Here is a 63,124-nt window from a genome sequence, read left to right on the forward strand (position 1 = left end):
TATACACGTAATAAGACCGGTTGCCATGATTCTGGCGGCTGCCGAGGTCGAGGTTTTTTTACTCAGCTTTATATTTTGACTCAATACCATCAAACTCATTACGTCAGTCACATTGCCATTATACAATCATCATCATGAGCCAAACGTTTGCTGACTAGAGGCCCCTAAATATTTTCATACTGTAGTATAAATTTATTATAGTAAAAAATAAAAATATGAATCTCCTGCTATGGTAATCACATGGGGTAGTGACAGGGTGTCACTACCTTAGGAAACCACTTGCTTTAAAAGAAGTCTACCGGGATTTGATTGACGGCACGCTGTGCTCCGATGTAGTATTAATACATTAGCAGCGTAGTTAACATTCGAGATTTTATGTTCTAAATATCGGTAATTCAAGTTTTCCAAATCTGCCTTATATTCTAACACACTAGCGGTATAAACATCGGTATTGGTAGTATTGTTTTTATCCCACCAACGATATTTAACATCAGAGGAAGCATTACCGAACTCTTCTTAACAGACTGCAACGTTCAGTAAGGAGGTGAAAGATGAAACTGTTTTTTTACTTAGTAGTGCTCACTAATTGACGTTTGAGGTTATGTTCCTATAATTTATTTATAGTCATGACCTGACGCTGGACTACACATGCTACCCAAGGGACTACGTACTACATGTTAAATTTAAAAATGGACTATTTTGTTTTCTTTTTTTAGGTCGAAATTCAATAGTGTTTTTACACTAGTTAACATCCTTTTAGCAAAACAGACTGTCGTTTAAGGTTCCATAGCCTAAATAATAAACATTTTGACAGTCAGACACACATCACACCTTTTTCCTCGACGGGGTAGGCAGAGGCGCAACCAGGGTCACCCACTTTTAGACGCGTATGGTCCGTCCCATAACCATTTTAATCAGCACCTAATTAACCTAGGCTTAATCTCCGAATAAATAATTTGATCAGTGTCTAATGAACCTAGTTATTTCCGATCCGAAAATTTGTTTACATAATAAACAAACAAAGAGTGAGCAAGAAATTTATTCATTAAAAAACTAGTGAACCAACAAACAGTGATAAGCCGGGTCTAAAACGTTAAAAGCGGGATAAATAGAGTTAGTAGACGTACTAAATGTGACTAACTTTCATCCCATTAACGTTTTAATTATTCATGCTGCAAGGGAAAGTTACGTTAAATATAAACGCGATGTTACGGAGTGCGGAGGTGTGACGAGGAACGGTGTCGCATGAGAGATGGTTAAACTAAAACACCATGATAACAATAGCACCCCATTATCACTGTAACAGTTTGTGAGCTACGAAATTTTGATGCGTTTTATTCGTATTTATGATGAAAAGTCTTTAAAATGAAAATATTTTGCGAATTTTATCGGGGTTTTTATTTTATAATATTCTACGTCTCGAAGATTTTGCTACCTTCGTGGTCACAGGGCGAACTGTCCATCCATGATCACAAATGCAAAGTCTTCGTAACGTCGGGGGAAAATTATAATATACTAGCGACCCGCTCCGACTTCGCACGGGTGCAATATTTCTCCACTATTTAATGGATGTTATTATACATATAAACCTTCCTCTTGAATCACTCTATCTATTAAAAAAAACCGCATCAAAATCCGTTGCGTAGTTTTAAAGATTTAAGCACACATAGGGATAGAGGAAGCGACTTTGTTTTATACTATGTAGTGAAAAGTCGCAATAAAATCCGCAAAATAGTATTATTTTGATATCTAACATTCGCGTGAACATAAGAAATCAGAGAAAAAAGATTATATTGTAAGAATGTGCAAAGGTATGTGAGAAAAATATTTAAATTCTGTAATCGGTTTCATCTATAGAATGAAAAAGGCGTTAGACTGGGCTTGTGATCGAAAGACGTGAATTAATTTATTTGTTGTTATAGATATTCTTCGTATAGCCAAGTAAAATTATCTCACACAACGTAAATACGCCTTTATAATAAAATATCTTTCTTGGAACAATTCTCATGACAGATTTCATTCGAAAAGAGCACAGATCAAAATAACTAAAAGTTGAACTAACTACTCCCTAAAACTAAACCAGCACAATATAAGAATTTCAGTTTATAAGAACTCGAAAGAACTTCTTAAAACCTACTTCAATAATACCCGGTCTGTTCCAACATTTCATGGCTCCGAGACGATCCAACAATGCCCTTTAGAAACCTCAAGAGCGCGTACAATGGCGAACAAAAGAGTTGTGCGTGACGAACTCAACAGTGATTTAGTAGTGTTACGTGGGGTTATAGCACAATAATGCATGTACTTATCTGCAAGGGTGTACAGCGACTGTATACTAAAGGAAAATTATAACGCGGTTTAACAATAGAGAAAGAATTATTATATCAGCATATCGTTATTTCTTTCCTAACTCAGATGGTATTTATTTAAAGTTTGTGCTTCTAGTATGCTAAATATTTCTAAAGGTTTCTTAGACATGAAAGAAACTGCTCAATGGATTAATATGAAATTTGATTGACATTATTAAGGTTACTTATTATCCCGTAAAATTAATAAAGCCAGGATCCGCTGTGGCACGTATTTTATAACACCAAGCGGTGAAGTGAATGTAAATAAAAATAGATTTACTTCAAGAATATATCAATCGAACAGGCTGCTTTAATAAGATTCCTAAAACACCTTTCGTAGTTTTAAAAGCGTCCCCCGTATACTGTAGACCACCTACAGGGTATTTGCATGAAAATTCGTCGGATTTCCATCCGAAACGAATTTGCGGCTTTGTTGGACGATGGAATATCGTGGATTCTGGCGAAGTGCTGTGCCGTTGATTGAAGATTTTATACTGAATGCTAAGCAAACTTGTCCAGACTAGAACTAACCAGAACGCAGAATTGTGAAGCATTTCTTATCACCTATAGGTTGAGAATGTCTAATTTTCTAGTAATTAGGTACACTATGTGATTAAAGCTATAACATAATATTGCATGTATACGGTTAGACTTACTCAATGAATGTTTTAAACTACAATTATAGAACCGAATAACTCACATCGTCACCAGAAGTTTAACCCGCATTTCTATATACATTATTTTAAGTATAGGTATTACAAACCCGAAATTAGTTTGTTGAGAATCAGAAGCACAATCCATTGCATAATTTTAACATATTATGTTATATTTTATCCCAATAATATAATAAAATTTCGTCAAGCTTTTGTATTAATAGAAATCCGGCGCATATCGGTCGCACACTCCTACACCGCCCATTACAAGCATACCCTTCTCCGCCCCGCGGCCCCGCACACGTACCGCTCGCTCTCGGCGGCAGCGCGGGCGATGCGCTTGATCTTTCAATTTCCCGTGAGTTTTTATTATGTGAACTTTTATACCAAAATTTCATTTGGTTAGGCTTTATGGTAAGTATACGAAAATCAATATTGTAATACTAGTGTGACTTAAAGTGCGTTGTTAGCAATTTCAAAATTTATTTTCGACATTTTGACGCTTCTTAAAAAGCGGCCCCCCCTTGCCGTTCTAACTACGCTACACTTCTGCTAATCGTATTACTAAGCTAATAATTTGCCGATACTGCAACCATCATATCTCAAGTCCATCAGAATGCCAAGAGCGTCAAGGATCCATTTTCCTCTGTATCGAAATCAGCGGAGGAAAGCACTGTTATACTATAGGAGCACAAGAATTAAAAATAAAAAAAATAGTGCAGTGCAAATCATTGAGAAAACTAATGGCGATTGCTCCTAGCAACCCTATTATGAACGCACAAAATTCTCTTAAAATCATAACAGCAGTTTATTGGAAGACAAAAATGTACCATCATGTTTTCCCGAAAATTTTCTATGTCACGTAACATAATTTTATTTCGATAAAATACACACGGCGAAGGAATTTCCCTATATTCGTAAGAAAGTTAGTAAAGATGCTGATATGAGAGTTAACGTCCCTTGCCCGGTGACACGTGAAACTCGCGCTTGTGCTGGTTCCACATAGGTGTCAGCGAAACTGGTTTCTAGTTTAGTGCAAATTACGTGTTTGAATGAAATTGTTAAAGTATATAGAGATGAGCAATTTGGTACAGAATGATCGATAAATAATGATTATACTTCAATGTAGACTAGCTTATTGGCGTATTTGTATTACGTGGGCGGCACGACCACCGCTCTGAGGGTTCAGGATCAAATTCTAGGTCGAAATAATTCATATTGGGTATTTCTGCTTAGTATCAAACCGGAGTCTGGAATTTGTGTCCACTATGACGATAGGATATTCCTCTATTTCTTCATTCAAACACACATGATGTTTTTGCCCTCATTACATCTCTGCCTACCCTTCGGGGATAAAGCAGTGGTGTGTGTCTTTTGTTTTTAATACTACAAATATTTCGGAATCGAAACCATTGCAGTTTGAAATTGTGCTCATGTCATAAAATATTACATCATGGCTCATAATACATTTTTAGTTTGTTTTTGTTCAATTTGTTAGTTGTGGTTGCCTGTAACTGGGTAGTTTGATTTGTGTATTTGCTTTGTTTTGATCTTAATGTATAAACTGGCGATCCAAAAAAAAAAAAAAAAAAAATATCCAAGTTTATTGTAACACAGAAAGTTACTCCTTTCTGTAATAACGTTTCGTTAAAATATATTTTCAGCATTAGAAACCACGAGAACATGTCAATTCCAATCCATGATACCATTTCACAACAATGGCTAAACCTGCACTGACCATTGGCAATCTACTGAACCAGTCTCTACCATCTCCAATCTCCAAGAGCGACAGAATACAGTGAAAATGGCAAAACGGTTACAGTATAAACACGGCATAACGAAAAATAAATATAACCCAACTGACCGGAAAACCGTATGATGGATTTTATGATTGTGTTTACTAGTGTGAATTGCGGAAACGCCGGCATTGCGAGCAGTTTCTGTTGCTACGAAATCTGTCATCGCTCATTATTCGAAACGTTGAATTACCCTTTGTTTAAAACGTGCGTCACTTCATCCGCGTGAAATTTTATTTGTGTTTCCGTCGTATTTCTTGATTTTTATAGCTTATCGCAATGTTTTATCTTCTTCACCAATATATTGGTATTTTACGATATTATTCCTTACTAAATTATTTGTTTAAAACGTGTGTAACATCACTGTAATGAGACTTCACAATTAGACTCATTTTCTTCCACTATTGTTTCGTTGTAAGCTCCAATCCCATTAGTCTTGAATTTATACCGATCTGGAACTAAAGTTAAGCTTCTTAGGTTTAAAAACGTCAGTGGTAATTATCATTTCCATGGACTAAGGCCTAATCCCTCTCAGTAGTAGAGGAGGCCCGTGCTCAGCAGTGGGCAAGTATATAATACAGGGCTGATATTATTATTATTAATTATCATTTCATAGAACTATTTATAGTTAAGATAAATAAAACCTGTTTTAGGGCCGCCGTCTTTCCTTTTTCCTTTTAAAGTTTAAGCTTTCAATATAATAAATAAGTTCCATATTATTACCACATAACGAGGTTTTTTTTTCTGGTCAAGCTATAAATTTTCAATTTTAGTTTTCTTTGAGATCCAATGGCTACAATACAATTAGCTCGAAATCTATCTTTAGCAATTTCAATTAATATAATAGATACTTTGATGATTCATGTTTAAACTGTCAATAAATTAAAATTTTATGTAAATGTTACGCCACTAGTCTGACATATACGTGCAGACTAAATATTAATGTACTAACATTTTGTCGTTAAAGCAAGTGAAACAAACTAGACATCCACACGATTCTATACAAAAAGTATCAATTTGTTGAATACATTTTAATCACGACCAAGGGTCCAATGCGTTAAACTCCTTTTGCTTTCTATGCATTAGAAAATAATTGACCATCAGCGATACCAAAGCAAACATAACGCCTTTGTTCTAGAAGAGGTAGCCAGAGTGCAATCAGGTCATCTACTTTTCACCATGTTTATGCATCTCCATGATATGATAGAGGACGTCTATCGCCATAATCAGCACAAATTCCAAACGTTACCAGCTATAATATAAATACATACCCTAATTACATTAATTACCCAAATCATCCCATCAATATCTACGCCAACATCATGCACACGTCATTCCCGATGGATATTTGGCGGTAGTTAATGACTGTTTCTGAGGGTTTCACGTATAAATCCGCTATACCGAACGTCATCCGTCAACGTCCGGCTGGCCGATCTGGAGCTTATATTGAGAAATTGCTTCTAGCCTTACACTATAGACTGCGAAGTAGAGAGATTTCAGTAAGTCAATTGGGTCGTAGGCGATCGGCTTGTGGTTTTACTGAATGACGAGACAAGTAGCTCGTTTGATGGTAAACAGCTGCAATACTTATAAACAGAGGCAAGGCCAAAGTGAAACAGAAGCAAAGTGGCAGAGTACTATATCCAACTCCCTAAAAATAAAAAATTAAAGTGGCAGAGCACTGCGCCTGCGCACTGCGCTATCTTCCTGAATTAGATGTAATTGTCATGATGTTCAGTAATTTGCTGGTGGTAGGATATATTTTATATCCGCCCAGATAGCGACTTTACATAAAACGTGGAAAAACCTGCCATTGTGGCCCAAGTAAGTGTGTCGCGTTCCGGGGTCCGTCTATGTATATGCGGTTCCAACAGGCTAGCATTATTGTGTCGACTGCTGAGGGATAGTCGTCTCTCGTCAGTTGACATTCTATTGGACCCCACTAACTGGTGCAATTATGGTCACTTTGCCGTGCCCCATTCCACTTACCATCAGGTGTAGTGGGGTCACTTACCGAGTCCGTATAAAAAAGATAAACCTACCAACGGTGAAATAATTTAAAATTGGAATTGCAAGGCCATTTGTGTATCTGTCAGTCTTTGTTAAATTAGCAGCCGGCGCGCCTGTTCCACGATTTATTCATTACTTTAATTTATTTACCTCGCACATTCATTTAATTCCTAAATACATGTTGTGCCCATTAATATTTAAGGAAATAAAAATGTTATCAAAATTATAACTTCAAACAAATATATCAATTCAGATAGATTTACATAATATTTTAAATACGATTAAGAGAGTAAATGCGAATATAGCCAGATTAGTAAAATAAAAAGCTCGACATCTTGTGGTAAAATATGGAACTAAATTCATGTACCGACAACGTTATGTTTAAAATGGAATAGTAAGAGTGCCGTCCCAGTGCAGGCTTTTTATTTTCCGGGTCAGATTTTAATTGTACACAATACACGATTTGAAATAAGTAGGCAAAAATATATTGACTAGTGAGGAAGAATCATCTCTCTTCAATCAATACGCTACCATTCTAATTAACATCCAGTGAAGTAAATTTTCCAACCTAGTATCAAAAATAAATTCTTTATTTTCTTACTGTTCCTCTTGCACTGGGACTTGTTCACCTCTTCTGCACCAACGACATGGACCGGATATTCAGTCCGATAAATTGTCATCCCTCTCTTTCTTCTTTACCAATACGAGCGAGAAAAACATATAGAAGCGGCGAAAGCGACAGAATTTGTAATGGATTTGACGATAGCCGATCTCGTGACGTTAACATCTTTTGATAAGGTTTTTGTTGATACTGATAAAGAATATTTTAGTTCAGCCGGATATCAGAAACACGAGAAGTTACCGCAATGCGCTATCAAATTCTGTAATATATACAAGAAAAATACCAAATAGAATATGATATAATATTACAAAGGTTCAGTCAAAGATATAAAACTATATTGTAGTTAGTTATAGATTGGATATCAGGACCAAATTTTTGGTCTAAAAGTTATCACCAATTGGTAATAAGGCGCTGTCATATTTGAAATATCCGTGTTGCAAGATATTGTCACAATATCCTTATATATTAATATAAAAATAACATATTTACAGAAACTATGTTAACATGCACATTAAAAACGTACAGATCATGATATGGAAAAAATATGAAGTGTTTTACATTGATGTTTTGATATTTCACGGTAGACTGAGTAACCATCATAAGCGCAAAATGTTTGTATAAATCGTGGGTCTCTGGTTTGCCGGCAAACCTGACAGCTACATGACATTACGCGTGTCACGAAAAATAACCTTATTATGTAGTATATAAGGTTATATTCCCGTGACACACGTAAATGTCAATGTAGCTGTCATGTTTGCCGGCAAACATATTTTCTCAATGTTCGCTCTATATAATCTTAGAACTCTTTGAATATAGTGAATCTTGGTTTGTCATCATTTTTTTTGTTTACTTCCGTTGTCTAGCAACAAGCACAACACAACAGGCAGACAGCACTCTTGTTCCTGTGAAGATTATTGCACCCAGTGTATCTACTGAGCTTTATAAGATCTTTACCCGTGCTGTCTCATATATTAGTGCAACACACTAACGAAAATATATACTTATTTTTTATATCTCTCTTTGTTAGCAAATTATTCCCCTGTTGTGGCCTCGTTCCGTATTACATTCTCAAAATTTTCTTCCCTACCAACATAACCTTTAATTTCTCAATGAGCATAAAACAGCTTCGAAATGAACCAGTTATGAAACCGATAACCTTTCTGTTGTGGTTGACCATTATTTTGAAACTTCCGCAAACTTCACACACTTAACTGAATGCCTTTTGTAGTATACGATGTTATGTTTATTTATTTATTTAAGGACCTCCAACAAAGGATACACGGCATAAATACAATGTTTAGAATATAAAATATTATGTTCGTTTGTGATGTTTTTTTTTTATTAAATCTGCCTATATAAGTACTATAGCATGAAGCTGAAGACTTTATTTGTTAATACCAGAAACTACTAAAGTGATTAGGATTTTTTTTTCACTAAGTGGAAGCTACATTGCTCTTAAGCGCTCCTTTTTATTCCGGGAGAATATGTATCCCGGAAGAACTTTGTCCTCGTGCAGAGCCGTAGACAATAGCTAACTTAAAATAAAATTTATAAAAACATATTTGTTATCATGTTTTTTTTTATTTATTAATAGTACTCGGTCTTTAATATTTCACGTACTATTAACAAAATCATAATTCGGTTTCATCTACATCTACGTCTAAATTGAATTACAGTAAAACACCAAGGCCTACTACTATAATAGAAAAAAAAAAGTATTCTACAGTCTTGATCTTTGCTTTAATTTAAACATTCTTCTGATTAGAATATACAATCATAGTAATATAGCATCCGATTTCGTTAAAATATCGTAAGTCGTAAACGTCCTTTGCGTATTAAATATTCAAAACGGTGCGAAGCGAAACTTGAATGTATTTTGTGTTCGATCAAAAAGTTTAAAATGTGTTCGCTCGCATTATCCATGAACTGCGTTTTCCTCGCAGCTTCTCTATAGACGTTTTTTCTCGGATTAAAATGAATCACTTCATAAAATATACACATAATAGACACATAGGCCTTTTATTCTCGAAGAGGTAGACAGAGACGCAACCAGTACACCAACTTTCCGCCGTGTATATTCCGTCCCACGATGTGATAGGGGGCGAGCCTATCGCCACGCCAAAACCCAGACTCCGAGCTGATACTGAGAAGAAACAAGTCTAAAAGTAGAAAATCAAACTTCACTTTACCCGACCCGGGTATAGAACCTGAGACAGCACTACAGTTCAAATCTCGTAATACAACTACGTCACAACGGTAGTACTATACACGTTATATTACCCTAAATTACTTTCATACGACATCTACGTATTAAAGCACACAGTCCAACACATAAAGCTAACAAAACCAATTTAACGAGGGTACATTCAACGTTCGCAACATTAATCAAGTAGCTTCAATAAGCGGACCCAATCAGGCCAGTTTCAAAATAGCCGTGTACAGGCGATGTATTTTAATTTGGTCTCAACGAAGACTTTCATTAAACGCCAGTGTTACGTGCTGCGTTTGTTTTAGTCAAGACTAAGTAGGTGTATATTCTGGTTAGAAGTTACAACTTTGTTACAACAAGGTTGATATTACTTTAAAGGATTGGAATGTATGTGGTACATGTTGTGGGTGAATTTGTTTCTTTAAATCAACAGAATCCCGCTTGAAAAAGGTTATTTTCCTGGGACAAAAATTAGCCTATAGCACTTAGGAGTAACGTAGCTTCTTATTGGTGAAAAAAAAACAAAATCGGTTTGGCGCGTTCAGACAAACAACCAAACTCGTTTGCTTTATGTATTGGTATATCTAAATAATAATTGAATATTGGTATTCCGATAATATCGAAAATTATTTTATGTTAAATAAACCTATTCTCTTTTCCCCTATAATGTTGTTTATTGGCGCTGATTAAATTATAATACATTTCACAGTAATTAAAATATGTACATCGGCATAATTTATGATGTAGGTGTTTTTTAATTTGCATAAATACCTTCTTTGTTCGCGTGGAAGCCAAAATTCAATTTATATTGACAACTATTCCACGAATAACACGTTTTTATTCACGCCATTTCGTTTATAGTTTTTTTTGTGATGGAACAACGTGTCAAAACCTTTTTCAATTTTATTTTCGTATAAAAACTAGCTTTTTCTCACTTCCCCGCTCTCGTGATAAGGCTTTTCTGGAATAGAATTTTCTCGGGATAAAATAGGCTCAATATTATAGTAACCGCATTCCATTTCATGCAGTATTTTTGCGAGTTGCGAGTACAGACATACAGACAGACAAAAATTCTAAAAACTGTTGTTTCGACTTGTTTTGTTCAAACAAAGACGCCCCATATTGTTTTTTCTACAATATATAATGTACAGAAATCGAACTGTTATTATTATAAGACATACATTAATTTGATTCAAAACTGAATACAAGCAAGAGTAAGTTTCTAACCTATAAAAGCTACATTTAACTATAAATCAATATAAATACGATAAAAAAGATTACTTGATACATTACGTTAAATGTTTACTGTAGTTGATACTAGAGGTTACTCGTAATTGCCCGTGTGAAAAGCCTTTCTCGCTACAAAAGTTCCTAAAACGTTGTCTCGATTTATAGCGTCATCAATTAAAAACTCCATTATTTCCCGTGGGAGCAAACAACCGGGATAAAACATACATGCGTTAATCTAGAAGATGATCTATCCGTATGCTAAATTTAATCCAAATCCGTTGAGATATTTCTGCGGATATTACTTCTAACAAACATCCAAACACTTTCACAAACGTCGCATTTATAATATTAGTAATAGGAGTAAAAGTCCTACTCTTATATAATGTATTGGTTCAGGTCTTTTCCGACGTGATTAGGCAACCAAGATATATTCATTCGTATCTTTTCTAAAGAAAATGCAGTCGAATTGAGAACCTCCTCTTTCCTTTGAAGTCGGTTAACAACTCAGGCACAAACTACCTACCAAAGTCGGACGCGCATGAGCTATGGGCAGGATTGAAGCCGCGACGTCCTTGTTAGTGGTCTTACTGTCCGTCAATCTTATACTTACATGCTAATAAAAATATTTAGTAGCCAGAAATTCAAATTTCCAGCATAATTTTTCGGCTCACTAGTTTCTATGCGTGCAATAAGTCAGCAGTAGCCTTCGTAAAATCAATTATGCACGGAAAAACGCCCTTTAATGCATAAGAAATAGGGTCCATGTAGCATTTTTCCTATGAATAATTTAATTTTGTCGAAGCGGCAACAGCAATTTTATTACCTACTCGGGCAATGGAAACTGTACTGTATTGCGAGGCCAATAAGGATTCTCAAAGTGTATTTAGCCCATTGGCTTCCACGGGACGTGATCTTTAATAAATTTTACAAAACTTTTAATGGCTCCAAGTATAAAGTTTTGATAATTTTCGATGAGTACAAGTTTTTTATTCAGCCTGACTGTGGGTTTCTGAACTTCCACCGCATGACATTATATCGTTAGTTTGCTTTTAATTTAAAATATTGTACGTGTATTGGACCGTAACGGATTATCATCGGAAGTGTCACTTGCCTTTGTTCGAAGTGGTTTTGTTTATTGTGGAGAATGAAGATTAATAACAAGGGGAGATGAGAAACTTATGTTCAGTCTTGAGCTCGTAATGAACGAAGTTTGGAAACGTCAAGTAGAGCATATTACAGCTATCTTATGGGAACGTCATATCGCGATAGTCTAGCGAGGAGTGGATAAGTCTCAATTTTGAATCAAAATCTACACGTATACTTATAGAAGTTGTGTGATTATCAATCATAGCTCGCTTTAACGACGGACAAAAAAATTCAACTATTACTCATATTAAGAGATTTACATTATTATTTCGAATTCATAGTAAAAACGTGTTGGAGAGAAAAATATAGAGAGATGTAAGATAAAAAAGACTTATGGGAATATCAGTAACTGCTAGATAACATTTATGTAAAAATAAATTTCTTGGCTGCCTCGATGGCGTAGTTGTATTACGGTACGACGGCAGTGCTGAGGTCTCAGGTTCGATCCGGGGTTGGGTAAAGTGATATTGGGTTTTTCTACTTAGCCCGAAGTCTGGAATTTGTGCTAGATATCATAAGAGATGACGGGACGACTTACACAAGATCACCGGCAATGACTGGATGCATAAAGCAACAGACCGGGCTCTGTAGCGCACCTTGAAAGACGCCTATATCAAGCTGTGGACTGCAAGGGGCTGATGACGAAGATAGTTAAAGTGTTCGCCCACTATCACATCCTGGGATGCAATACACATAACGGAAATTGGGCCTACCAGTTGCAACTCTGCCTACCCCTTCGTACAGTAATGTTTTAGGAATTTCCTTCTATCTTTATGTACACCTACCTTCTTTAGTCTCCGCACCACCTAAAGGTTGCCCAGGATAAAATGCTTTCACTATTACCTCCGCCTTTATACTTGTAGTTTATGAAGCATTAAATAAATAAATGATCACCGATAAACATCCATCTGGAGACGAAATCAGCGATTCACACGATCATTACTGAAACCGGTCCCTAGCGGTCAGAATTTTTCGGTTCGATAGCTGGAAACCGTTCGTTTTCCACACTAAAAGCCTTTGAAACAAATTGACTCGTGTTTACCGTACAACACCCGAAGCGGTTGTTATATGTACTACTTTAATTGTAATCACAGTCGTTTCTTTCAAATCGGCTTTGAATTTTGGACTCTGGAGTTGAGTTTCCGTAAGTTTGTTGATTACACCCTTATTTTAATTACCGCCATCTGAAAGTGATTCACCTCTTTCAAGACAAGATACTGTTAGCTCATTGGACAGCTAAAAAATTAATAAATTTGTAAAGAAAAAAAACAATTTTTCGCTTGTATAAAAATAAAGAAACTACAAATTAAATTGTATCATGCTGAACTAATGTATATTAACATACTCCTAATATCTTAAAATCTTGCAAATAATTCTAAGATATTAAGTAGGTATATGTACTTATAATAATGATGCCTACCCTCTATAAAAACATAACATTTAAATACATACATGATTTCGAACCAGACTTGCGTTCTATGGAGGATAAATAGGAATATAAAAAGAAATCGTTTACTGAAGCTTTTAAAATGTAAATGTTGCGAATCAATTGATAAAACAGAACACAAGAAAAAAATAGCAGAGCAAAGGAAAACCTTTTAGTCCGCCCGTCAGACTTATTTCAATGTCTATCTAAAGAATTTAATATAACGCCAATAAATATAGACCGGCGCATGAGCTATAAACGATATAGCAATGCTGTACTTACTTCTATAAATAGATAATTATTTATTGAACATCACATAAGTAAAAAATAATCATCGAAATCGCTTCACCCAGTCAAAAGTTCTAAGGTAAAGTACACGTAGAGGACATCATATTTGATGGCGTAATTTTAAGTGTTTTCAGATGTATCTTCGAATTCAAGGGTCCAACAACAATAAAATTTATATGGGACCAAGCGGGAAGCACCAGCTTTCAAATAAAAAAATAATTATCAAAATCGGTTCACCCAGTTAAAAGTACTGAGGTAACAAACATAAAAAAACAGTCGAATTGGGATCTCCTCCTTTTCTGAAGTCGGCTAAAACACATACTTATTGACTACAGCTAGTCTAACAATAGTCTTATCGCTGGAGCGATATCTTCCAGATAGCCGTGGGATGAAATCTTTATGTTCTTACTCTTTGTTAAAGGGTTTCGAATATCGTTTTGTAGATGGTAAATTTCTAGAATACGTTTGTTTGTCTAAGAACTGTCTCGGTGGTGTAATTGTAACGCGTGCGCGGCGCGACCCTGCTCTGCGGTCCCGGGTTCGAATACCAGGTCGAGTAAAGTTATATTGTATTTTTCTGCTTAGTATCAGATCGGGTCAGGAAGTTTTGCCCGATATGACTATAGACTCGGTCCCCGTTATATTGTAGGATAGAACATACGCATAGGGAAGAGTGGGTACCCTAGTTATAGCTCTACCTACACCTGTAGGCTCTATCGCTTTGTCTATGTTTGCCAGCAAGCAATATGCAATTACTATCATGTAGCAATTTTATTTACATTTTAACCAGTTTATGGGTATAATGAAATTTCAAAATATATCTCAGTAACTATTGTAGTACAGTACCACGCCAAAATATAAGGAAATAATAAATATGAAGCCGGGAAATAGGAGGCCGGAATAGTTTAAAAACAACGCTTGATAGAAATGTGTTTCTAACTAAAAAAGTTTTAGAATGTCTTTTATTTTACCGATACAAACATATCAAACTGAACTGTTAATATAATTTCAAAATCCAAACTTACTCGACGCTGTCGTTCTGAACCGAAACGGATTATGAAAATATATAATACGATATTAAAATCTGTTGTATTTTATGCACAAGCGGTACTAAGCAAATATCTCAATGAATGTTCACAGTATAGACTGCGTTCCATGAACGTTAAATATATTTAAATCTATAAATTCTAAGCTGTATGAAACTATATTTTAAGGGGCGTTTACACGAGATGATATTTTCTGATAAGAATAATTGCGAATTTATGCCGAGTTAAAAAACAGCTACTGAATTATAAATTTTGTTAATGCATCTCTTACAAAAAGTGTTATTAAATAATGTAGCTTTTAAAACGACTTTTTTAGTACTTAGACAAACAAATAAATTGTGTATAGGTATGTGTAAATGATATTTGCTAAATATCAGTAGCGAAGGATGAAATTTTCCGAAAAGAAACCCGACACAATTATAGGTACTAACAATATGCTTAAATGCGGTTTGGAAATTATTCTAATGATTATTAGATTTTATATAAATTATAAAAGAAAAGCCGGCAGGAATCGATTTATATGAACCCATCGCCACTGCTAAATAAACGTTAGGTAATGGAGAATTGGGAAGTTTAAGAGGTTTCTCTAGTCTAGCAAATACACTAATGATCGTATTACCGAAACGAGGCCGTACATGGTAACAAAACTGCTTATATTATCTCATCATCATCATCAGCCTACAGCTGTCCACTGCTGAACATAGGCCTCCCCTAAAGCGCGCTACGCTGTTCGGTCCTCCGCTCTCCTCATCCAGCGTCCACCGGTGATCCTACGAATATCATCGGACCAGCGGGTTGGAGGTCGTCCTACGCTACGCTTACCGTCTTACGCTTACGCTTATATCATCTACCATATAAAATGTCCAATTTATTTCGAAACGATAAATAGTGAGCGTATCGTATCGTGTAAAATCGCAAACCGCACGGGCGCCGTTCGGAACGTTGTCGTTTTGCAAAAATATGAACCGATTAAAGTTACTACCAGCACGAAACGGCGAGTTATTTCAACATTTTGTTTGTAAAGTTGAAAACATGTCGAATTGTCGCTTTGTATACCGCGGAGTGATTGCTTTGTGTTTAACGTTTTTGTTTTTTGTTGTTAAGGTGATAACACTTTTACAGTAGAAAGTAAACAAACATGTGGTATAAGACCACTTACGTTGATGACAGCCAGAACACACACAACCAATACAAAGCCTTTTGTATATTGCAAACATTAAAGCAATGTTAAATAAAATGGGAATATTTTTGAACTACTACAACCCACGAAAAGACGGTGGAAGAAATCACGTCAAGAGAGGTTGAGACTGTTGCTGGTGGTAGGATATATTTTATATCCGCCCGGATAGTGACCACTATACACAAGGCAATAAAACCCACCATAGTGGCCCATGTAAGTGTGTCGCGTTCCGGGATAAGCTTGTATATCAACAGACCGGCATAATTGTGACGACCGCCGAGGGGTAATCATCTCTCATCAGTCCGCATTCTATTGTACCCCACCACTGCCACTGCCTAGCCCTTTGGGGATATAGTGCTTGCACATTGCGCTATGCTGTTTAACGGCAGAAATATACGTTGACGTGGTACCAACCCGTACGGACTCAAGAGACCTACTGCCTAGTATAATAATAATATCAGCCCTGTATTATATTTACTTCCCCACTGCCTGCTGAGAACGGCTGCCTTCCCCGATACGTTCTGCGGAATTGACGAGGGAATGTGCGCGTTCTTAATGAAGATCGCGATTCGGCGCGGCCGCAAACGCCGCGCTTATAATGGAGTCGAAAGAGTTTTGAGTGCAAGTAACAGCGTCTAATTTTAAAAGCTATCTGAGACTTACACTTTAAAAACTGTAAACTTTATCAAAATCTATTAAACAGTTTGTGTGTAAACCGCTTATGAATGTCTAAACGTACAAAGTCATTCATCATCACATTAAAAAAAATAAGATATTCCAACTAATGAATAAAAATCAAAGCGTTAACAAAATTGTTATAGTTGTTCATTGTATTCCAGTCCGTTTGTTACTAATGATTATAATCGAGACAGTAACATATTTTTATTTTAATAGCCGGCATATATATGTATATATTATGGACGATTTATACATAATTTTTATACATATAATTACTTTTGTAAACGACACAAATGTAACAGAGCACCAGTGTAATACAGTCAAGGTGTTCAGCTACTTTTGATATTCAAATGACTCGTTCCAGTTGCTCCCCAGTCTCTGGAGTTATTATTATATATTTATATTAAAGTCCAACAATTTTATGTACAACTTTTGAACTGTCTACTGACAAAATTATGTCACTCCTAACTTGCACCAACCATAACCTAAAAGAATAAGACGCAACACTCCCAAAGTAACAACGTTTCAAAAGACAATAAGAAATTTTAGTCACTAAGAGAGTTAATTTTATTCGTACTGAAGTAATATTGACGCCGAGCCGAGTTAAATTTCAGCTGTTTTGGATAATCTCATACAATACATGCTTAGTATTTTGTAATTTCATCAGCCTTCGTCGCTCAGTGGCAATGTGCCGACTGTGAAGAGAGCGCCATTTCTAGCATAAAGAAAAAATAATCTGCAATTACTTTGAGGACGAATATAAATACTAGATATTATGGATGGAGTTGTACGGTGGCGTAGTTAAATCGCATTGAGGTCTTAGGTTCTCCGGATAGGTTTGGCAGCCATATAGTTTTCTGCTCAGTTCCAACCTGGAATATACAGCCAAGAGAATGGGTATAGGCTCGCATCTATTGCACAGAACTAAAAATAGTTAGTGAAACGTGGATGTGTTACAATTTTGCCTACATTTAAGAAAAATAAAAGAACATGGTGTCGTTATTATGGGATGGTTATTCATAATTTGTAATCTATATAATATATAAAAATGAATCTCTATTTCCCTTGGTCACGCCATCACGCGTGAACGGCTGCACCGATTTCACAATTTTTTTGTTGTTGTTGTGTTTGTTATTGTCAGGAAAAGGCTCTTATGAAAGAAAACATTAAGGAAGTTGAGCGAAACGTTAGAAAATTTAAAAAGACTTAATTTCAGCGATTGACAGAATGCGCGCTGCAAATTCATAGTTGACAGGACATCGTCTGTCGGGTCATCTAGTAATTGATAAACTTATATGCTACAGGGTAACACACGGTAGCGAAGGATACGAACGCGGATATTTAACAAAAAACAGTACATTAGAAACGTGATTACTCTATATGACAACTTGTTATTCATTGACCATTTCACAAAGAATCTACTACATGTTACAAACTATTGAAACAAATGTATACAAATACTTAAACTAAAACTGTATAAAAAATAAAAACCACAATTTTGAATTATGAAACCGAAATCTCTTCAGCTTTCATGATCACGGAGCGGATTGAGATATTGATCGTCTAAAAAGATATTGTTACATTAATTACCTTTATTTTTAGGGTTTCTGGCCTCAAAAGAAACCTTTATAGGATCATTTAACGTATGTCTGTAGTCAAGACTCTTTTTCTCAGGATCGCCTAGAGTAATCAAGTTGAAATTTATGTCATATATTTGGGACTACAGTCTCTTTTAAGAGTGATAAAATCGAAACTTGTAAGTCGACGCGATCAAGAGATATGACCTTTGAACTAGAATCATGAATTGGCCAAGAAGTCATTGATGTCTTACGTCACATTTAAAGAAAAAAATGTACATTAATAAAAAAACGAATTTACTATTACTAACATATTATGTTTGGTTAGTGGAATAAGCGCGTCGAGAAATCGAACAGTAAGTTGATTGTGTCAAGTTTGAACTTGAATATAATATATTTAAATACTTTACCTGCATGTTTTGACAGAACCCTCGCTACACGGGTCCAACTCGCACTTGCCCTGTTTTTAAATTATACAAAATCAAAAAGTTAGTTGTTGACGTTCCGATCTACGCAAAATGAGTTTATGATTTTTTGAGTCGGGCCAATTATTCTTTTGCGTTCGAATTTAACAAGTAATTAAGGAAGTTAATACGTAATTAAAATGTTTAATTAAATCGTGAGGTAGGTACCCTTTTCTTCTCGTATTTGTTACTCTAATAATTATTGGACATTACATTTATTAAGCTCGAAATGGCGATGGAAACAGGAAATATCGTCGCTTTTTTATTTCTTTATTTTGTACTTTATTATTTTACGTGTCCTTTTATATTGTGCTTAATGAATATTTTTCTTCCCTCTTAAATAAAACAAGATTATATAAAACGTATATATTTCTAAATGCATTTTTACAATAAACTTAGGCTTGTTCTTTGGATTGGAATTTATTTGAAGTTCATCTTAAACTATCATTTTGATAACATGATGTGGTATATAACTTAACATTCACATTGCTATTTTGAGATCGACTTGAGACATATACTTCTCGATTTATACTATGTTATATTTTGATTCAAAGATATTTTACTAAAATGTATCAATATTATCTATTACACTATTTCATTACATTATATCACGCTCTAGTATACACCGTAACTTATATCATGAATTATTTTCTCTTCTTACTACTAATCTTCTAGTCAATTCAATATTGGCATCTTCTTTAAACATATAACATAATCTGTTATTGAAGCATAGACTTTATACTATTAGTCTTAAGGACTTTAATTAAATAATCTCCCGTATGCGTAACATCATTAGCTCTGTACTATAATTTACATTTTCTTGGATATTGACCTTCATAATCAACGTTTGTTCAACCATCTTTTTTTATTTCCACCTTTCTCACCGTGCCAGTGCTTGTTTCAGTGTCGTTCGAGGAACCAGAATTTGAATGTTCTAATTTGCTAGAATCGCTCGACCTTTCACTGCTTTTGCTTTTTCTACTTTTTCCCAATAAAGAAGAAGGTTTAACACTTCTTTTTTGTTTTACTTTAACGGCTTTTTCCGGCGGTCGATTTATACTCTCTGTCCTATGCTGGAGTTTGTTCAAACCAAAATTTGGCTTAATCTGAGCTGTTCTTTCTAATCCACTAGAGTCTGGTAAATGCAAGTCTGATATGCAAATGTAATCTTCGTGATTTTTCGGCACAAGATATCCAGGATTTATTTTAACTGGAACGATTTCTAATTTCTTCTCGAATATAGTTTCGGGACCTTTGGAATCTAATACGTCATCCATATTTGTTGGTGATTCTACTCCACCTACTAATTCTTTGATGAGTTTGTCTTCTGCAATATCTTCGAAAATATCTTCTTCTATCTCATCATCATCGTCAGAGTAAAATGAAGAAAACGATGTTAATGAACCAGCTTGAGAGTGAAAATCATCAGGTAATCTCACTCTTGGCACATTGGTCGGCATTTCAACATTACTTGTTGAAGGTTTGATAATTATGTTTGGATCAGTCGTTTGCATATCACTAGATGCTATAATTACTTTTGGATATTCCCTATCTTTTGATACAATTATTACAGTCGGCTCTGGTTTTTCCTCTTTAGCGCTATTATCTATGGATTTATTCCGTGTTTGGAATGAATCCGATATAGGAGCTAAAGTGTCAATGTTCACGTAATCCTTGTAAGATTTAACTTCTGGAATTTTGTCTTTTGATGCATTAAAAGACGACAGAAGTTTTGTATTAGCATAAGCTAGGCGACGTTCTAGCGTAGATGTTCTAGGAGGAGGTTGTGGTGGTACTTTGGGACGATCTTGGCTATCAGTACTTTCAAAGCTTCTAAATGTTTGTAAGGTTGCTGGTTGAAGGGAAAGACGTTTTTGCGCTTTGGGTAAGTCAGGAAGAACCTTCGGAAAATTTCTCTTTTTGATTGTCAACAAAGCATCCTCTGGAGACAATGGCTGTGCTTGTAGACCCTCATCCCGCGATGTCACATTAATTTCATTTCTAAATGTAACTGGAGGAAGTATACTTATTACAGGTGGACCACCTTCCATTTTCTCTCTATAAAGTTTTTCATAATCAACATCTTTAACAGGATCAGATACGGAATGCTTATGCGAAATGGTTAGAGGCTTATCTTTGCCTACTGATAGTGTTACCATATTTGTGTATATTTTATTTTCATTGTCGTTTTTAGTTTCAAGTTTAAAGTCACCTTCGGTTTTGGATCTTTGCAATTGATTACTGGAATGTACATGGTCACCTCCATCGAATGATTTAGATATTTCTATTGGTTCTTGTTGTAGAATCGAGTTCGTACGTGCAGATGGAGTGGCGTCTATAGCTACAGATACTTTTTTGGACTTCATACTTTCCGTAGCTTTACTTTTAATAGATTCCGATGATTTGCTTCCTTGTTTTGAAATATATTTAGACTGCTTATGGCTTCCTATGGATGAGTGTGATCCTAACGCTGAAGTGGATGTTGTTTTTTCTGACGTTCGTCCCTTGCTATAGGATTTAGATAATAAATTCTTTGAAGTTAAATCGTCGACTTTTAAGGTTTCCTTTTTAGGTTTCTTTACATCCGAAAGAAGTTCTTCTGATCTTGTGAACGGCTTAGCCACAGTCATCTGTTTATCATTTTTCAAATCTGAATTGGATTTCCTTAGTATGCCAGGAGAACATCTATGCATGACTTCATTCGCAATCCAATCTCTTACTTTAGTGTGTGCGTCTAATGTACTTGTAGATAAATGTCTACGAAGTTGGAATCTCTCTCTAAAACCTCCAGAATCGTCACTTTTCGGGGTTTTACACTGCTCAGACTTCTTCTTTATCTTCTTACTTCCATTCCTCATTTTATTAAAACTCATAGATTTAATTACACTGCAGCCATTTTTCAAAGTCTGTAAGGCACTTTTGTCATCTTTAGAACTTTTTTGTCCTATGACATCAACTTCACCAATTTCTGCCCTAGGCTGTCTTGTGTTCAACACTCGCTCTCTTAGCCTCAGTTTTCTCCTCTTAAAATACAGTATGGAACATGTAGCAATGTTTACCAATAGAAAGAGCACTCCCAGTGAAACAACCAGCGTGACCGTAGCGCTTGAAGTTTTTACAGGCACGATTGGTTTTGGCTTCGCGGTCGTGGTACCTGCGGTTTTTTCCATTAGCCCCGTCGGAACTGGCCGCGACGGTGTTTTAATTGACTGTATCTGTCTGTATATCGTGTCGGGGTCGGATCGTGTATCGGGCTGGTAGTATGATCGAATTTTGCCGTAATTTGTGGGGACGTAATGTGATGGTGATTCAATAATTTGAGGTTGCCAAATTCTTCTCATGGGATCTGGAAAGACATATTATGAATTTAGGAGTGTAAATAACTGGATATTGCTTTAGCTTTAGTTTATAGTAGTCTATACTCATAAAAACAAAATTAGGAAGTTAATGCAAATAATTATAATGATATGTTACATTAATCTTAACAGAATCAGATCTGAAACCTATACCGACAATGTTTACACAGCCTCAAATTAATATAAACGAGGATTAAAATAAAATATATAAATTAGAAACAAACTATTGTAGAACAGTGTCATGTCAACATTTGGGTTTGACCGTACATTTTCTATTTCCGAAATAAGTCACAAGTGATAAAAATAGAATACACGAACCGGAGCTTCTGACCGTTGGTTTAGGCCGCTGCGTGGTCGGCGTCGGTGTGTAATCAAACAACGGGTCCACTACATACGAGCTCATCTTTTTTGGCAACGTGTCGATCCAAAAGCCGGTGTAGTTCGACCGGTACAGACTGCTGATGGATGGCGGTAAGTCTGGAATTGATAGAGGCGATATGTTCAGTTGTGTGGGATACGTGCTTGGTACCGTCAAGTTTAGTTACGTTAAAATGACCAAATTAGCAACATGCATTCATGTGTCAGTTTAACCATTCGTACTTTTGTCTGGCTTATTTATATGATCAAAATAAGAATTATACAAGTGTTTCTTAATAACCTTATTATGTAGTCGATTTTACGTATACGACAACTTATTTAAAAAAAATAGCTTTATTTTTTATATAAGTTAGCGTAGGTAAAGACCTACTGTTGCGATATAACAGTTCTTCAATCGTAATTCTAATATTTATTTAATCATACGCTATCTTATGTTGAACCTTGAGAGTCAAGACTTATGCCGCAAGTACTGTGTTTTTTACTTACCTAGCCTCAAATATGGTTGATGTGCGACGTCATACTCCGGCCACTCCACGTTGTATTGGCTCTGCAGTTTCGGATCTTTAGTGAAATATTTATTAACACTTTGTGTATTTGGAGAACTGAAAACAAAGTAAAATTAACACTTAACAAAACAAACACACATTTATCCCCGAAGGGTAATGCAGAGACCCAACCAATGCACCCACTTTTCACCAAGTGTGTTCCATCCTATGATATGATAGGGGGCGAGCCTATCGCCATATCGGGCACAAATTCCAGACTCCGGGTTGATACTGAGCAGGAAAACCCAATTATCACTTTGCCCAACTCGGGATTTGAACCCAGGACGTTTGAACGCTGCCGTACCGCGCATGCAGTACAACTACGCCACCGAGGCAGTCAGTACTTAACAAAATACAGTTAAATTTACGTCACTTTATCCCTGAAAGGCTCGGTAGTGCTGCTATAAAATATTAATGCATGAACACTTCTGGAATGTAGATATCCACATTTTACCCTCATATCTACCATATAATGCGATAGGGGCTAATCTAAAGCATTATTGGGCACGAATTTTGATCTCGATCAAACCAGGTATTTTTGTAATGGATAATTATTCACATAATTGCTCCGCTTACAGAAATTTGGGCTTACAATTATTATCTGTTACGTTTCCTTAGCATGTGTTTTATGGCGACTGACGAGCAATGCACACAAGCTTAGCTATAATGAAATTTTATACATAAACCATCATACATTACACAAGTTGGTGAGCTCAAAAAAAATTTGTTAATTGCAATTTTTTTTTTCTACAAATTTCTCTTATGGCGCTGACACCAGCTTCGAGCAAACAGCTACAAAAAAACTTACCCGATCTTAACGAAATTAGTCCACAGTCTCATCATGACTTCACTCAAGAGTTTTTCCTGTTGAGTATACTCTAAATGGAAATGTGTATTGGCCCCTCCCAAAGGCACTCCTAATACATATGGCATTTCTTGTCCGTGAACGCTTTTGTTGAGCTGTAAGTAAATAAAAACAGATTGTAACAAATATAAGAACAAAAACTGATAAAGTTAGGACGCTTTGGCTCTTTCTGCCGCTAAACACCAATGTGATGCTAATCTAAAAAAACATATCACTTAGAGAAAATACGGCATGTTTTGTAACTTGAACGTTACATGTCAAAAGGATTGAGCAAAATAGTGACTATATTATATATTAATTATAGAGCTGAAGCGATCGATTTTATGGTGAACTGGATATCTTTGAAAGTACTGGCATCATATCAGCATCACTGGCATCAGATAATATCGCTAATACCAAATACATTATCCAGAAGTGCTAGATTTTTCTGTGTACGGAGGCTGGTAGTCCATATTAGTGTTTAGTTACTGCTCAATGGACTTGTTTCCAGAGCCGAAATAAAAAAATATATGTTTAGTTACTCAAGGGGTAAATAGAATGTTTATATCCGACCTCGTTATAATTCCGATGATAAAAACAATACATTCCAATTTCAAAACAATAGAATACAAAAAGGATCAACATACACATTATACGGGAACGGACGCGATTTGAATACGAAACATGAGCATGAAAAAGTATGCATTCGCTGCTAAAAATGCGAAAGTAAAATTGTGCGAATGTTATCTAGAATCGATATTTAAAACGTCAATAAAACCAGCCAAGCGTGAAAATTTAAGAAGTAAGGATTCTGTCGTTTAAATTACTATTGAAATTTCAAAGTTTTTTTTTGCTCGCAGCACAGCCTGCGTATAAAAGCTTTTCCAGGATTAAAGTCCCGCTATAAACATTTCCAGGGAAAAATTTAGCCTATATTACCCTTTCCAGGGTCGAAAACTAAATCCATACCAACTTTCATAGAAATCGGTTCAGTAGTTCAACTGTGAAAGCCTTATCACACAGACAAATAGAGTTGCTTTCGCATTTATAAGTATAGATAAAATGAAATCAATCATCATGACTTGTCAGTGGCCTATTCATATACTAATAAGATACTTTGGAATAGAATATTTTGTAACTAACAACATAGCGACTTGCGATTTCAGAGATTGTATTGTATTACTAAAACTAACTAGACTGCATTGGTGACGTAGTTGTATTGCATGCGCGGTACGGTAGCGCTCTGAGGTTTTGGGTTCGAATCCCGGGTCGGGCAAAGTGATATTTGCTTCTTTCTGCTCAGTATCAGCCCGGAGTTTGGAATTAGTGCCTGATATGGCGATAGGCTCGCCATCTATCACATCATGGGACGGAACATACTTGGCGAAATGTGAGTGCAGCATCGTTTCCAGAAGAACCCTAAAACATTTAGGGCGTATTTTTTTTTAACTCAACGCTCATCCGCCAACACCTGTTGAAACGCGAAACTTTAGGCAGCAACTTGAAATATTCGCCGTACGCCGTTCAATGCCTTTTGTCTTTTTCAATAGCTTTAAGTCGAAAATAATAAACTTCGCGTTGAAACTGCAACATTTATTTCAGATACGCGTAACATTTTATTTTCTGATATGATGAAGCGACGATAGCCTAGTTGGGTGTGGAACGGTCTGCCGAGACAAATGTCCGCAGGTTCAAATCCCAAGGGCACACACCTCTGACTTTTCTAAAAAATCATGTGTGTATTCTTTGTGAATTTATCGTTCGCTTTAACGGTGAAGGAAAACATCGTGAGGAAACCTGCACATCTGAGAAGTTCCGCTGTAGGAATTTCAAAGGTGTGTGAAGTCTACCAATCCGAACTAGGCCAGCGTGGTGGACTAAGGCCTAATCCCTCTCAGTTACTACTGATAGTAGAGGAGGCCCGTGCTCAGCAGTGGGCAAGTATATAATACAGGGCTGATTATTATTATTATTATGATGAAGCGACCCTATAGCCATATCAAGCATGTATTCAAGACTTTAACTGTGCCACAGGTCGACTTTTTACTCAAGACTATGAATTAATAAGTTAGCTTTTCTGTCTGAGATTTTACTCTTTTTCTCTAAGAGAACATAAATCGCGTCCCGAGCCTCGTAATGATAGTAATCGCTCAGCTAAGTCAGATAACCTGTGTTTACCACTATTGCGGGAATAGTCTGAACATTATTTTAAAAGAATTCATTTAACATAGTCAAGGTACCCTTCCGTTGTCATTGAATAATTTTAAAATAATTATTTATTCAATTATTAAAATAATAATTTATTCATTTAGTAAAATAATAATTTATTCATTTAGTAAAATAATAATTTATTCATTTATTAAAATAATAATTTATTCACCTCTGACTTTTTTTAAATTATGTATGTATTCTTTGTGTATTATCGCTTGCTCGGTGAAGGAAATGATGATTTCCTACGTAAGGAAACCTGCATACCTAAGAAGTTGTCTATAAGAATTTTTGAAGGTGTGTGAAGTCTACCAATCCGCACTAGGCCAGCATAGTGGACTAAGGTCTAATCCCTCTTATTAGTAGAGGAGGCCCGTGCCCAGCAGTGGAACAGTATACAAAACAGGGCTTATATTATTAATATGATGAAAATATAATAAGGCGTAGTCTTTACAATAATTCTTATTTTATGAGCATTTGAAAATTCTAGAGACCTTCGACAACTGAATATCCAGTGGCAATTATTAATGTATTAACAATTATGATGGAATATGAACTGTTCAACTCTTTGAAAAGTTAATTATTTCTGTTATTTCGTCATTTGGAGTTTCATTTTGGTAATTTAATATCAGTCAATTAACGTCTTAGATAAGACGAATCACAGAGAATTATATAAAGTTTGAATTTATCATTCACCTAGTAGTGGGGCAATGTTCATAATAATAAATATTAAAACGTAATGTGGTACGGAAGTTGGTAAAATACGGGCTTAATGGCTATTAAAAGACTTCTTAGAAAAATATGCTAGAAGTGCTATGCTAAGTACTAGCCAGAATGTAGTTAGAACCTCCCTGGTCGCTTTGAGGAGTTTTAGAAAAATTTACTTCACAAACATTCGAAGTTTAAAAGTTGTGAATTGAAAATTGAAATTTTCAAAAGTTTAGAACGTGATTCAAATTTAAAATATTCCATTGGTGGCAATTCTATGTTAGTGATAATAAAATATTAGCAAAAAGGAATAGAGCCAACCATTGAAGTATATTCTATAGAAACAAACATCCATATAAACTATTTATTCAAAATCCGAACTAAAATGGCAACCATAACGTCACTGTTATAACCTATTTATTCACTTGAACAACAAATAATTTTACTTATTTCACTAATATTTTTTTTTTTCACACTCGAGTCTAATTGTAAATAATGATTTGCAGACTCGAGTTCTTATATTATGAGGGCCACTCCGTACACAACCATAAGCTGTCAATATTGACACCATACTAAAGTCAGTTTGAATGGATTGCAGTTCAATTCAGTTGAACACAGTGAATGTTCGGAACGCCAAATCTAGTACGTAGTACCTATATATCGATGGAGTCAACAGATTCTACAGCAATAATAATTATAAATGTATGAAACTTCTAAATAAATGAAGCAACCGACTCTTACTCACCGGAGCATAATCAGTGCTGACGGAGTTGTGTCCAAACACGTAGAAGTACGACTGCCGGTTGGCCTTGGACTGATAGTTGGCGAACCTGATGGCCGGAGCTAATGTCCTCGCGTCGCTGAGGAGGTTTAATATCACGTCCCGATTGGTTTCCACGCTCCAGCTTTGTGGATTCAGTTTTGATGGTGCGTATCTGAGAATTAAGGGTAAGTTAGAACTATCATTTTACCGTAAAAGGCCAGGTGAGGATCATATTTTCAAGGTAAGAGTCTATTACGCAAGATGTCCTTTTTATACGAAAACTCCTAGTAACTCCTCTGCACGCAATGTTTGAAGTTGAATTGGTCTGTTTGATACTGGATACACAAGCTAATCCTGGAACGCGACGTTCTTACGTGAGCCACTTTAGCGGGTTTTGTATCTTGTATATGGCAGTTGCTATCTGAGTGGATATAAACATCCTACTACAAGCTCTCATTTAAATATATTAAAGTATACTTACTCTTTTAATATGATCTTCATCGCCTCCTTTTCGGCTCCTTCGTATATTATTTTGGCGTATTTTTTAATGAAGTCATCACGCTGGTTCTCTAATATTCCATGGTCTAGTTCGATGACTCCGAAATCATGATAACTCTCCAACTCTACCACGCCACTTAATAACTGATATCTAGAAGAAAAAGAGTTGGTGAAATAATTGTTTTATTTTTAAAATTATTGCACGGGATAGTGACTACACTGCATCTGATGGTGAATGGAGTGGGGTCCAATAGAATGTCGACTGACGAGAGATGATTACTCTTCAGCAATCGACACAATTATGCCGGCTTGGTGGAACCGGATATACACAGGCTGATCCCGGAACGCGACACGCCTACGTGGACTACTATGGCGGGTTTTAACACCTTGTATACGGTAGCCGCTATCCGGGCGGATATAAAATGTATTCTACCACCAGCAAATAATAATTACACAGTTGGTCTACTAATAGCGTACTTGATCCACGAAAACTATAAATTCGATTCCTAGAATGCACCTATATTATAATATGTTTAATGTACAATTAAACGTCATGTATAAGTATTTAAAAATGTACTTACATTAAACAAAATAAAGTGCAAAAATCATTTTGAAGAGACATCCAGATTTCAGTAAATACATGTTTAAAAACTATTTTACCAGACTTACAAATAAACGCTGTCATACTAATAACTATAATTAGGTAATTATAGCTCAAATTTTAATGCTAATTCAATAAGAAAGCAAATTCTAAAAGAAAATCGCGCCATGTTTGTGGATATTGAATAAATTCTTGAAGAATACGTCAGGCGCGCACCATTATCGACGGAGCAAGTTTTGTTTAAAAGTAACTTGTCTGATAGAGTCGGGGATTGTTACAGAAACGAACTTTGTGTTGATATTTTTATTTTCTCCTTTTACGGAGTGTGAGGTGTTGGATAAAGTTAGGAGAACGTTTATATTCTTCGCTTTGTAGGTAAGCCATAAACAGAAGCATTAACACTTAGAACCTTGTATTACAAAGTGCATTGTTTGCTACATCTACTGATACATTCGTTTTTTTGGTAAGTGCACGACAAAGTGACTGCCACTGCAACTGATAATAAGTGGAGTGAAATCCAATAGAATGTCGACTGACAAGAAATAATTACCCATAGGCAGTCGGCACAATTATGCCGGCCTATTGAAACCAGATTTACACGGGCTGATCCCGGAACACGACACACTTATGTGAGCCATAGTGGCGGGTTTTGACACCTTGTGTACGGTGGTCGCTATCTGAGCGAATATAAATATATCATACCACCAGCACAATTAGATATTAAATGTCATAATGTATGTGTTCTAATTACAGCTGGTTCTCTCGAATCCTTCGCGCTATGTACTTCCACATTAACTATTTTTGCTACTAACCGAAGTGCGAGGTGTGTTCTGGTGATATTATAGCTGTTTTTTTTTGTCAGAATTTATGGCATTTAATCTTGGAGTGAATACAAGCACTGAAATCTAATGAATTTGGTACGTAAGCAGTTCAATTTATAGCAGTTGTGACAAATCAGATTAATGAAATATTTTATCAAATGACTAATATTATAACATTCAACAAATATATATATATATATATATATATATATATTTATATATTTGTTGCATGGTTATATTTGTCGTATATATATACGAGTATATCAAAGTTATATAAAAGCAATCAATGCTTATTAAGGGGCTAAATTAGGTTTTAACTTTTCTAACCGACACTGTCGACTAATCATAATATATCATCTCCCTACCTCACTAACTACCCTTGATAAAAATTGTAACGTTAGCTGTATTAAGTAACACAATATCAATTACCTTACGAAATACGGTGGGAAATTTTAAAAGTGGTTTGGCATTATATATGGTCCCTGCTTCCAAAATAGGTGAAATCAATTATGTGCCATTATATAAGCGTACGTTTCAGCTCCTTATTCGCAAATAAAGACTGAAATTTGAATAGAATTTAAAATTCCAACTTATTCCTTGTGCACTTACTTGCTCAACAAGTTTGGGAAGGCGTCCATCGTGCTGGCCGGCTCGCTTGGTATGAATGACCCCGCCACCACCGGTCCAAGTGGAGTTTCGAACTCTCGGGACAATATCTGCACTTTCTTTATTTCTGATAAACTGGAAAGGCATACAGGCTATTTTTGTATGGCATTTTATCCTGTTTATGTCTTTTTATTGCTTTGAATGACGAGACGAGTTTGCCTGGTGGTAAGCGTTAGGACCGTCCATAAACAATAGAACACCATCTTGATTTACAAAGTATTGTTTAGTATTCCACTGCGCTCGCCATCCTGAGACATGAGATGTTAAGTCTTTTTATCTCCAGTACTTACACTGGCTACAATGTCGTTCAAACCGGAACGCAACAGTTACTAGTCTCTGTTGCTTGGCGGCAGAAATAGACATTGCGGTGGTACCTACCCAAATGGACTCTCACATATAAGAGATCTACTACCAGTAAGTTAAAGGATAGTTTGATTTAATATTAATCTGCACGACCCCGAGTCGCAAGTTGTAAATAAACTACGTTTTATATAAAGGATTTTTTATTTTCTATATTTCCATTTGTTATTCTCGTTAATCATAACCCTTTTAAAGTAATTATCAATTAATTAGCTAACTATTCTTCATAATCATGAAAAATAGCTTTAAGATCTAAATTGAAATGATTCTTGGAAATTCAAATGTTTTAATTCTGAAGTAATTTGCACAGGCTATAGACTACCAAAAATTATCTATAAAATGGTTTTAATATTAAACAAGCATTAGTTATTATGCTTGTTAGCTCAAAACAATTTCTCAGAAATCTTATTAACAGTTAACTGGAATTCAATTATTTTTATAACAGTAGAAATACAAGTTACATTGTGAATAAACTAGCGGTTTCTGCGAGCGTTGATTAATAATAAATTGTAAATAGAATATAATAAGCTAATTATACTCAGTGGCGGTTTTTATACCAGCCAAATGGATAATAAATTTATCTACACTAGATAACAATAAATGACCGAGTTCTGCGGTAACAAACAGTAAAAAAAGTCGAATTGATGATCTCTTCATTTGAAGTCGGTTAAAAGCAATTATTTGTATTATTATTGCAATACTAATTACTAAGAACCAGCAAGTGAGGGCTTGATTATGCACCCTTTTTATGCAGGTAAAGGACGTGTTATTGATACCATCACTTCGCGTTGGCATAAGTACATAGACGGCGGGTGCCGCTCACCATCAAGCAGACCGCTATCTAATTTGTCTACTAATGCAATAAAAAAAGATATCTTTATTGTAGTCTAAAGTGACGTCACAAAACCTGTGTTGTGTCATCCATGGTTAAGTAAAGTGAATGGTCTATTTAGGAGGTGCTTATAGCGCCTTCGTTGACCTCTGAATCCGCGAGCAATTCTCAAGTCTGATGAGACCCTTAATTTTGCCTGATCAGGGATTAACCCAGCCCTAATCAAAAGATAAGTAAAATGACGAGGATGGCGAGCGCAGTGGAATACCAGACAATACTTTGTAATTCATGTTGGATAGTGTTTCTACATTTTATGGGCGGTCGTATTGCTTACCATCAGGCGAACGGCAAGCTCGTCTCATCTTTCAAAGGAATAAAAAAAAGTATACTATATTCAGAACTCACGGCTTTTTCTGCAAGCAGCTCATCAGATTCCTGGAGTGAGGGCTGCAGCCGAGGCTCTGGGCGACTTGGAGGGTATATTGGGTGGGATCGTTGGTCATTGCCCAGTCAGATAATGCATTGCCTGACATTAAAATAGCTCTGTGGAACAAACCTGGAACAGGCAACAGCAGTATTGTTGTAAAGCCGAATGAAATAATTAAGACACATGATAGCTGGTGGCGGGATATTTGTATTCGACCGGATAGTGTCAACCCTATACAAGGTGACACTACTTTTTTGGCTGACTGTACACGAAGTTTTCAATTTATTAGATCTATTACATATTTTTTTCTAAAATTATTTTTCATCCTGAAATTTAAACTATTTTTTGTTCACTGTAATCATTAAGGCTGCAGTCTTTGAATCGTCAGGAGAAAATAATAATGAAAAAAAAACGATAAAATTCGAAAAAAATATTATGTCTAACATTCGCGTTAACATTAGAAATCATTTTCCATTGACGTATATTCTACCGAACATATATATTGGTGTTATGTTTAATCAATTCACACGTACATATATAAAACATTTCCAAATCTGAACAAATCATTCTGTTCCTTCAGCAGAACATCAAAAGTAACGATAACTTGACATTAATCCGGCTCGAGTAGTCATTGGATTTGCTCGCTCTGGGAGATAGGGGATTACAAGAATGCTGTCTTAATAAAGGTCAGGGGTGAACCATGTCATTGAATCTAATAATAAAAAGATTGCTAAATTATGACTTTTTTTTCATTAAAAATATTTTTTGAACCCGTGTTCTGATATGGCATCCTTGATCCAATGGTGGTATAAATTTGTATTCCAGTATCAGAAACGGCTCACCCCCTTTGATATCATTGAAAAAAATGTGCACTAGTTGCCTTTCTATCTACCTCTTCGAGAATAGAGGGCGTATGTATGTGTGAACGTAAATGAGAATAACATTTTAAAATGGAAAAATAAGACGAAATAAAGACATATAAAATTAATTTTCATACATTGAAAGAAAATGAAAATGATCAATCAAAAGGAAAGGAGATGACTAAAAAAACATTAATATAAATATGTGGAATTTTTAGAACCCTTTTCTTTTCATTTTTGTTTGTTGGTTAGCGCATATCTTCGAAACCATTCAACGGATTTTCATATAATTTTCACAAATACATGGAGTAGATATAATTGGGAGCAATAATATACTTTATCATTATTTAAAATCCGATATCTAAAAAAAATATCATAATTTTAAGATATTGAAATTAATTTTTAAACTTTACCTTAAATTACTACGCAGACGAAGCTGCGGGCAACTGTCATCTAACATAAACTGCAACGTGAATACAAAAATATCGTTTCTTTTTCAAGTATATTTTTTATTCATATAAAAATATTTTTATGCCAATATTTATATAAGCTTTACAGTATGTAAATGCAGCTCAAACAGAGGAATGTAGATAAACATTGTCATAACACGTATGTCAACAGAATAACAATGTTCTAATGTTTTTGGGATTCGCAAACAATGAACTAGTCTGTTTGAATAAATTTTTCCATGCCCTTACGCTTAGCATCACTCCTTTACTCTTTACAGGGGTAGGCAGAAGTGTAGCCCACATTTTGCCAGCTATCTAAGATCTCATGTAACAGGGGGTGTCTATTGCCATTTACTGACGATAAATCCATACTCTGAGTTAACAACTAAGAAAAAACGCATTACCACTTCACCCGACCCGGGACACGAACCCGATACCTAAACGCAGAAGTTGTAATTAATGTCACACCGTCGAGACTGTATAGGATTTACCATTAGAAATCGGGGAAAGCATGAGAAAGTTGACGCACGCAGCACCAGTACCGTGTCCCATCAAAGTCACAGAATTGGGGTCTCCATTGAGATCTTCTATGTTGTCTTTGATCCACTGGAGGGCAGCCAGCTGGTCTAGCAGACCGTTGTTACCATACACATGTTCTGTTAGACTCGGCTTCATGAACCCTGGAAATGGAAATTATTTTAAATGCCTTAGACGTTGCAAATGTTTCGATTGTATTTTATCTTTCTAGTCTGAGGCCTTAGTCAAGTTATCTTTATACAATCGTTAACGCTAATAGAAAACAAAAAATATATAATATGAAAATAACATATTACCGTATCAGTAAGTCGCATGGTTCAAGCGAACGTATGGATAAGAAAAAATCTGTAGAAAGTAAATTAATAGAAACGATTGCCTCTTTTCTAAGGTCTATGATATCTTAACGTTCTGATAACTTATAATAAAATTGGTGCTTTCTTTGAGTATTATTGTTTTATAGCAACCATTTTAGTTTGTTCCTTCTGTGCCGATGTTCATCTTTGCTACTGTCATAATAAATTACAATTAAGTTGTAAGATTTTACATTTTCATTAAAATTTGTTGCTAATAATGTTTCAAAGTACGTAGTAAACTGTTCGAAGTTATCTCCAAGTTCTCGAAATGAAATTATAAGACAAACAATTGCATAAAAGAACAAACTAAATGAATACATTCGGAGGTAGTAAAAGCAAATGATTCTGGTAAACTTACCCAATATCCCAAGTCTAAAGTTGACTGTGATGACCATTATGTTCCCGTAGGAAGCCAATATTCTCCCGTCGTAAGGGTTGCCGGAACTCCATTCGAAGGAATCGCCATGAATGAATACGAGCACTGGAAACTTTTTAGACTTTTGTTCTGAAACAAAAATGACAAAAATTGGGTTGTTGTTTGTAAATTAATTAGAAATAAATTCTAGGTTGATTGATTATACATTTACATTGAATGATTTCCCTTTATACATTAAATGACGATATATTTATCTGTAGCTTTTCAATATTTGCTTCTTTTCCAATTACATTTTCTTTTTTATTTGCTGTCACATCTATTTCCTTTGGACTTTGTTGATTGTTCATTGCCATTGTATTCTAACTTATATCGCTGGCCTTATAAACAATCTAGCTTATACCACAATTATCAACTTTAACATTCTTTGAGGTTAAGTACCAAACATTAAACCTTCGTCTAGTTAATAAAGTTCATAACACTCCTCGTATGCAAGATACCTTTATACATTTACTAAAGCTAACGTTATGTAAAATAATGACATTTATTGCTGACAAAATAAGGAATAAAATAATTAGATCTCGCACAAAAATAGACGATGTTACAACAAGGATAAAGACTCTAAAAAAATGGACAGGGTACATCGTTAGAGAAACAGAAAAATTAAAGAAATGTATTCTATTCTGGTATCTCAGGACGAAAAACAAATACTGGGTAGATAACTAAGATAGGAAGATGATATAGTGACAATATCAGGGAGAACATAGAATGAAACAGCGTTAACGAGGAAAAATGTGAGAAAGGAGGAGACTTTCGCCAAAGTTGGCTAACAGACCAAGGTATCAATGTCTATTAGCTAAAAATAGATCTACAAATACTAACATGCATAGTAATTTATGGGTCTGAATTAAGGCTCTTAATATTATGGCTAGGGGATGTCTTCTTTTATTTTCTATTCTCTATTAAAGATTGTAGAAAGGTATCTCGGTTGCTAGCACAGACATAGTATAAATAATATACAGCTCATTGGTAAAATGCAAATAGTAGCTTTATAAGTATGTATTTTGGAAACCATTTCTTAGATTAATAAGTATAGGTAGATGATAAAGCAAAAAAAAATTCATCCCCTGAGGTATCGGGCTCATGACTATAATATAACAATAAATTGTGAGTAATATTTACAATAAAAATATAAATCCCTAAAGCAACCCTATGTTGATTTGTGTAATATCCTTTTTGATCTATTGCTGGATTAGACTGGGCTTTTTAAATTTCACACGATACAATCGAATTTCAACTCTATAATTAAGTTATTTTATATTCAAAACAGATTGGTTAGTATAAAATATTTTTATTCGCCTCCTGCGAGATTATAAAATAAATAAAGATTAGCTTCTGAAAAGGAATGAGCTGAGAGAAAATGAGTGAAAAAAATAAAAAATCTGTCAGCCAAGAGATGTAGATTAAGTTAATTTCCGATCCTCTTGCCGTTTTGATGTACTATCGCGGAGGGAATTTGAAGCAGAGAAATATGGTTATAATAGTAACCCTTTTTATATTGTGTGAGGCTATCATTTGATCGTAAAAAGGTTCTATGAATTGAATTTGAAATGAAATGAAAATTCATCGAAGTGAATAAAATTTGACAAGTTTAGTCTTTATCTTACACTATCCCTACCTAGCCTATACTTTCTACTTGGGTCGATGCAGACCACTTCTGTAAACATATTGCTGAAACGATTATACCTATTTTTACTATAAGCCGCCTCCATATTTTTCCTTGGAGGATCCAATTTAGACCAATTTATACTAAAAAACCAAACTGTTGAAAATTGGGAAACTCTGGAAAATGGGACCTTCCACGCCACGTCCTGTTTCCTGCCATTAAATTAGAGGTGACAAAACGTAGTGAGCACCACAAATTGGTACTGGCGGTAGGATATATTTTATATCCAGCCGGATAGCGACCACCGTACCCAAGGTATCTCAACCCGCCATAGTGGCCCACATAAGTGTGTCGCGTTCCGGGTTCAGCCTGTGTACCAATATCTGGTTCCAACATTCCGGCATAATTGTATCCGCCGCCAAGGGGTAATCATCCGCCGTCAGTATCATAGTAAGTTGAGCGGTATCTAATAGAATATCGACTGCGATATTCTATTAGATACCACTCCATTTATTATCAGGTACAGTGGGAAAAGTTTGCCGTGCCACTAAAAAAAAAAAATTATTGTACACCATAACTGCTGTTTGAAATGTATAACCACATCGAGATAACTCTATTTTCTGTTTGCTTTTCGGAATGGATGGTGTTTGTTTTCAAATTGTTTCTCGTATACTAGCGATGTATTTATTAACTAGACCGATGTTGAAACGCTTTGATGTGGAAATGGACATCAGTTGTTACATGCATTTATTATAGGTGTGTTAACAGAAGGGACTTTGCTACATTATTTAAAAGTTGGTTCAATAGAACATCGAATGGTAGGTGGTAGCTATTCATGAACTGGGAGCAGTATACCAAATAATTTATGAGCACGTACAGTGTTTCCAGACTTTAATTAAAAAAGGATTCGAAATTTCAAGCCACTGATTTCTTTAAAGGTACATTTAAGTACATTATTTTATTAAAACTTCTATAAATAAAAATAGAAGAATTAATAATCTTCTACTATCTTATACAAATTGTGATATTTAGCTGAAATATTGTTTACATACGTCTAGCGACATCTACTGCGCGTATTTGAAACTAAGATTAATCCAGAGAGCAAATTCTGAACGCGGGAAATCTCACCCACGCTGTGATTTCAGCAACACAGCAACAACACACTATGAAGGTTGAACTTATTTTCACAGATGGCGCTTTTATACAGTTTATATTGCACAGAAAAATAACAAGATTATCGTGTGAACACGTGTGAATACATTCGTGTGATTATTATAACTAGTGGTTGTTCAGTATTCCAAATTAAAATTTTGAATTAAATACATTTGGATCATATACATACATTTTATTTTCCAGCCACGTTCTCTATATTATGAACTTTAATTATAATAAACATCGCACACTCTTCCGTGCGGCGGTACATTTATTTTCTTTGCGTTTTAATATATAGATATACTTTATGAAATCATTTATGTTTATTATACTATTTCTTGTTACGTATCCTGGACTAGTTACAAATTAGTTAGTTAAGTATTAGTGGAGTTTATATACATTCTTTTTAATTGCTATAAACATTACTTTTTTATTTACTACTATATTTGTAGGTACGACTACTATTGTATAACATGTTCTAAAATTATTTATTAAATCTATTTGTATTAATGTATATAACCTACACATGATTGGCAATAAATGTATCTTTATTTTGAAATTCTTAAGTTTTTGGGGCATACTTCCATCCTTACAATATTTTTTCCATTGTTAAAGCGATTTACATTCAACAATGAATACCGATAAATTCGAAATAGTATAAAATGTGGCTTAGGAACTGGAATCGAAGCTGTGACCTTCTGCTCGGCATACTTACTGGCCTGACGGCTACTCCTTCTGGAGCGTATAGCCCCAGACTAATCATGTAAGAAAACCCTTACAAATATTATACTAGTTGAGATTTTAATCCGATTATATACTGCAGCTAGACTAAAAGTGAAAATGATATTTTATTAAGTGTCATTAAATGCATTTCATCGATAAGCTTAAAGTCGCTCAGCATGCTTTGAAAAGAGCTATGATCGGAGTCTTTCTGAAGGAGAAAATTCGGAACCAAGTGATCCGTCTAACTCCAAGGTAACCGACGTAGCTCTGAAAATTAGTAAGTTGAAATGGAAATGGGCTGGCCACGTATGTCGCAGAACAGATAACCGCTGGAGTAAGTGTTTTCTGGATACGGTAGAATAAATTACACAGGAGAGCTGGAAGCGATGGAATGCATAAAGTTGAATACCGGGCTCTGTGGCGTACCTTGGGAGAGGCTATGTCCAGAAGTGGACTGCAACGGGCTGACGATCGTGAAAGGCATTCCATTGTTAAAAAAAAAGTTCCAATTTCTTCCGAACGTGACAAGCATCCTTCCTATATCAAATAACACTTCCGACAATTTATAACCAGTTGGCTACTATGATTTCGGAACTCCCAAAATATTTACCATTAAGGCCGTTAACGAGTCCATTTGTGAGGTGGCGCCGCGAACGTGTCCCGGTTTCCGGCACGGGACTGTTTTTCTCGTTTTATTGACGTTGGTCTTTGAAGTCACAACTGTGATCAAGATGTGCTATGATCTTTGTGTTGCGGTTTGTTCGTATTTGTAATTATTGTTTATTGCTACTGTTTATAGGACGTGAGGTTTACAATCAGCATAGTGACCTACTGGATTAGATAATATTTTTTGCTTACAGGTTCGGTTGCGTGATTCTTCCTTTAAAATTTTACTATTCCAGGATAAAGTAGTAACTACAATAGTTCGGGGTGTGGTCGATCTAAGTAATTTAAGAATTTAAGAATTTACTTCTAACCAACACCTTAACTTAAACATTTAATTATCAAAAAAATATACTCCCATTCAATTGTGGAAAGAACTAATATCTTTTCCTTAACCACCAAAAAATTCATTTAGCACAATAATGTTCAAAAAATAGTACTAGCTCTCCAGATTAAATTCAACTAACAACTTATCCGTTGTATCCCACAAAAGGTATAAATTGAAATTTTCACGTGATTTTCTCGAAAACAAAAGCTGTTGAGTACAAAGAGCGGTTTAACAATGTACGGTGACTGGAGCCAACTGTGGGGCGAGATGTCGCTCCACGAATACTTTTATTGACCGATAAATACTACTTAAGGAGCTGGATGTGAATTAGATTTGATACTAAACTAGCCTTGTCTTGCGGTTCTGTCTCTTACATGGATATATCTATAAGTTCATTCTTGGGATAAAAAAGTGAGATATGTACCTTCCTGTTGATTTTTTTTTAAATTGAAGCGGTATTCCTAAAGTTTAGACCGTACAAACTGACTAACAAGAACGCTTAATTTTAGTTATTATTTAATATTGCCATTATTATTGCCACTTTGGCAAAGCAACTAAGCGACATAGCCCAATGATGATCAGAAATCGTTCATATAGTATGAAGACAATTTTTTGGAGTCGAAAAGCATGCGAGTAATCTAGTATAGTAATTCATCCTATGTATGCCAATAGGCTAGCTACCACCACTACCACCTCAGGCCGGTAATAATCATAGCGAACCATAGATCCCTATATACTTTCAGCTACTTCTAAAGAAGTGTACAAGTTGAACTAGATTTACCTGATAATGAGCTATTTTAAATATGTAAGCAGTATTCTCGTCTCCAATATTGTTGCCAAAAATCTATTTCCATCGCCTTAACTTTCCTTATCTCTATCCCTACAAGCTTTGGGCCCATTTATCTGTTATTTATCTACAATGAATTAAATAAGTGGGGACGGATCTGGCCGATTACTGTTGATAAATTGTAGTGATCCTTTTGTTAGACTTACAGACTTGTGTTCGGGAAAACTTAGAATTACTTTATAAGTGATGAGAAAGAAATATAATTCTGCCTTTTTGATCTAGTGGCGTTTTATAAATTGAGGAATGGGAGATTAGGTAAATTTGCAAGGCCAACAACACATGGTGTCGGTATTTTTACGCTATTTGCCTAGAAATAAAATGCTCATGGGAGTTTGATCCAGCCAAGCGGCAAGTTGTAAAAACTTTGTCGAAGTATTGCCAATAGAAAATGTTACATGGCGCTTATCATTCGCTGCGTTTTATTCAATCATAGGCAAACAGTTTACTTCCCTTAGATTTCAGAGAATATTCGCGAAATGACAAAACAATTGCCCAATTTCCTACATTACGAAGGAAACGGAACGTCGCACCACATAACTCCCGAATATCATCCAAACCCCATTTTATTTCAACAGTAATCTCGCATCTCAGTTATTTTGGTCAAAAGCCAGAATTAAGTTCCCCCTCAATCTATAATTAACGTGAACCGTTTAGAACTTTCCGTTGAATATTTTTCAAATTTCAATCTGTTGTTTGACTTGAACTAGTTCGGGATTGTTTGCATAAAAATTGTTGACCGAATTCTCACAGGATTTTAGGTTTTTGTGCAAAAACGTGTTATAAATTGTTGTGACAATAGAGTTATTTTAGAAGTAGAATTTGGGCAAAGGAACAACTTTACTTTTGCTGGTGGTAGGATATATTCTATATCCGCTCGGATAGCGACTACCGTACACAAGGTGTTAAAATCCACCCTAGTAGCTCACGTAAGTGTGTCGCGTTCTGGGATCAGTGAACATCCGGTTCCATCAGACCGGCAAAATAATTTGACTGTGGACAATCTATTGGACCCCACTCCAAATACTTTTCCGTCCTCGTATAAAAAAAAAAAAAACTCTGATGGTAATTGATCATAATAGTCTATGAACACAAATATCAGACTCGTAACCTTGTTGGCCACCCTTAAAAAAACCATCGATAATTGGTGATTTTCAATAATCGGCTATAAAACCTGTGGCTCATTGATCACTGGTTTAAATAACTAAACATTTATACCCAACATTGGTACCATGACACTAGTTTTTTTTCAGGTGCAAGGGTTTGTCGATTCCATAGCTCCCTAAGCTGATAAGAAACGAATATTTGCGAGTTATACAAACATTGGCTTCAGTATTCGATCGAACTTGTACTGTGACCTTTTTTTAACAACCAATTCGCTGTCAATCATGTACTATCGCTTAGTCGGCAAGCCCTGCAAAATGACTGGTTCGAGTTAGCGAGAAATTTGAATAAACCGAAACTGCATTGCACACGGCTTTTGGCATTTCGCTCATATTTCTTCAATCATCAGTCGGTCTGCTACAAAGGACGAATCATTCGCAATTCATCCACTAACACTAGTTCTAGAAGTTATTTGTAGTAGACCTTTTTGATACTTTAATATACTTTCGCAGTTTTTTCTACTACGGGCCTCACCACAATCCAATGCATGCGTGTAATTTATCAATTATAATTGCAGAAAGAATTAGGCACGTATTTTACAAGGAACAGCCAGCCTGGCATGAATTTCTTATTTTTTTTTAATGTATAAGCTGCTCAGATACAAAAACCAGACTCCAAACTATGGTTTGAAATAAAACTTTTTTACAGATTTTATCACAGTTATTTATATTATTTATTCCCGACGTTCCGAAGCCTTCATGGTCACGGGGCAAACTATTCAATTATATTTAATTTATGCTCCTAAATAGACGGTACACAAAATTGTTCTATCTACAATAGCTGTGCAATACAATAGCTGACAAATAAACTTATTTGAAACTTGTGAAATAGGCCTTCAGTCTTTTCTACCGACCACGTGACTTTAAATTAAAAAATCCGACCGGCAACCCAATTCGCAGAGTAAACACACGTCAATCATATGCCATCGATTTGGCGAGAGCCGACCGTACAAACTGAAATAGTTTGTATAGATTTTTAGCGCCTATTCCAAACAATACTTGATGCGAGTGTTTGCGAAATCCCGTTAGCTCGATGTTTTGGAACGTTTAGGTCTAAAAATTGTATTTTGAGTTTATTTGTATGAACAAAGGTAAATATTATCAAAATATATGTCGGGGTATAAGCTAATGACTTCTAAGCTCAGTTGATCAGCCGCCATCACAATATTTTCACGGTTATCATGAATTGAATCGCATTCTTCCTGACTCAGAAACCAGCATAAATTGAAAAGTTTCCTGGTGTATTTACCTCTAAATAGAAATTCGCATTCGCAAATTTGACTAACCTAATTACTTTGCCTAGTTTTTGTAAATAAAATTAATCTTGCCAACAATTAAGATAGACTTTATTTGTTGAAAACTATAAAACAAAATTAATAACATTCAACCTCTACTCAATACAGGGCGACTGTATAAAAGTAATATACTAACATAAAATATTCCGGAGGTACTTAAAATAAAATCTTTACTGCTTAGCCGGTGCTCGGCGAAATTTTAAAGCGGACGATTATCTTTTTTGACGGATGCGATGTCGTTACGAAAGTTATCTGCCAGACTCATTTCAACAGCTAAATAGGCAATTCAAACTTTTTAATGTTCGTTCAATCTAGTCTTACTTCCTAAGAAATAATGCATATTTATAGCGAGTACGGATGAGTGTAGTCTTAAAATATCTGCGTTTTTGGTAAATTGACTGCCTTGGCGTAGTAGTACTGCATGCGCGGTTCGAATCGCGGGTAGGATAAAGTGATATTTGGGTTTTTCCGCTCAGTATCAGCCCGGAGTCTGGGATCTGTGCCTGATATGGCGTTGGGCTTGCCCCCTATCACATCATGGGCCGAAACATACTTCGCGAAAAGTAGGTGCCTTGGTCGCGCCTCTGCATACCACTTCGGGTATAAATACGTGATATGTGTGTGTTTGTTTTTGGTAAATAGCTTGAAAGGTCCAAATACGATTACGAAAGGCAATATTTTCTAACACGATTTGCCCTAGATTGGATCCAATAGGTGAAATTACTTCAGGTACCGGTTTGTTCGTAAAAATTTAACCAAAGCATATTCAAATTTATCTTAGAGTGTGTGATTGAAGTATTTACAACAGCTATCTAGAAATGAGGTCACAATCAACTCACTATACTCGAAATGTGTCAACGGCCTTGGCTCTTCCATCACCACGGGCTTTTCCTTTAGTTCTGTACGAATTTATTTGAACACTCTAACCATGTGACGTATAGTAGTCGCTCGGAAGCTGATTTTAAGAATAAAGTGGTCTGTTTTAGATTAGTTGATTGCTTTATATTTAAAATGATCACAATTAGGAAATAAGGTAAAAATCAAAAATAGAAAAATGTTGCATGACAGAGTGTATCGCTTATCGGTATATTTTAGCATCATAGAAAAACCTGCATTAAACTCTGTTCAGTGTTGTGACAGAAGATTTTAAGAGTGGATGGATTTAAAACCAAATAATCACATTATGCTTTATGACTTTTCTTAACAGATCACTCCTAATAGGTTGTCTGGGAATCTTTAGAGGAGGCCGTTTAGAAATGAACTTCCAAAGGCTCATATAATAATGACGATTAGTAAAGGAGACCCGGTCTCAGAAGTGTAAAGTGAAATCAAATAGTCAACAAAAATAATACATATTAAATAGTATACATCTTAATCGACTAATCATGGACTACATAATACATTATATTGCTAACAATTTATTTAACTATAAAAATATATTTATTGCTCCAAACATAACTCGGTCAGCGAGACTACCGTTGGCTCTAAAATTATATTTCCGTACTTTGACCCGTTCTAAATAGCTCAAACAACTTTTTTTTGCAATTGGCATTCACCCATCTTCAATTATAACTAATTAAAACACCTCAGTGTAAATACGAGAGATTCGATTCAGATCAAGTAATTAATACTTATTTTGGGAAACTTTAATTAGATTGATTGACATTTTATTTCTTATGTTGATAAACCATGATCTGAGTCGGAAATAAGAACATTATGTCCCCGTATAAAGTCGCTCTTCACAAGCGCGGTGTTAAGCGCTCATTTGCAATTTACGTGCGCATGCTCATATTATGGACTATATAACGTGTCCTAATCGTGTGTACATCTCTCTCTGTGTATCTATCTCTTAAGACATATTATTGACGTGAAACTTATAATCAAAAAACTGATAAAACAGTATAAGATGTCTCGACGCTCGGGCAAGGCCGGCGTACGAACTTTTTGTTTTGAGTTTATTATTACGAATCTAAAAGTGTCCACGTATAAAAATACTAGCAATTGCTTACGACTTTTTTCTTATACACATTTTATTTTATTCTTATAGACTTTCTGTACTAATTCGTAAAACTCTGTTAAGTTTTGATTATTGTGTATAGCGTGGTCTGGACTAGTCTGTTTAAGATACTTATTTAAGGTTTACATCATAGCCCTTAATTACTAGTGAATACTTGACTTAAACAAACAATTCTTTTAACTTTAAAAATGTTTCTGAACCGAGATAAAAGAAAATTATGCTAAGAGTTCACAAAAATGAACAATCGTCCAAGTTCATACTTTTGAAGATTGTTACGAAATAATTGTGTAGAAGTATTTTTAATGCCCTTCGTCTGAGAATGTGGGGATAAATGTACTGAGAGGCGGAAGGGATAATCTTTTTGAAGCGTATGTATTGAATTCTTTTTTTGCAGTCTTAAAGTGGATTATAACTTCACAATAATTGAGTAAATATACATTTAATATTATTTTTAGTAAAGTACAGGGCTTCTTTAGGGACCCGCATTCAAAGCATTCATCGGCATATAAATTTAGTTTTGTTCAAGTACAGTGTAGTGTTTTCGAAAAGAGGTTAGCAGTGACTCGGTGACGCCTTATAGTTTGTGGATTTAATTATCATTCATTACAAGTTAGTCACTCATTTGATTGTACCTTTCTTAATTTACTTTCTCGATGGCGTATTGCGTGCGCGGTACCATTTCCATCCTGAACATCCAGGCCGAAATCCCGGGTCGGGCTAAGTTGTATTCGTTTTTTCTTATTTTATTATTTGTTAATTTATTTATTGGAAAACGAAACTAACAAAGTAGTATAAGTCCGGAGACCAAAATTGGTGGCTAATATAGCGATAGGTTCACTTCCAATCATACGGGACGGTAACACACGGCATAATGTTTGACTCTTACAACTCTGTCTACCCCTTGGGGGATAAAGGGTGGTGGGTCTCAATTTATCTTTGTCATATACATTGAGCTTGATACGAAGTATTTTGTAGGACGCACACGCACACGCACACGCACACGCACACGCACACGCACACGCACACGCACACGCACACGCACACGCACACGCACACGCACACGCACACGCACACGCACACGCACACGCACACGCACACGCACACGCACACGCACACGCACACGCACACGCACACGCACACGCACACGCACACGCACACGCACACGCACACGCACACGCACACGCACACGCACACGCACACGCACACGCACACGCACACGCACACGCACACGCACACGCACACGCACACGCACACGCACACGCACACGCACACGCACACGCACACGCACACGCACACGCACACGCACACGCACACGCACACGCACACGCACACGCACACGCACACGCACACGCACACGCACACGCACACGCACACGCACACGCACACGCACACGCACACGCACACGCACACGCACACGCACACGCACACGCACACGCACACGCACACGCACACGCACACGCACACGCACACGCACACGCACACGCACACGCACACGCACACGCACACGCACACGCACACGCACACGCACACGCACACGCACACGCACACGCACACGCACACGCACACGCACACGCACACGCACACGCACACGCACACGCACACGCACACGCACACGCACACGCACACGCACACGCACACGCACACGCACACGCACACGCACACGCACACGCACACGCACACGCACACGCACACGCACACGCACACGCACACGCACACGCACACGCACACGCACACGCACACGCACACGCACACGCACACGCACACGCACACGCACACGCACACGCACACGCACACGCACACGCACACGCACACGCACACGCACACACGAGTCAGCAACTATCTAAATCAATCTGATACTATTGATTGTTTTGTAGTCTACTTTGGCATCCCGTGGTAAGGTTGGTTCACAACTGTCACCTTGACAGCATATCGCTTCGAAATATAATATTGAAAAATGGACCTAAGCTTTTTATCCAACAGTACCTACATATTTGAATAAATGTAAAATGAACCTTCATAAAGGTCTGGTTAAATCATATTCTATTTTCAAGGATTTGTATGCGTATGCGTAAAGCGTGATTTCACAGAAAAATGCTTTGAGGTTTTATTGAGTCGTTGCAAGAGCAATCATAAGCCTCCGCAAGCCGAAGAATAAACAGGAGCGAAGCTGGTGCTACCTAGAGGCCCTTTATAGCTTAAATTCTTGTCATTTATGACAAGCCGTTATGGTACTTTTGTACTGGCTTATCCTACAAAGAACAAGCAATATCTTTTGTTAGTGGGAAAGATGTTATGTTTCCTACCTTAAGGTAAGACGAAATAAATTCAGGAATGATCATGTTGGCGGTCCAATAAGTGTGTCTCAACCTTTAGCGAGTTGTCAAACATGCCATGCCAGTTTGGCCGCGTTTTAGGAATGTCAACCGCGTACGCACATTTGCCAATTTATTTTATAGTAAGCACACCGCTTTGATAGTGGCGTGGGTGTGCCAAATTAAAAAGGCGCTCCACATGACTTTACGAAAGATGGATATTGAAAAAATATTAATGACACGCTTGGCACAGGTCAATATCGGTAATCGCCTTCTAATGTAAACATTTATTTTTTAATTTATGTAATAGGTAATATATTGTTTGTATGTATGTAATATAATTTATGTGACTGCCTCGGTGGCGTAGTTGTATTAAGGTACGACTGCAGTGCTGCGGTCTGGGTTCGATCCCCAGGCGAAAAGTGATTTTCGATTTTTCTATTCAGTATCAACCCAGAATCTATAATTTGTCCCAGGTATAACGATAGGGTCGCCCCCTATCACATCATAGGTCAGAATACACACGATGGAAAGTGGGTGCATCGATTGCGCGTCTGCATACCTCTTCGGAGATAAAAGGCGTGAGTGTTTGTGCGTATAACCTATGTTTAATTCGGTCTTACTCTTGACTTGCAGTGTCCAAAAGTTTCATTGTCCACTAAATCACGATTTAGGGTGTTGCCTTTTTATTAATTTTGTATTTTTTTAATAGTGTGCCAAAATCTGTGCAAGTCTATCCAAAAGTTTCTATATTCTAACAAATATGTTCGTTAACTTTCTATTTATGAGTAGGAAGTGGGATATGGTTCCTAGTTTTAAAATTAAACCTAAAGAATAGGTCATTAGAGCTTTTAGTTACTTTCAGAAGTTGAAAGAGCTTCCGACAAGATTCTCGTTTTCAGTAAAGATCACTGAAAACATGAAATGACAAACTGCTGTAGTTGACGTAAATGTTCTTAAAATCAATGGTACGAATCGCGTAAAACTGGTAGTCATGTTGTATACAACTGACTATATATTGGGCCTGTCACGTCAATTTGAACATTAGTTTGATATAATCAATCAATTTAGCTTATTTTTAAGTGTTTTTGGCGATTTTCATTTTACCGAAAAAGAAAATCGTCCGAAAAAAAATTCCGAGATGTAAGTCCAGGTATATACTTTTCGGTGATATAAAGTACTCCATATATTAGTTATATATAGCCTATAGTTCAAGGTTAGCTGTGGTTAAGTTGCGCCGTACCAAATTTCATCAAAATCAGCTTAGTGGTATAGTCATTAAAGCGTAAAAAATACAGTGGGAAAGTTACTGTCGCATTACAAGAAAAGCTATAAATATACGAACAGCGCTCAAGCCATTTCAAATAAAATGATACTGGAATTTACTCAGCGTGTCAGCGCTCTGTCTAACTTGCTAACAAGCCTTTGTGTTTCTGAATGTCAATTTACACCCTATATTCCACTCGCTGTTCCAGCGACTCGGTCCGTTTGGAATCTTATTTGCATTATTTACCGACTACCTATCATATTTCTTGGATAGCCTTTGAGTCTTATAAATAAATATTGTGAACGAGTCTAATGCTGTCTCTTTGATCTAAAGCGTACATGGACTGTAAATGAGGTAACAGTTCGAATTCCAGGTCTAGTGAATTAATATTGTATGGGTTTTTATATAAGATAATTTGCCTGGGTTATAATCCCATAGGGTAACGTCATGTTAGCAGCCAGATGTATTAATAAAGTTATATTCCAAAAAAAAAAAATTGCACCAGCTATCCTTTGAAAACTGATATGTGCTGTCCGTAAAAGTAGATATTGTTAAACATTATTCTCCTTATTACTGCTAAACAACCTCTAAGATAATGGGTTTGCTCCATTACCATACTCCATATGCAGATGACGTTACTCTGATGATCAAGCATGACGAGATAATCTCTATAGAGCTATATATAACTATGTAGAGCGTTATGTTACTTACCTCTGTAAGGCACATAGATATTCAAATAAAGACAATCCTCGCTCTCGTTGGCGAGGAACGGCTTCAGTCGGTTGAGGTAGTGTTGCCTGCCCAGCGAGGGAGGGTTGTCCTTCTTGATCGGCGGGAGGGCTTGAGGACACACTGGAGCGAAGCGCGTCGCCATCCTCACACCGGGCCATGGTGGAGCGCTTACTAAAAAGAGCAGAGGATATAATGAAACTGTAAATAATGTATTAACTATTTATAAGAGGCGATAGCCTAGCTGGTAGTGGAACGGACTGGTAAGACAAATGTCCGCAGGTTCAAATCCCAAGGGCACACACCTCTGGCTTTTCTAAAAAAATATGTGTGAATTCTTTGTGAATTATCGCTTGCTTTAACGGTGAAGGAAAACATCGTCAGGAAATCTGCATACTTGAGAAATTTTCTATTAGGAATTTTCGAGGGTGTCTGAAGTGTACCAACCCGCACTAGGCCAGCGTGGTGGACTAAGGTCTAATCTCTCTCAGTAGCAGAGAAGGCCCGTCAGATATCTGACATTTGAAGGTTCAGTAAAGACGAGCCCCACCGGCTCTTCCGTACACTCTCGCCATATATATTGAACTATTTATATCTATTATCATAGGGAATACGCACCCGACATGAAATATACTCACACATATAGCCGTAGAGAGAAAGAGAAGAAAAATTTTCATGGTGAATTCAATTTAACTTTAGAGTCTTTGTTACTCACCCCTATATGGTTTTGTATGTTTTGTCTCTCTATAGCTTCATATAAAATATTTACTTCTTAGTTCCACACAATATTCCCAATATCGATTTCAATTTGACCTCGAGACAGAAATACATAAACTGAAACATAAAATTCTACCTAGCGACTACTGTTCCTACATTTTCTAACTAATAATTGCAAGTTTATGCCCTCGTAATGCAGATCGTTCCATATTCTGTTTACTACAATATTTTTCATAAATATGGACTTTCTCGTGACTGCCTCGACGACGTATTTATTGCGTGTGCGATACATGCTCTGAGGTCCCGGGTTCAAATCCCGAGTTGGGAAAAGTTTTGGGCTATTGTGCTTAATATAAAAATAAGAACTTTGGAATTTGTGTCCGATATGGCGATGGAACACAATTGGCGAAAAGCGGGTGACTTGGTTGCATCTCTGCCTACTCCTTCGGTGATAAAGACGGGTGTGTTTTTATTTTATTTGAACTGTTAAGGACTATTGCTTCTTGTTGTCAATGATATGGCAGTTAGGCGGATTGCCGCGATGCTGAAACCGAGGTTTACCGTTTGGTCTCTAGATCACACATTTTTAGTAGCAAAATTCTATTAGGACATCACGACTTCAACAGATTAAAATATTATATAAACCGACCTTTTTCGGGTTATAAAAACGTTTGTCATGTTAAAAAAATATATAGTGAGGTACAAGAAAAAACAGAAAGAAGATACACCTAAACTTGAAAATTGCGAGAGTGAGACGGGAGACTCGAACATCGCGATTGACGGTCACGACGTACGATGACTTCAATCTGGGTTGGTGATAGGTGGCTAGGGTACAAGCAGCTGGCAATCAGTTCGTAAAAAAGTTTTTATTGACCATCTCCTATAGTTTGCACCTTTCGGTACATCGGAAGTGAAGATGCCTTGCAAGGCATCTCAATGTAGGAATGAATATACAACGAGTATGATCTCAGCGTGCGAGTTTCTCAACTCGATTTCATGCCTAGCAGTTGACGAGTATTTAGTAGTTATTTTAGAAAAGTCAGAGGTAAAAAAGCTTTTGGGATTTGAACCTGCGGACATTCGTCTCGGCAGTCCGTTCCACAACCAACTACATACGTGCCTACGTACGTAATATAATATGATATAATATAATCATACATAGAAAAACTGTATGATATTTGAGATATAATGATGTTAATTGATATAACACTGACCGTTCTAATTGCAAATTAATTAACAAACGAAACGCGTTAACGTAATTGTGTTAATAAAAGTAGTTTAAGTATAGTAACAACTTATTTTACCTTAAAATAGAATTCTGTCATTGCTGGCACGGGCCTTTTTTATTTAGTCGGCTTTCACATCCCAGCTTAACAAGGGTAAGTATATATATGATGTAGGACTCAAGGTTAGGTTATTTACTTATGAATGATTTTAGTGTATGTGATTTTTTTTGACAAATTTATTTTTTCATTAAATTTATCAAAAACTTGGTAATTGTAAGCATAATACAAAAAAAATCTTATTTATTTAAAACCACAGCATTTTAATATTTATTATACTTTGCCAACCTCGAAACCTCACAATTAAATCGCAATGGCAATAATATAGGGTGGCCCTTATTTTGTTTGGAGTAGTATATATAGTTTTGAAATTCTTATAAGAATTTTTAATAGGAATGCAGCGTCTTCACTATGTTTCATTCATGCAAGACAAAGACAAAAGCGAATGAGAATTATTTCACAAACGTTTGCATGAATGTAAAATAATTTATCCGAGACCTAGGAAAGCTTTTCACTCAAGAATTTATAACCATTAGTAAGTTAAAGTGTGTAGAGTAAACAAAGATTCGTGTAAAGACAAATAATAAGTATATGGATATAGGAATGTTTTTCACTTAAGAACTTATAAGCAGTAACAAGTTGATGGGTGTATAGTTAACAAAAATTCGTATATAGACAATTAAATAGTAAATTTATTGTTGCGTGCTGACTACCTCGATGGCGTAGTAATATTGCGTGCGCGGTACGACACCGTTCTAAGGTTCCGGGTTAGAATCACAATGACTGATGACGGAACCTAAAATTTACGTCGGGTATGCTCACCGCCTTTCACACCAAGGGATGCAACACACTGTCGAAAATATCAGCTCTGCCTTTCCCATATGGAGATAAAGACGGAATGAGTTTTTTTTTGTTTACATTGACTTGTATAAGAAAAGGGATATAAGCAAAGTTCTAATATCATATTGAAATGAACCGGCGCGGCGTGGAGCTGTATTTAAGATTAAAATACCTACATTGTCACATATCCGATGTTGCACCCACGATAGCGCATTTTTAGCTGACTACTACGTTCTAACTCTTAATTTATTTGTGACATGACTAGTACAGAACCTATAATGTTTTCTTGGTAGAGATAGGGAGAAGAATCAGAATTATAGCTAGTATTTATGGACATTAATGGCCTCTTTCACAACTTCTGAGTAAATGGTACTCGTCACATAAATGTAAGTCGACCAAAAACAAAAGTCAGATTTATCTATGTTTCCAAATAAATAGCAAAAAATGAGTACTATCTACATTTGCCATTTAATACGAACTGCCAAATAAAATTCACATGAAAATTGCGAAACGGATTCCAAGTAACTACTAACTATCAGCAATACATTTTGTTATTTCAATCAGTTTTCAAAAACTTATAAGGAGAAACCGATTACACCTACTAATACATAAATGCAATACTTTTTAAGAATTCCATGAAATATTTACTCACCTGGAGGCATAAACCTAAAGTTTCCCGTAGGAGGTGCAGCATACGGAATCCCAAGAAACATCTCCACATATTGCAGATCATATTGTCTACTTGGCTTCACAATCAACCCTCTCAAAGCGCCTTGCCGGAGATGGTACTCCCGTGTCAATCGCCTCCCTCCGTCATCATTCGGGAAATTCCGCCCATCATCGTACATCTTAGGAGCACCTTCGTTCACACTCGGCAGTAAGAGAGAGATAGCAACACAAATAAACATATTTTGATTTATAAACGAAGTCGCATGTAAACTAGTACCCATTTTGTTTATGATCGTCAATATGTTCGTTTTATGTTCTGTGTTTAAAATAGTTTCTATTTTATTGTTTGTTTGCACTTTGGATATAATACACTTCGCTCTCAATGAGTCACGTTGGAAAATAGTTTATATCAACATACACAACAGTTTAAATAAAAAAAACAGTTGAAACCATCACATTCACTAACCGTCGCGCGACATTTTGAATTAACGTTCGAAATTTGAAATTGACCAATGACAGTTGCGTATCAATACCGTATTATCGTTATTTATAGCGTGTTATTAATTATTAGCGGTTACGTTTTGAAATTGACGCCACGTTTGTGCTTACGCGTCGTGCGCTGGCGACTGGACCGCGTCCAAAGTTGTCCCCGCGTCTCTAATACCGAAATACTACAGCATCCGAAGCAGAGGGGATAACATTCCTCGGATATTTTTCGGAGACGTTAACATGCTTATTTTGTAGGTACATCGTGACAATCCCAGTACACTTGGCCGGAATGGAATAAATAGAAAACCAAATTCTTAGAATACGTCACAAAAATAGATTAGGAGTTTGATGATTAAACTAAGCAAACAGATGGCGAAGTTGCAGAACTTGAGAATTTTCGTTCCAGGGAATTGGTATAGCAAATGTTTATTTTGCTTTTATTAAAAAGTTTCGGTATTAGTTTATTCGTAAGTTTAATAAAATTGTAAGGGTGAAGGCTTTTGAGACAAATAGCTGAACTATAATCCTCCCTAGAGGGTAGCATGTAAGAGGATTACGAAAATTTGAAAATCTTAAAAGGATGGCAGAAAATTTTTGAAACGTTTTTTATTTTAATAAACTATACATCATGTTATCCGCAGTATCCAGGCTATTTACAGCGAAATGCACTTTATTTTATTGTAATGTCTTATTTGACAATTGTGGACTCGTGAAGCCGTGAAGCTGTCGTATGTGTAGGAATTTGATCGATGTATAAAACCAGTAAAGTATTTACACTCACGCATATACCCAATGGGGTAACCAGACAGACACCTAGTACTAACAACTATTCCATTCCAGTGCATATGATCGGGACTATCGCTATAACAAGCATAAATTACAATCTCAAACAGGTTCAGGGGTACTTTTCGTAGAATTTACATTGAATTTGGTTTCTTCTCTGGAAGTCTAACCTAAAACTTCAGTTCAGAGCTCATGTGCTGAAGAATCGATTCAAAGCGAACATTTCCTCGAAGCTAATAAAAATTCTAAGAAATACATGCCTTGTGCGTAAAATATACAAAGTTATACAGTTTGTACATATGTTTCCGGTAATTGATGTACCAAAGTTTATACCTTTGATGAACTTTGTAAAATAATCCGTAAAAAATCCATAGCGGTTACTTCTTAAAAAAAAGAAAATATAGAATCTCTTCAAAATGAACGTAGGAATCTTTTTAAAATAGTAAATATTTTGAAATGTCATTGACTAATTGTGTATCAGCTTTTAATTGCTAAGTCCTAGATTACTAAACTAGTTTTCTTCCTTATCCCTCTTCTAAATTTACTTAATTCAAGTACAAGGAGTACTTGAATTAAGTAAATTAACCAAAGTAGAAATGAAATGTAATTTGATATGACTGTATGTGGATATTTGCTTAATTTTTTTTTTGTCATACTCAAATTTATTTTATAATTTATTTTTTTTATATTGTATCCGGTCTTGCCAAAGCGTCGCATTTAAGTATAATATTAATATTCTATTTTTAAGTGCCATGCATGCCTATTATTTGTATGTTTATAATGTACCATGACATTGTAATGTTATTATAGAAAATTCAATGTAATTATGCTGTTACTGAGCTAAATAAATAAAAATAAAATAAAATACCCTTCGAAGAAATGCGTTTCACGAAATTAGTGGACTACAAAAGGACAAAGTGAACTGATTAATGCCTTACATGGCTCTTATTGCGTCGTAAAAGAGAAGTACCTCGGGTACTTCTCAAAATGACTCATTACCCTGCTTTATGAAACCATCTTTATTAATATACAGATCTTCGATGACCGAAGGAGGCCTTTTGACTTTTTATTTCCAAACCTTAATAACTAGTACAACAAGGTACCATCTAATAAACTTAAGTTAAAAAGCTTTCAGTATCACCTCCAAACCAATAAAAAATATCTAATCACATTCTTAATTCAAATTCATCACATTCCTAATCCAAACAGGTGGCCAAGGAACATTAGAAGCACCCATTTAAAGTTCAACAGAGGTCAGTGCATGCAAAAAGTTGTGCATTCGAGATATAAATATCAACAGTAGCTCGTGGCCCGATGTCGCGTGCGTCGCACCCGCTGATTTATTTTTGGGTGCAAAACAAAGTAAAGGGAATATTAGGGTTTTATTGGAGTACCTAAAAGATCTTCATAACATCGTTTTATGTGGTAGAACTATGATTGGGATGTTTTTGTCTACTAATTATTATCGGTTAGATCAGTATGGGTATCAAGAAATAAAATTTTGTTAAATTTCATGCTCAGTGATTTTAACGGATCAGGGCCAGTCCAATGACATCTTAGTGCAACAGAATACCCCACGGCCATCAAGTATGCGCTGAAGAAGGCCACCAAGATTTTGATTGGTATGCCGTTGTATGGTGAACATATTGTTAGGAATTCAGCTCAATGCTCGCTTGGATATTGCTATACCCCGAATGTCGACACTGGGTCGTAAGACCGGTAAAACTAATATAACCCTTGCGGTCATCCCTCCTGGTGGCGCAATAACGCATATTTTCCCGTGAGAGAAATAGATGTATTAGCGGATACTCAATAAATCTCTTTTTGCCTATTGTCCGGCCTTACAACTTTAAATATCAACTACTCTTAATACTTTTCACAATAAAAATATTTAATAATAATTTATGAAATCAAAACAATGACATAGTTTTAATCAGTACAAATTTTAACATAATAATTTGAAGACTTATTAAAAATCTTATCCCTTGCACATCTGCTCACATCATTATAGCGGCGCGGAGTGAGGCGAGTATTTATACACTGCCACGTGTCCGCGGTAAACATCCGGAGGAGTTGGGAAGTAGACCGGATCTCATTGACACTGAGTCAAAGAATATTAGTTTTTACAAATACGTGGTAAAGGAGGACAATAAATTGCTTACTTCCTCTTGGCCGTCGTTCTGCCTCCTTAATTATTATAGCCATTCATTGATCATTTACAAGGAACCTATGTGTTCTTTGTTCTACATTCTAAAGTGAAAAAAGATTAATAAATTTTATTGCAAATATTATATCAGTTTTGATACTTAAATTATCGTCACAAGCCATAGGTAATGTTATTTAAATAAAAGTGAGGCAAAGAATATTAGTTTTTATAAATACGTGTTAAAGAAGAACAATAAATTCCTTCCTTCTGCTTGATCGTCGTTCTTCCTCCTTACTTATCATAGCCATTCATTGATCATTTACAAGGAATCTATGTCTTCTATATTTCTACTTTCTAAAATAAAAAATTATTAATAAATTTTCTTTCAAATACAATATTATATTAGTATCAATATTGATATTTAAAGTTTTCGTCACAATCCATACCAAATGTTATTTAAATTAAAGTGGACAAATAGGTATTTCTAATATATCGCCATCATCAATTTATTCATAATTTATTTGCGTGCCAAATAAACAAGAACATTATTTGTTCTAGATATTACGGCGTACTAATTCAAGTCTATTCTTTAATTAAAGCGTTTCACCAAAATCTTAGCTGTTCTTATCTATATAAAGACATACTTAAGAACTAAATCGCGTCTTAATAATTTTAATAACAAGTTCCTCTTTCGCATGGAAATCCAATTAACTAAAACGCCACTTCTCTACTAGTCTCAAATATTTATCTTCAAAGCGAATGTTAAACGTAATTTCTTTGAATCTCGACGCGAAAGCGTCCGCTGTGTTCCCCGTTTAATTGCACCAAAGCCCCGCGAAATTCATGTCTTTATAAATAACGTAGCCATAGAATAAATATCGGCAGAGAGTTAAGAACATTTTGAAGTGAATAGCTACTCGATTGTGACACAATATTTTAAAGAAAGTAATTGCTAGATGGAAGGTCTTTTGTATGAAAATGTACATCTAGATAGGTATCATCATCATCATCATCATCATCAGAATGTTGCAGTTCACTGCTGGACATAGGCCTCTCCCAGTCTGCTACTTTATGTATCCAGTAACTGCCGGCCCTTTTGTGTAAGATAGGTTATCACCATATATTTTATCAATTTAGCAAGCACTGTTGTAAAGAATTGTGTAACTTTATGTTACCAAAATACATTTTCTCTTAGTTGATAGGAAAATTAACAGGTTGAGAATACTTTGTATATATGTAATAGCTTACTGACATACCTATAAATAATATTCATCTCATAAGTGTATCCGACGTAGTTTTGTCGGCTTAAACTAAAATTTCCACAAAATGGGACCCTATTACAAAAATAAAGGCCCAACCCAACAATCCATTAAAAACTAGTTTTTCATGAAACGCTAATGATAATTACACCCAATATAGTCTATTACCAACGTGGTCGACTAAAGCCTAATCAATTTCAGTAGTTGAGGAAGCCCGTGCCCAGCAATGGGACAGTATTATAATACAGGGCTGATATTATTATTATAATCTATTTTTGTCGCCTCTGCGCTATGTTGAATACTCTGTGCCCACGATGCCATTTTCGGTCATACGCCGCGGATTTCCAGGAAAGCTGAAGACGAATTGATTCTGAGTCTTCGTGTTGTACTCCACACATGTACGATATAATGTATGGGGATATTAAATGTGTACGCAGTTTTATCATACTTAACATGATTAAAATTTATGGTGATAAATTATGGTGGTAGATTTCTATTATACTTTATAATTCACATGATGAAAAATAAATGCTTATATTAGGGTAATTGTTTTATGAGCAGCTTATTAAAATTAGAATGGTGGTTAATATGATGTAGATTTTATCCCCAACTTACATAATTGAGGACAATGTTATAACTAATTATATTGATGTCTCATCTCGTTGGGCAGGATAATGCTGCGCAGGAGTTTGTTTTTCAATGTTCTGTGTAACGTTGCTCCAAAGCAGCTGTACTGTGAACCAGGTGCTCGTCTCATCATGGTATAAATATACACTTGTTTGTTACTCTGCTTACCCTTTCTTTCTAGCTCCAGAATATACAAGCTCTAAACAATAAAATGGTTGTATACAGAAATAGAACTAATAAACGCACGTGGTTTTAACGATTCCTTTGAAGTGAATACGTCATCGCGTCTATATTGAAATGTCAATATCTTTTATGGTTTCCTAGTACTTATTGAATTATGATTTTGATTGTTGGTTTGTCGTTTCTGGGTATATTTATGTAATGTTTTTGAATATAGCTTTATCTATGAAGATGGAAGTTCTAATTGTTGTCAAATCCAAAATACATAACTTAAGATAACTATAGTATAATTGGTACTGCATATACCTAGATTTATAGTACAAATTAGATAATTACTAGCGAGTAGTGTTAAATAAAGAGATCGATTAAAGTATAGGACTGCAAACGCGCAGAGGGCGATCCTCTGGTTCGTTCAAGTGATTCTCGTGTATAATTGGTCTTTATTACTTAACTCCAAAAAGATACGAGAGTGCACTGGCAGATTTAAAGGAAAGGAATAAATATCGAATAAAACTATTTTTCGGATTTTATTGCGGTTTTTTATATTATGATTTTAGAAATGTCGAAAGATTCCCATATACCTAAAAAATCATCATAGAGGAATAAAGATTAGTGAAATGATTTATTTGAAAATTTCTGCATTATACTTACAGTACTTACCATACGTGGTACAAATACTAGTTACTTTATTTTTACAATTCAAACGTTATTATTATGAGACTTAAAATCCATTATTGTCTGATTATAAAAATACCCATATTAACGTTTGCGTACGGTTATGTACTATTCTTTAAGAGTGTCGCGTTCATCATCAAACTATTACTTTCTCGTCACTTATAAAAAAGTCAATTAGAAATGAACACACGTTTCAATGAGGACGTGCCCTTACATCTGTTGCTGACACCCGAAACTGGATGACAGCTGTCGCCCTGTCACAGAGCGCGTTGTGATGGAATTTGTGAAATTGAAAATGATTTCAATAGTGTTCCGGGTTCAACTGAACGTTTCTTGTTTATTTTATAGCAAATTATAAAGGTAATTGACGTTGACGTTTACATTGAGATAGAGAGAGGTTAAAGCTCAATTTAGACGGATCAACTATTGTTAGCAATAATCGCACGGAATTATTGCTCGAAAGTTACGTCGTCTAAACACGTCCAATGGCGAGGCAATTCTTGCCTCTATTGACATATAAGAGTATTTTTACAGACATTCGACAATCTGTTACTACTATTTGCTACGTCTAAATGAGGCTTAAGAAGTACTTATAAAGAATTATTAGTACACATTCGCATGTTGCACGTACAATCGGACAAGTTGGTGCTAGTACACTTCCAAACACATTTTGCTTGACCGGTCTAATGTCCCGAGATATTTAGACACGCCCCTGTCTCATATTTCACCAATTACGACAGTTTTGGAGATGTGCGAAAGGAACAGCAGATAACTATTATTGTTTACTTTAGTTGTATTTTACTGATTGACGACGCGCACGCAACTATTAAGTACCAGTAGTATTTTGCTCACAATTATTTTTCGTTTACGGACACCGATATCTTGCCACTACGTAGACTTATGTTCGTTTACTGGACTCTTAATTACTTAGTCGCCGACCCGTCATGTGACTACTGCACCATGGATTATATATTCCGGGAATTAAATATTACAGTAAGTAAATCAGTCATACTATACTATATAATATTTTAATATTAATTTTAACTAGTGGACGTTAATATGCGTGGGAAAAATATCGTCAGGGCAGAGAACTAATAATTAAAATTTTGCAGTTTTGAGAAAATCGCGGTTTATGGCTTTTTAATTATTGGTCATCATAATTAATTATATTTAAAGCCAACATAGACCACCTTTTAAGCTCTTTTAAATATAATTATAATATTATTGAGTTTTGATGAATACTTATTCCTTTAATTGTGTAAAACAGACTTCAATATGCTACTTATTATATTTTATATTAATCCTTAAGTTATCCTATCTATCGTAGGGTCAAATATCATTAGTCATTGTGTGTTTTTGCCAAAAAATTAACATAGTGCTATTGATCATACTTGTAGTAATCTATGTAGTATGTTATTTAAGTTGCTTTACGAATAATCAAATGTCAAAATATTGAAAAGAAATATAATTGGAAAACTTAAAAGTACTCAATGCAAAAATAAACTACTTCGACAGGTATACTCACTATACTTATAGGTGTTACCTATCTTTTCTTGATCTCAGTTAAAAATTCAGAGTTTTCGATATTGAAACAGCAGTAGCATTAAGCGTAACTTTTACCGTCAACTTTTAATAGTAAACTCTAATTTAATGTTGGGAATATATTAAGACAGGCCGGTAAGCCTTTTAGTCCAGTCAATAAGCTCAAAAAGGTGTCAATTTATGTATTATAAAGATCCAAAAATATGAGTGATAGCTCATTCGATTTGGATAACATGACGTCTAGAAAAATAATCTTTAGTGTTCATTGGCACTTAAAAATACAATTGTTATTAAGAGGATAAAGAGGTTCTTCGATAACTTAAAAATAAGAAATAAGGAGGAATTTAATTTAAATCCTCCTTATTTAAGAAATAAGGAGGAAATTTCCAATTTAAAGAAGAAGACGCCCGAAATTCTATCTCCTTTATTAATAATTTTTATTTAATGCCAAAAATATAGACGAGTATAAATAATTTATGGATAGGCGATAATTTGTTTTATTACAGTAATATTGCATAGCCAACATTTTTATTGCTGCACATGTGCAGTTTAAAAGTGTAAAGATTTCACATAAAAAGGGTCTTTGTTAGAGGACGACATTTTTATGTTTTTGTTAACCCCGGTTCCATGTCGACGCCTTTATCGGAAAGCGGCGTCCATTGTTTATTGAATTTAGACGAGTTTAAAGATTTTAAGTAGTGGTAATATGATTTCTTACTAGAGTAATTAACTATGTCGGCGCGTTTGTAAGATCCGCTTATAGACGTTTAAGTCCCACCCAGTTTAACCCAGAGGTTTCTGTTATTATTGTTTCTTTTACAACTACATAATATGTAGCACTGAATTAAAGTAGAATTACAATCCGCTTTAATGCAAATTTGGGATTTTTATCTCAATAAAATGTGTGCAATTATGGAAAACAGAGCTGATTTTTTACTTAATTTGGATTATTTCGTACTTGACCCACGTATTTTGTGTCGGCCGCACTGGCGTTCTGCTCCCATATAAATTTTATTATTTTGGCACTGTAGTCATTACGTTAAAATATTATTAGAATAATAGATTTTAGTAATTAATATATAATTTAATTGTATTACAGAGAACCACTGTCCCTCGATGTATACACTAGGATGCGGATGAGAGCTTCATCGCCAACCGATCCAGAGCGCACACTCTACTCAACCTGCCTGCTGAGCGTATCAAACTTGTAATGAATACAATTAAATCATATCACTGAAGTAACAAAAAATGTGTTTTATTTACATAGACTTTCTACGAAATTTCATTTTACATGTGTATCTCATTATTTATTGGTGTTGCAAATATATTATCTACTATATTCGATTTTAACTTTTGATAATTATATATCGTAGCGATATGTGCGTGAGCCTCATCGACTGGTTCACAAAACGAGCCTATTGAAATAAATCATTTTATTTGAAAGATTTGATTGTGAGATTTAAAAAATATTTACTTTAAATATTACACTTAAAATGAACTCTGCAAATATAAACGTTATTACATTTGGAAGGCATCCCGAAAAAGTTAAGTAATCAAAAATCTTGTTTAGTTATCTCTGAAAATAATTACTTACTGCGAATATTTTTTTCAAATTTTCTTATTTTTAAAATTTTTCCTTTATATCCGTAAATGATAATAATAACACTTACTTATGTAAAAAACAGGTAGTTATATCTTTTGACGAATCGTGAAATTATTTGTATGAATTACTCAGCCATGACTTTTCTTTCTTATCAATGAAGGGTCTAAAATTATTATTGTAATGACTCCAAGTTACTAATTTTGGCACATTATTATTCAATAAGTTTGAGGTTGGTTGGAATTTATTCGAAACATAAAACCAGCGCCCATACAAAAACGGACATGTCCTTTAAAAGTAAATAAAATGTTCAAAAAGCATAAAACAATTGAGAAAAATATAATAATTTCTAATAATGAAACGAATAACAATAATTTATGATTATGTGAATGATTTAACGAATTAAATAAACTGAACTGTTTAAGTAATTTATATAATTCAAAATTCAATCATAATATGCAGCTATTAAATCGGTAAAAAATCAATAACTGTAAGTTGATTATAGACTTTGGGTTTTAACTCAGCGAAAACTAAATAATTGGCTAAAGAAAGTAACTAAAATTTACAAACTGGACATGTGCAGCAATAAAATGTTAGCCTTGCAAATACTACTGTAATAAGAATTCAAATCTACGCCTACACTTATATTCTTTAAATGCCTCTTAATTCAATAGCATAACAATCGACTCAGTTTAACGATAAATGCGTCCACGTAAGACCGGTGTCAATACAAACATTGATAAAAAATGCGCTCTTTAACAAACCATTTTTATGTGATATATTTATTCTTTTCAAACAACATCTGCAGCAATAAAAATGTTGGCCTTTCAATATTACTCTAATAAAAGCATATTACCACCTACACATAAAATCTTTAAACTCGCCTCAAATTCAATAAATAATAATCGCTGCATATCGATAAATAGTCCAATTAACTACTTCAAAAAGGTGTTTAATAGTTCAAATTAGAATGAAAAAAAGGTATTTCGTTATTAACTCAAAAACTATTCATATTTAAGATAAAAAAAGATCATTAAGAGGAAATAAAAAAACAATATCTCCAAGAAGCTAATAATTTTAGGTCAATTATTTTAACTTTAATGTTAATACATAATATTTGTAAATACAGAGATTGGAATAAAATGTTATCGTCTAAGTTTTTGAAATAAAATAAAATAACAATTCAAATAATGAAATCTATTAACTATGATTTATTATTATAATATGAATTATTGAACGAATTGAATAAACTGAACAGTTTAAATTTTTACGATTCAAAATTCAATCATAATATTATGCAGCCATTGAATTTATTTAATAAATTAATTATAGACTATGGGTTTAAAGAGACCGAAAACTAAAAAACGGCTTAAAAAGTAGCTAATCATAATTTACTAACAAAATATAGTTGTGACAAATATGGCGGAAATTGCTTTAAAATGATTATTTTTTTAATACAACATAAAGTTTGGTTTGTTAAAAGTTAAAAAGAAGGTAATCAAGCATATAATATGATATAAAATAATTAACATAATGTCGTTTCTTATTTATTAAAAAATAATGCCAAAAATTTAACAATATAAACACTGTAAATCGCGATTGTCTCCAAACTATAAAACTTTTGTTATTACGTTCCTTATGCCGACGATATGCGTCTTACAAGTATAGGAATTATCGTCATAGCATAGACGTGCGCGCATCAATTTTAATTTCGTTTTCTATTATACACTCAGCAGCGGTTCGGTAGTGTTACGTAACGTCATTGCAGGTAGCCAGCAGATTTACGACCGATATCGACCATGAATCGATCCCAAACCCCGCCTCCCAAACGTAGTAAAACAAATTTGCCAAGTTATTTTGACCCTTAGGGTGGTCGACCGCCAACTTTGCTGATTGTACGTAT

General features: G+C 35.3%; 1 protein-coding gene across 1 annotated transcript; it reads right to left on the minus strand.

Annotated features, from left to right (window-relative positions):
- Nucleotides 1–19,024: 19,024 nt before the first annotated feature.
- On the minus strand, nucleotides 19,025–52,543 carry LOC115455607. The gene is made up of 12 exons (XM_030184233.2): nucleotides 51,904–52,543; nucleotides 48,394–48,585; nucleotides 34,238–34,384; nucleotides 33,481–33,669; nucleotides 31,659–31,809; nucleotides 30,005–30,136; nucleotides 27,957–28,124; nucleotides 27,458–27,647; nucleotides 23,761–23,912; nucleotides 22,894–23,009; nucleotides 22,348–22,506; nucleotides 19,025–22,019 (listed from the first exon to the last, which is right to left on the minus strand). Exons 1-12 carry the CDS (start codon nucleotides 52,199–52,201, stop codon nucleotides 19,525–19,527), a joined length of 4,389 nt encoding a protein of 1,462 aa, XP_030040093.2. The 5' UTR covers nucleotides 52,202–52,543; the 3' UTR covers nucleotides 19,025–19,524.
- Nucleotides 52,544–63,124: the final 10,581 nt, after the last annotated feature.

The sequence above is a fragment of the Manduca sexta genome, chromosome 28 (assembly GCF_014839805.1).
Source record: "Manduca sexta isolate Smith_Timp_Sample1 chromosome 28, JHU_Msex_v1.0, whole genome shotgun sequence".
NCBI classification, from domain to species: Eukaryota; Metazoa; Arthropoda; class Insecta; order Lepidoptera; family Sphingidae; genus Manduca; species Manduca sexta.

Coding starts and splice junctions, on each gene's coding strand:
- LOC115455607 (XM_030184233.2), bottom strand. CDS start 52,201: ATGGGTACTAGTTTACATGCGACTTCGTTTATAAATCAAAATATGTTT. Junction 31,810..33,480: donor GCTTTCCCCGATTTCTAATG/GTAAATCCTATA, acceptor TGCCTGTTCCAG/GTTTGTTCCACAGAGCTATT. Junction 23,010..23,760: donor ACTAATTTCGTTAAGATCGG/GTAAGTTTTTTT, acceptor CTTTGTTTTCAG/TTCTCCAAATACACAAAGTG.